At 45.3% G+C, this 53,003-nt stretch overlaps 1 protein-coding gene across 2 annotated transcripts; it reads left to right on the forward strand.

Annotated features, from left to right (window-relative positions):
- Window positions 1-17,087: 17,087 nt before the first annotated feature.
- On the forward strand, window positions 17,088-48,109 carry LOC142579502 (fatty acyl-CoA reductase 1-like). 2 transcript variants are annotated; one of them, XM_075689767.1, is made up of 11 exons: window positions 17,088-17,455; window positions 27,249-27,406; window positions 28,728-28,844; window positions 29,672-29,847; window positions 30,311-30,383; window positions 30,699-30,805; window positions 36,682-36,856; window positions 36,984-37,028; window positions 37,181-37,299; window positions 45,450-45,689; window positions 47,827-48,109. In XM_075689767.1, the coding sequence occupies exons 1-11, from the start codon at window positions 17,152-17,154 to the stop codon at window positions 47,996-47,998; spliced, it is 1,686 nt and encodes a 561-aa protein (XP_075545882.1). In that variant the 5' UTR covers window positions 17,088-17,151; the 3' UTR covers window positions 47,999-48,109. The 2 variants fall into 2 exon arrangements, with proteins under 2 accessions (XP_075545882.1, XP_075545883.1); XM_075689768.1 differs by lacking the exon at window positions 47,827-48,109 and adding an exon at window positions 46,850-47,042.
- The last annotated feature ends 4,894 nt before the right edge of the window (window positions 48,110-53,003 follow it).

Here is a 53,003-nt window from a genome sequence, read left to right on the forward strand (position 1 = left end):
CTTAGATGTTTCGTGGTTGCCTTAGGTTGGCCGTGCACGAGCATGCGCTGTTATGCTTTATGTTTTACTCCCTACGCCAAGCGATCAGATAGTGAGCGTATTTACCATTTCATGCTGCTAATACAGAGACACCACTTTCCTTTGTTGAATTAAAACCGATATAAGCAAAATAATTCACAACACATACAGACACCGCGACTGATATTGTGCGTACACCGCAGCTGATAAAACGCGTCACATTTTTGCGCCCCCAAGAGATATTTCCGCCTACTGTAGTTACCGATGCACCGAAAGGCTTCCCTGACGACCTTATATGAACGGACATGGCGTAAATTTCACAAAGTACCATCTAAAACAACTCGAAATTGTTCCGCAGCACGCGACAGCAATACTTTCAAGCAGCGCCGCGCCGGATCGCCCAAGCCAGAGAGGAGGAAAGGCTCTCCGCGCGCCCTATCCTCCTCGCCCGATGAAACGGTCTATATGCGACGCCCAACCATTTCGACTCAACAGCATTGTTTTGCGATAAGAGATTCTAGGTGACAGAGAGGGTAGTTATGCAGATGAATACACGCTGTTTTCTGCAGCAATTTGTGAATGAATGAATGAATGAATTCATATTTATTGGGAAAAAGGAGGAGCAAACATCGGTGGAAGCACGTCTCAGCAGATTGAATAAAGAGCGGGGGACACAAAAAGGAATATCTGGAGTCCGGGTGACAGACGAAGTAGCAGTTTACAGTCCAAAGAATATAAGCAAGAGTTGGTGAGAACTGTTAAATTCTAGTGAAGATGTATGATGTGGCGAGAAAATTATTGGAGTCACTGCCCAGCATGCGTCCTTCTCAGTGGAATAGGCGGCCGCTGTTTTGATAATAAACGTTTCCTGAATACCAATATTGGCAATTAATTATTCATCGGCCGTACCTCCTTGCGTATTCCTTAGTGGCAGGCTCTGTGGATTACAACTGCGCTGTCACGACAACTTACGACCATGCCGCGATTCTTTCGGTTAAGGTGGCTGTACTCGTCACTCTTGCGATTGCGCGAATAATATAAACATGCTTTACTGCGCAAGTTAGAAAACAGACAGCCCAAAATAGAGTTTCTTGCCTTACATACGCTTAGCGCAAGCATCTTTGCAGCATGTTATAAACGGTGCGCGTCCCTTCAAGGCCATTTAATGTACGGGAATGCAAACATAGGAACGCTTTAGAAAGCAGGTGTCATCTTCAGCCTCGTGCCTAACATATCCAATCCAACACAATCAATTAGCAACCATGCGGTCGTTTCTATGCAGGGAGGCTATTTACTTAGGTTTCTTGAGTGGCAGTCCCAGCCGGGAGCGAGTGAAGCCGGCGGCGGCCATATTGCTAGATGAAAAAGAGCGCGCGGCTCCAGCGTAGGTTGCCGCGGTATACCCGCAGCGATCCCTGCGTTTGCGGTTCCGCCATGAAAAATAAAGTTAAACCGCTTTAAGAACTATATCAGTCCGCGGATGTGTATCGCCTAAAGTCGAAAAAAAAATACTCCTTCGTCGATTGATTGCCGCAGGCTTTAGAACGGTGTTGGCGGGACGCTCCGCCAATCGCACTTCCTCGCTTGGTTATATTATGAACTGTCTCCCCATACAAACTAAGCTTGTGTGATGTGAGTGCTTAATGAACATTCACCGCTGCTTACCCATTAATTGACGTGAAAGATTATCAGACACCTTACATAAAGACTGAATACACTTCCCGTCCGTCCACGTTCGACCAAATGGTGCCACCATTTCATCTTTCGTGAGCGCTGTCACATTGTTGTGGACATGCGGAGAAACTGTACTGAATATTTCGAGCGTGTTGCAGGTAGTTCCAAAAAGGCATTCACGCAACTGCAGGCCTTGCTTAAATCGCAATATTATATTGCCATATTTACGCGAATTTAAGGGGAGATTTATTTCGAGCTTCCTGGCCTCAGAAACGGGCATCGTAGTTTATTCGGATTCGTAACACAAATGTAACGCGGCTTTCGTTTCTTTTCTTTTTATTTTCGCCTACTCTCCGTGCAATGTAATGGAATCACACTGCCGATGACTTTGTCCCACGCGGAAGTAAAAAAATCGCTTCTTTCGAATCTTCCAATGTAGTTCGCACTTTGATATCGAGGAGGGCTGCCATACGGCATGCAAAAAAATTGAAAAAACTTATAAATATGAATGCAATCAAGCAGGTATCCCAACAAGGTTCCCTGCACAATGTAGAATGCACTGTAGATTCCATGTCTACCACGTTTTCGACAGTTCCTGCTCTGGTAAAGAAAGAATCTGAAAACAACTGTAACGTCGCCAACGTCACACACGAAAGTCTAGCGTTGAAGTTGGGACAAAGCGCACTGCTACTTTGTGCATTTGATACATGTTGGAATTCAGCAACAAATTTCAGCATTATGACGGTTCTTATAGGCATTTAGGTGTAGATTATAATTGGCGTGCAAAAGTCAGCCTTTTGCCGACCGCCAACATTCTCGTTTAGAATCTCATTATAATATATTAATTTTGGAATATTTTAACAATCCCTTGTAAGTTTATTGTGTATGAGCTGTGTATTACTGCTTGACTATACTGAAAAAGTCATTACTGCTCAGACGAGAGACTTGTGAACGAACGACGCTTCAGACGTCCGGGAATCTCGAAGTTACAGTCGAATGATTTACAGAGGTAAAAACAAGAAACGAACAAAAAGAGGAATAACAGGCGCGTTACTGGGTCCTGTTGTGCGCATCCGATTGTACGCTTGAAAGTTGGACGTCGATCTTTTTTTTCTTGCAATATCTAAAAGCGCAGTTGTCGGCGATAGAGAGGTGCTAAGCGACAAAAACACAAGAAAGTTATGTACTGTATTGTTTCGATGTAGGGGTCAAGTTCGTAAGTAAGGCCTCAGGCTCACAACACGAACGTAGATGCAGGGCGTAACAGGTTAACTGATAGGCACAACCGGTTCAGGCGATGAGCTGGCGATCGAGGTGTGGCTGCCACATAAAAATTTTTGGTCCTGCTGTTAAGCGGATAAGGGGATACGAGTGAGTTCGCATGCGGGATCAATCAGGGTCCATTACCACGAGCGTCCAATATCTAGAATATACCGAAGGTATATTCAGAGGAACTACAGCATATTTTGCCGAAAAAGAAGAGATAAAGAACAAGCTGTGTTGTAGAGCGAGGTTGTCGAATGCCGCCGAAGACAGTGCCACGTTCTTATCCTGCTGATTAGCGGAAATGTACATTGACAGCATGTCAAATAGCATGTAAGCGATACTTCATTAAGATCGTTGCGTATTTATGTTGTGTCTAGCACGAGCGAGTAGTGTCAGCGATGGCATTGGGGAGAAAGCGGTGAGCTAAGTGCGCGAAAAGAACTGGAGGATCACCATACGGTAGGTGTTCCATTTTGTAAAACGAAAACGTTTTCCGAATCTTTTCTTCCGCGCACAGTAATCGAATGGAACCATCTTCCTGCTGACATTGTATCAATCATTGATAACCAGCGTTCTTGCGAGGCACTAACCACCATTGTTTAAGTTCACGCCTGTTCGAAATTGTTATTGTGACTCGCTGTATCTTGTTCTCTGTACGATTGTTTTTTTAACTCCCCTCTGTAATGTCATTGTCCTTGAGGGTAATGAAATAAATAAATAAATATTGAACATAACGCCGCGTTGGAGAAAGCATGTGAGATCAGCTGCTCAGGTGGCCAGGAAGGCTTAAGTGGTAGCTTACCGTTGGGCGTATTTGGTAACCACAGTGACACACACAAACTTTGTGAAAGTAAACAGAGGGAATGGGCCGAGTAAGTTGAGAATTAGATTGGTGAAAGAACTCGTATGGTAAATCAAGAGGCTGAAGAAGACAGTCAGGTTAGATGGCCGGATTTTCAAGCTCTGGCAGAGGTAATATGTGGCGACGTAACGACGCACAAATTGGTATACGCAATCCAAATGAATCAGCGTAGACATACTTGTGTGACACGCTATGGTGGCCTGCCGCCAGGGCATTATGCAGTTGCGCATGACTGTTTATATTGCGCGCTCGAGAATAACAACTAACGCATCAGATACATCAGGGGCCCGTTTCTATACGGTACAAGGAGACATCATGAAAGAAAGAGAAGGCTTGACAACACAGGCATTAGGAGATTGAGTGTTATGGCTGTTATTGGCGTTGTTCAGGATGACGTAAGCGTTTAATTCAGCCTTTAATTTGGAGAAAATAAGTTCAAGTTATCTTCATTTGTATCACAATGGCTGGCGTGCTCAGGCAAGAAGTTAAAAGATTTCATTTGAGGGTGCCCGAGTATTATGTGTACATTATGTGCGACAATGATAGCAAGAGTACAACATTATTAGAGGAACAGAAACCGAAGGCAAGCTCACTTATTAGTACAGTGTAGCAAAAGGGAAGCAACTTTACAGTATAGCTGTGGAGGACGTAAATAAGGAACAGGCTGAAAAAACAGTCTTTCATGTCTGCAGTAAACTGGATAAACTGTTGGCGTGTTGGCAAAAGGGTAACGTTACTCCTGAAGGCAGAAAACCCAGTAGCTCAGTCAGCCAAGTTCAGTCTCGCAATGATGTTATCCCGCAAAGGATGCCGTGACACCATGACGACACGCGACTGTACGCCAAGAAATAAAGAAAATTTGTTTTAACTGTGAATTTACGTATATGCTTAATAATCGCGCTCATTAATGGAATAGTTTGACTCCAAGCGCGAAAAAGCGGCTGCCGTGTCCACGGTAAGCTTGATTTAAGCTGCTTCAGTCCCATGGCCGTTGTATCGTTGCAGACTTCCGTGGTATCGTATTCGTCAAAATGGGCTACAACTGATACTGAATTCCGGAGGCTGATGAACGGCAAGAAGGCAGAAGCTTGCAGAAAGCCTCACGTAAGTAAATTAGCTTTTTGAGCAGCATGGTCAGGTGGCTATTGTTATTGTTACGTGCTATTGTTACGACGTTTTACGTAAATCCCCCAAAATGTGAACAGAGGCGAACAAAAAGTATGCAGTAACTACACTGAAGTTGTCCAAGTATGCGTAAGCATAGCCCCAAATTTCAGTTAGCAGACCCCCAAATTTCAAGTTGGCCCAGTCTCAAATTTGAAATTTCCAACTCGCCCACTCCTAAATTTCGAGTTGGCCCACCCCAAATTTCAGGTTGGCCTACCCCAAAGTTCTGTTAGCCTCCCCCTAAACTTCAAGTTGGTGCACCCTCAAATTTCAAGCTGGCCCATCCCCAAATTTCAATTTGACTCACCCCCAACATTAAGTTGACCAACAGCCAAATTTAAGTTGGCCCACGCCGAAATTTTAAGTTGGCTCATCCCTAAATTTCTGCTGGCCCCCCTCGACACTTCACTTGGCCCACCCCCAAATTTCAAGTTGACTCAGCCACGAAACTTAGTTAACATACCCCTACTATAGGCGTTCCCATGTATTTTCTACGGAACCCTGTGTATCCCTAAGGACATGCATAAATCTGATCTTATGGGTATTTATTCTCTCTGGTCAATTATTTTTGTTTCAATTGACGTAGCATTGCGCCGTTTAGTGTGTTGTCAAAAAAAGATGGGTCCGATGATGTTGCCATCAATGATACCGCACCACACATTAAACGACCACTGGTATTGGTGCCGTATTTGTGCCAGACAGTGGGGATACATCACTCCAGTAGTGCGCGTTGCGAAGATTAACTTTGCGCTTCTGGATAAAATAGCATCATCCGTCCAAAGCACGCGAGTGAGAAAGTCCGGTTCTTTCTCACATTTCGTGAAAATCCAATTTGCAAAGTCAAGTCTGTTTTCAAAATATCGGTCTTCAAGTTTTTGATGAAGATTCACATGATGCGGGTGCATATGACCTTTTCTTCAAATCATCCACACTGATGACCTTGTGGTTCCAGCCTCCGCACTGGCGTCGCGCACACTACCGTGAGGGTTAGCAACAAAGAATGCCAAAAGATCCGTACCCGCTTCTTGAACTATTGTCGCAGTCCTGTGTCACTTTCTTATGAAGCTACCCGTCTCGCAAAGGACTTCGTACATTCTAGGTATTGTTGACGGACTAAGGCGGACTCCATAATGTCACATCGGGAATAGCTTGGCTCCTTTGCTCTTGTCGCCGTGCGCCGGCCCCAAAGCCAGAATCAATTTAGAGCCTTCTGATCGTTCGTGAAGAACATGACCCTCTGCTTGAAGAGCAGGTCACTGGTCTGATACCGTTGAGATCTGCCGTTATTATCTACGCTCAGACACATAAAGCAAAAATGATTTACATAATCGACAACAGCATATGCTGGTCCTACAGATCCGACTAAACGCCTTAGATGAACATAGCCTACGTAAGGTTTGTTTCTTTGCTAAAGGGAACAAAAGGAACATACGTTCCGGGCGTGCCTATCTACAGAACAATATAAGGGCAGAAAATTACAGTCCCAACTGCGCCGTCACGGTCCCTCCCCCCTCCTAAGGCTCCGCTACGTTTATCAATGCGTCACTGGCATGATCTCATGATGCCATGAGATCATGCCATGATCTCATGATGCGTGAAGCCCTGTACCAAGCTGCTGCCACTAGTAAATCCGTGTATCCGTGGCTGTTCGCTTGGGAGCGCTTGAGTAGCGGCGAGTGAGCGCATATCTATTTCATATTTTGGACATTTCTCGCGCTTTTGTTTTTTCTCGGGCAAAGCAACGAGGCAAAGCTGGGTACGAAACAAATGCTTGATTGGGAGGTTATTTGAGGTGCCCTACAACTTTAAAATTGGTACGTTTGCGATTCAAGCAATAATGAAAAAGTTCACTAATTAAACGCCATCAATTAATAATTCGTGGTGAAAAAATACTGGCTGTAATTATACACGACTGTGGCTACTATGCAGTCGGTACGATTTCCGTAGAGTTCTTGGGTTTTTTTTTTTTTTAATCTTGGTCCAGGTCAACTGGGACAGCAGTTATATATATCCCTTTGCGACACGCATTAGGATATAGTCATCAGAAAATTTTGAAACTGCCTGTGTGCACTCTTGATGAACAATATTTCAGTAAAAAACCATAAACAAGCCGGTACCTTAGGTACTTAATAAATTAGGTCGCGTCCTCATATGTACACACTGTGACTCAATACAACTAAGTCAGCAAAAGTCAACCGAAGGCTTTATTGCATGAAAATATTGCAGGTAGAGCGATAAAAAATTCCTCTTTGGTCATCAGCTGATCAGCCTTCTTGCTTACTTGGTGTGATATTCATAAAAACAGTCATTAGTGGCGGACAGGCACAAGAACACTTCGCACTTCCTGCACCGAACTCGTGATTTGGAATTGCATCCAGGCTTCCGGCAACGCTGTGGGAATCGTGCATCCACGTGCTGAGGCCAGTGCGCTTTACCATCCAAACGAACAGTGTTTGTAAGGAGGGGTCCACTATTATGAGGTGCTTTTGATACCCTCTGTAAGCTTTCCGCACTTGGTCGCCCTCGCTTCTTCTCCAAAGGTTTCTCGGAAACAAGCAGGCTCATGGCAGTATCGGTTTGAAACTGTAGCATGTCCATCGTGTTCTTTCGGACAAGGCCTTCAGCAGAAGCATCTCTTAAATACTGCAACCATGAGTTTGCAAGCGCAAATGAGGTGAGGTGTGAAATTACCCTTACAGGCCATTTTTTTGTCTTTGCTCTGATGTGATAGAGCGACATGATAAAATCCAACTTATCAACCCCACCCATGTGGCGATTATACTCTAGTATAGCCTGTGGGCATTCTACCTCGATGCGCTCCTTTTTCGAGGAGCTCCACCTGCTCACAGCCCTAGCTTCACCAGTGGAAACCTGTGTTGAGGCCACCGTGACCAGATTGTTGTCCTTCCATCGCACAAGGGCAACGTCTCCTTCCTCTGTCACCTTGACATCGGTGCTCCCACGCTCCTCCTTTCGCATTTCTTTTTCGCCCTTCAGCTTACAACCCAGCAGCCTGTTGCACCTGATCGTACCCGTGGCAAGGATTCCAATACCTTTTAGCTCCCTCAGAAGCAGCACGGACGTGAAGTAATTGTCAAAGAACAATTTCAGGTTGCGGTGCTGTGGGAATGACTCCACAAGTCTCATTACCACACAGCCCCCTAGACCAAGGTAGGAGAACTCCCGGTCTACTCCTGTGCCTTTGCCCTGATAGAGTTCAAAATCATGCGCCAGACCATCGGTGCTGCATCGCACAAAGATCTTCACACCAACAGGGTTTGGCTTACTTTTCACCACCTGTTTTGCTGGGACCCTTCCTGTAAATGCCACCATCTGCTCATCAATGCAGTTATGTTCAAGCTCTTCAAGCTGAAGGCACCGGGACCTAATGACATCGAGGAGCGGCCTCACCTTCCAGAACTTGTCCACACTGGATGCATCCCTTGGCTCATTCTGGTCAGTTATGTGCAATGCGCTTCGCAATTTAAAAAATCTGTTTACCGCCATTGCATCTGCAATTGCAGAAATTCGGGTACCGCTTTGCCAATACATGCGGACACGTGGGAATTTCAGGACACCCATGTAAATGAGAATTCCAAAAAACACTTTCATCTCTTGCACGGAGCACGAAAGTTCGTTTCCTGTGTTCTGCAAGGCATAAATATTTGTGTACTTCGTGAAGTCCTCGAACACTTCATCGGTGAAATACTTCATGAAATACTTTAGCGGTTCTTCTGGCGTTGATCCGCCAAGCGGGTGGTAGGTGCAGCGCGTGTCCACTGGATCGAAAGGTTTGGAGAGCCACTTGACATGCTTCACTTTTTTCGCAGGCATCTCATCACTGTCACTGAGATCACCCTCGTCGTCTGCAGGATGCATTTTAGGGTCATGCTCCTCATTCGATGCAGTTACCTGCAAACGTAAAGGCAAAATGATGCAACTGCTAACAAGAAATTTCGCTATTTGCCACTTACCGCTTGAGCTGCCTGTACATCGGCGACTTCATCGTCAGAAAGATCGGCGTCTGACACATCTCCATTCATGATGGCGTCAAAAAGCTGGTCTACTGACGAGTTCGGAGTCTTGCGTCTTGTTCTCGCATGAGTCTGGATGCCTATAAAAGGAAAAAAAGGCTCAGTAAAGCAGAAAAGCGACATTCGCCGCAGTTACAGCAGGATGAACCGGCGGCCGCCTAAACGGTGCATTTGTGACACGTTGTGTACAAATAGACACGCCATCGTAAACATGACCACCGTTTCCTAACCAGTAGTACAATAAAAAATAATTCCGTATTATTCTTATCTATAGCACTTAGTTATCAGGTCCACAGCTTTAGTTCCAGCTTAATCAACGTTTTAAATAGGCAGAAAAGATAAAGCCAAGAGCACCTACTTGACGCGCCGTAGAACGTCGAGGCGTCCATCTTGTTTTCTTGTTTTGGTAATGCATTTGGCGCGGCAATCACGAGATGGCAGCACCGTCCGGTAGAGCGGTAAATTCGAATGCGGCTCCAATGGCCCAAGTGTTGATGACGACGATAGAAGCTCGCAAAAAAGCTCGTGAAAATCGCGTGTACAATTGTACACGCCGTGTCGCAAAGGCTCCGCTACGTTTATCAATGCGTCACTGGCATGATCTCATGATGCCATGAGATCATGCCATGATCTCATGATGCGTGAAGCCCTGTACCAAGCTGCTGCCACTAGTAAATCCGTGTATCCGTGGCTGTTCGCTTGGGAGCGCTTGAGTAGCGGCGAGTGAGCGCATATCTATTTCATATTTTGGACATTTCTCGCGCTTTTGTTTTTTCTCGGGCAAAGCAACGAGGCAAAGCTGGGTACGAAACAAATGCTTGATTGGGAGGTTATTTGAGGTGCCCTACAACTTTAAAATTGGTACGTTTGCGATTCAAGCAATAATGAAAAAGTTCACTAATTAAACGCCATCAATTAATAATTCGTGGTGAAAAAATACTGGCTGTAATTATACACGACTGTGGCTACTATGCAGTCGGTACGATTTCCGTAGAGTTCTTGGGTTTTTTTTTTTTTTTAATCTTGGTCCAGGTCAACTGGGACAGCAGTTATATATATATATAAAGGTGGGGTTCAGAAAGCAGGCCGGGCCCAGCCACCAGCGGCAAAATGAAAGCTTTCCGCCTATGTCAACCATCATTTTTGGATCAGATGTATCGTACGAAACACGCTAATCGCCTGCCACCCTGCTCCACGGCGTCCCACTCCCCGCTCGGTTCCCGTGCGCAAGTGAGCACCCAAAACAGAACAAGTCGCTGTGACAGGGTGCTAGTGAGTGGCCGTCAAGATACGAGTTAATTCATCCCACAGCATGAAGAAATTGAGAAAATGTCACAGCTGTCATTTCGAAAAATATAGGTTGATAACAACGAACGCAACAGGTATTTCAAGCGCCCGACATTCAGAGAACTGAGCTACTACCCAATTGTGTGCATTAAAGGGCCCCTCACCAGGCCCCATAACAAATATTCCTTATACGCTGGAAGTTATTACGTGCCCTCTAAAGAGCGTTCAGCCGCAAGATTTTTTCAAATTGGTTAATTATTAGCCGAGATAGAAATATTGCAGTGCCGTGAACCCATGATTTCAGGAGGCGAGCGCCACTGCCAAGTGATACACTCTCTCCACTTGCCCCTTTTAGCCTCCGCAAGCTAAGTTCCTTCCCTGCGTTCTCCCATACCGTACCTCGAGGATCATGCGACGCATACATCACGAGCCCCGCCTTCAGTTTTCCCCCCTCGCTTTCCTGCTGTGCGGCGAACTTTCGCTGGCGGTGTCGCGCGCGAGCTGTTGCGTTTGTCTCGTTTCGTGCAGCACGCGTTTGTGCGCGCTGTGTACGAGAACACCTGACTACCGGCATAAGTCAGTGCTACACGAACACTGAGGCAGGCAGACACAAGCGGATCAGAGAGCATGATCGCGCTCTGGAACACGGTAGAAAATCGTATAGTTTCGGTGTCAGCGCACGCGCCTGCACGACGCGGGAACAAGTAGACGAAACGGAAGTACATCTCACTTGCTGCGTTGCGAAGTAAAACAAATACACTCAGACATTCATTTTGTATGTTTTATTATTTCTTCAAACCTTAATTCGTCTATCGATGCAACAGATTACACAAATAACAGTTGTTGCCTTGAATAATTCTCGAAGTTACGAGTCACTAAAAGCTACGTGGTAGCAGATACACATGTACGTAGGCGCACTAGCACGTATGCGGCATCCCTCTGGCTTGGAGCGCGGCGCCCGCGAGGAGAAGGACAAATGGCGTTCGATTCGAAATTTCGGCTCTTTCCACTGAGCGTAGAGATGTAATACTTAGCAGACGCGATCGTTATAGCACGCATTATATTCACGGCGCTTGTCAGCTCAAAATGGTCAGACCTGGTGAGGGGCCCTTTAAGGCGAAATGTCTCCGAAACGTGGAGCGGAACGTCAAGGTACATGCGCCGCAAGATCACGGCTTCCACCGCCTGCGAACCGCAATGACCTCTCGTGTTTGTTGTTGTTGTTAAAGCTGTCTATGCCTACCTTCCGAAAAAATCGTGGCGGCGAACAGTAAACGCCTTGTGGCAAAGTCAACTTTCTCGCGAATGTTCTGTTTCTCTCAACCCAATGCAGGTATCTTGGAAAAAGGTCATACTGAAATTGGCCCCTAAGGCGACTCTATCATCACACCGAGTTTCATTTAATTGTCTTAATTAGTTAGTTCGCAGTGCAGTTGTAAACGCTACAGTATTCCCGTCTGCTGTCAATACATGGGCATCTACAGAGGGAGTGCGGTTACATAAAACTGATGTAACTCCTGTTTTATCAAAACTATCCCGAAACAAATTATATGACAATTAACCAGTAAGACGACTATAACATTACGCCAAGTTTCATTTACTTTTCTTAATTACGTAGTTCACAGTAAAGTTGCGAATATTGTGGAATTCCCGTCTGCTGTCAATACATGGGCTTCTATGGAACGGAAACGGATATCCCGATGTTTGTCTACTAGAATAAAACTCTAGTGCTTCCATGTTTTCAGCTAATTAACTAGCTAATTCCATGTCTTCAGCTAATTAACTAGGAAGTATGCTCAATCGCAAATTATTAACAAACGTGTTTTGTTTCGTGCCCTACTTTGGACTGAGGCCCGATCAACGCATATCGTCGCTCGCGTCGAGGCTTGGTTCAGCGGCCAGCTGCGTCGACACCACCTGCTTCTTTATAGCGGTGTTGTGATCGGCCGTTCACCACGCGACACCCCTCGGTCACGGCTCGCACGATTATTGGGAACGGGCCAGCGGCTTTGTCAAAATGGTTGTTGACACGATTGAATTATGACTAGCGCGGGAATACCTCGTTCATGAGATGTATCAGCAATCAGCAATGATACGGCTGTCACCTGCCAGCAGCACAAACTGGCGTGTCCAAGCCAGAGACGCGCTCAGTGCGATGATCCGGCCATCACCTCTCAGAGTGCCATCGGCATCAGCGAAAAGGGCAACCTACCTCCGGATTGGTGAGACCTGATGTCATCGGCCCCCTGGCACCGGATTGGGGGAAGTGACTAAACGATGATCACCCAAGGCATAAACGGAGCTACGGAAGGTGAGATTGATCGGCAACTACCACTTTATCATCAACTTTTCTGTATTTCTTTGCATTTTCTTGTGCTTATGTAAATACATACGTGTTTGTCAAACATCCTGAATATCGGACCCAGCCTCACGTTCACTCACTCCTCTATGAGGAAAGAGGATCCCATGCCTTCGAACACCGAGTCGCAACAGCGGCGTCGTGAAATCCCTACAGCGGTAAGCTTTCTGTATGTATGGCGTAGTGCGGGACGTAGTGCGCGCCTGTTGTAGCTTCATATTTCGCTTAAATGGCATATACATAACTATATGTATATTTACATAACAAAAAACTATATATAAAAATAATTTATACCACCATAGCAGCTTCAGTGGTCAACCATCTTCACGTGGTGAAGTGTAGCTTCAATCTTGTTTTTTTCTTTTGAAGGGAATGCAAGAAGGAATACGACTCACGCATGGAACGGCATATTTGACAACGGAAACACTGTAAATCATTCAATCTTCCCTGTACTTTGTGTGCCTTAGTCTTTTTTTCGGTCTTCTTGAAATGACTTTTCATGGCACCACTACAAAAAGGTTGATCATGGACCCCTGGAAATGGCGTGTAATAAAGAGAGAGACAAGAACAAAGGAAAGACAAGGAGACCAGAGATTATCTCCAGTTGGCTACCCTGTACCGGGGGAGGGTCAAAGGGATGCGATAGATGAGAAAGAGAAAAATAATTTAAAAAGATACACACAATACAGAACTGTTTCTGTGGGCACTGTCTGCGGAGGCATTCCTAGTGTTACGCAGTGTCACCGTCCGATCCTACGTCACACAGTGTAATGTTGCAATTTGTCACAAAGTCCCGTGTCTTTTACGCAACGCAGCAGCGCCTTCATAGCGGATCGCGCTGATCCGGGCAGTTTCCAAGGATGTTCTTTTCCGTTAGTGTGCGCTTATCCAGTTGGTTTAGGGTGGCTTAAAGGGCTGCTTTTTGCGGGTTGAAACGAGGAAACTCACAAAGAAGGTGTGCGATTGCTTCATTGCACCCGCAGAAGTCACAAAGTGGGCTATTGGCCTTTCCGATAAGAATGGAGTACGCATTTGAAAATGCTACTCTATGCCATAGACGGACTAGAAGGGTACAGTTACGTCGTGGAAGTTCGGGCGGAATACGGACTTGTAAGTTAGGGTCCAGGGTATGAATTCGCGCACTTGTGAATTCGGATGAATTTCAATGAGGTAATGTTGATTCATGCGCAAGTGCAGAAAGTCTTTTCACTGCGTCGGCTCTCGAAAGAGAAGTAAAGAAAACACACATAGAATATATGCTTACAATATTAGCAAAAAATTATCGGCCTCAGTTAAACAGCGTAAGATTATGAAAAGAATAGAGCGGAAATAAAGCGAGAATAAATGCGCGCTGTAGGGCACAACGGCTTCATTTTATCATTTGTAGGCTTTATGTTTTGCATTTGTCCTTTGGCACGCTCTTGTTCATTGTTGTGTGGCGACTACTGAAAACGCCGACGGCGTGGAACCTCCACTCTTTGGCGAAGATGATCGCGAGAGCGATGTGGCAGACGCTGCACGTCTTTGTTGGATCTGCTGCCGAAGCAGTTGCCGGCCATGCAGGCGCCACGGCCTCACCGACACTGATCTGCCCAATGCTACCCAGGGCAATATTTTGTGCTGTATCAACTGCAGCCAAAGCGCAACCGGCTTGATCTTAGCGAAAGCAGTGTCACGCAAAAACAAAATCGAATTCAGGCACAAAGTATGGTCCACTCTCTTTGTCTCTCTTTCTTTTTTGCGGCCCCGCCCACTACCGATGGCGATTTTGCGCGTTCTGCAATAGATGATCTGCTGGGTCACGAATTGGTGACGTTGCGCGCAGTGCCTCTGACGTGGAAGAGTTTCTGCGTGTGACGTCAGTTCTCTGGCAGGCCGCTCGAAAGGAAGGACGTACGGGCTTTCGTCTGAAAATTGATCCGTTTTCGTGCCGTACAGCGGCGTGATACGTCGCTGACACAATCGCCGGCGCAAGATGTGCACAGTGCGCGTCTCTATGCGATTCCCGAAATCTTCTTCTTCTTCTCCTTCTTGAAAGGAGCGCTTTAAGATGTCGGTCAACGAAGTGTAATTATCTCCATCGCCAAGACATCATCGTTACTCGGCCCACCATTTTCGTCATTGTTATTGTTGTCTCACCGCAATCGTCCTCGATGTCTCGCCGTCAATGGCGTCGTTCTTATCGCGTCGTTTCCGTGCCGTTAACTGTTATGTGCAGCAAATAACTTAATATACCGAAAGACTGTCTCTTTTAAAGCGCTGCTTTCGTTGGCTGCCCTCCCGGCTTTGGCGTGGCGCTGCTGTGTGCTGCTGGGTCGGTCGGTCTCTGAACAGATATACGAGTATATATGATTATATATGCGAAGTGTATATGTGTGTGTCGAACCCCAATACTAACAAATGGGCTTATACAACATGTACACTGATCAAAAAAGTAGGTACAATAAGCACACCTCTGTTCTACGTAATGAAACAGTACATTCCTACATAAAACCTGAACCTATGATGTCGGCTCATAGGTATTCTTAAAGCATATCGATTGCTTAAGGAAATAGCGTATTATATATTCAACGGATTGTTTGATCTACTTTATCCCTTTTTTTATTTAGCCATTCGGTATGTGTCACTGATGTCACCATTCTTAGGCAATCCGTCGAAAGGAATGTGTCTCACTGCGTGGCAAAAGACGTACAGAAATCATAAATGTAGTGAGATAGTTGTCGTACATTTTTTGTGCATGCGCCTTTCATAACCGTTCTTTCTTCGCCTAAAGAGAGAGGAGGCAAGGAGAGGAAAGGCAGGGAGGCCAACCAGACATGGGTCCGGTTTGCTGCCTTACACTGGGGGTAATGATCGGGGTAGTTGGAGAAGTATGGGAGAGGCCTTTGCCCTGCAGTGGGCGTAACCAGGCTGATGATGATTATTATTATTATGAATATGATGATGATTATTATTATTATGATGATGATGATGACTGGGGGTAAGGGAAAGTGGGAATAGCGTCATACATCGCTTTGGTCCTCGTGACATTACCGCACAGAATTCTGACACTGTGCAACAGTCTGATTTGGTGCTTCCATTTTAGCATAGCTTGGGTACGATGCGAGACATAGACATAAAAATTTCATGAGTCTAGAATTGTGACCTTCGTGATGGATAAACAAAAACACGCCATAACGCTGTGCGCTGCATACGATAAAAGTAGAAATTACTGTGTGTGTTAGAATTAGTTACATGCTATTTAGTACATACCGCGTGAATGAAGCTTTGCTTCACATGGATTCCAACATCTGCATATTTTTTTTTTATTTGCAGTGTATCGTGCATCATAGCCAGATGTCCGGCTCACTTCTTGCCAAAGTTATCCACAAAGCTTACATTATCGCAGAACCGCATGTCGGGGTCGTTTAGCTGTGCATGCTTTAATTATTGGATTGCGGCGAGGCTCAATGAAAGTCATTATCACACTTTGAAACCGAAATCAAGTAGTCTTAGGCTTTGCAAAGTAACGTGTCATTTTGAGTTTGCACATAAATACACATATGATACACATAAGAATTACTTAGTGAAACTCACAAGAACATTTTAATCTAATGCAGTCCTTGAGGAAGTTATTGGAGCCACTGGTTGCCTTACACGATTTGTCGTTGGGTGCAATGTTCGATAGAGTAGCAGGTCAGCACCGATTCCTAGCTCACCTTGCAACCATTCTTTGTGTGTGCGTCTGTCTGGCGCTTCGAATATAGTGATAGCGCCGAACGTATAATCTCCCCAACTTACTAACGGCTAATATAATAAATGTAATGCCGCTTTTCTGTCCCGCTCAATCTGTTGCATTTAAGTACTCGAGCAAGGGAACCTCTCCGCCAACTGCAGAAAACATTTTTCATCACAGCCATGGCATTTACGCACTGCAAAGAAACAAAAGAAAGAAAGAAAGAAACAAAAGAAAGAAACAAAGAAAGAAAGACGGTTCGACTTTGCGTAGTTGCGCGTGAGTTGATTTCAATGTCCAGGAACTTTGCCAGCAAAATAAATTTTAATTTTATATTCAGTGCCAGCCTCCGCAGCGTCAACATTCCAAAAGGCAGGAATGCCGTGCGCATAAAAGGAACAAAAGCTTGATCCGTAAGAAGAACGTAATAAGAAAACAAAGAGCCCCCCCCCAAGCAGCATGAACAAAAACAAAAAAGGATAAAAAGAACAAACTGACCCAATCATGTACATTGAATGTTCGTGCATTTTTGAAATACAGTTAAACCGAGTCCCCATGGAACGCCCGGAGAATGTCATGTCGCGCGAATAAATTCTCCTACAGCTGCGCCATACACTTGCAATCCTGGCGTCACTCATAACGGGTCATGAGACAACAAAGCAAACAGAAACTGTACGCTACTATAGTATAGTGGTCGGGCTTTATTTCAAGTCACAAGTCCCATGAGAGCCGGCCCGATGTGCTATACCAACTAAGCCACTAATTAAGTATGGGTACATTGAAGTTCCTACTGTTTTCAAGGTTCGCGGTGTCTGTCACAGGGAGACGATGTACGACGACGATGAAGAGTAGGATGGTCAAGCCGACAACTAAAGCAGGAAGAACGTCGCGAGACACGGACGACGATCGCGGAGGTATGCGTGGAGCGGAACAGCCCGTTACGCCGCTGTTGAAGACATCTGCATGGAATCTGCCCGGAAAGTGGCCGCTTCATTCACAAGAGCTGCAGGGGCGGCAACGTCTTCTGCTCCCCACGACAGCCCTCTCCTGCGCTGAAATAATTCCGCCGACTGGTACGTACTCGGAGAGAGGAAAATGTGACACTTGTTCTTGTTATGCGGGATGTATTCAGCCGTACCACGTGTTTGTGCCTGCTCTAGGTTACGGCCCAAGCAGTGATTTCGTAATTCATTCTAGAATCATGCAATAATCACGCGCTCTTGCGCAGCTGGATGTTGCTCTGAAATGTGACGCGATGCGGAAATGATAACTGGGACCTCGTTCACTTGCTGTAACGTGTGCACCTGACAGGGCCAGCGAAATTTTTTTTATTGAAGGACGCCAGAGGAGCCTCCGGCACACGGCTTCGCTAGCGTGCGTTCCCCTTCTTGTTTTCTTTTCTTTTTTTTCCTTTTGAAGTCGTGTCTCGTATGTGCAAGCTGAATTCGTTTGCTGTATCCGATGCTAAAGCAAACATCCTCATTAAAAAAATATGCGGATACCACGCATTGTGGTAATCTATGTAAGCGACGCTTTCTATGCTGTTTGCTTTGATTGACGATAATTACCGGTGATTTCGACGCGTAACTTCTTCAATGTTTAGACCAATACGAGAGTTTTGAGTTGGTTTTAAATGTTACCTTTCGTTCACCACTGCTATTTCTCTGCGTAGTTCACATAACACACAGAGAGACTGTTTGTTTGAGGCGTTGTTGTGCACTATTGTTCATAGTCTCTGAGAGGATTGAATATCATCATTGCCTCACGTGGCACATCGAACTGTTGCAGAAGCGTTCAATTATGGGGCTTTACGTTCTAAAACCACGATCAAATTATGAGGTACTCCCAAGTGGCGGACTTCGGATTAACTTGAACAACCTGGTGTTCTTTAACATGCACCCAAACGTAAATGCACTAATGTTTTTTGTATTTCGCTCCCGTTGAAATGCGGCTGCCATGGTCGGGATTGAGCCCGCTACCTCGAGCAATGCCATAGACGTCAAGGCCAGACGTCAAGACGTCATAGACGTCTAGCATAGAAGTGTTGATTGGATGTGCGACCGCTTCTATAGTGTCGCATAGACCATACGGTGCTTTAATGCGGCTTCGCGTCCACACGCCCTGCGTCATTTGTCAGCTTGACAAATTTGCATGGTATTTATCTTTCAAAGTGGCAGAAGCGTACCGCACCGTAGTTTGCCCGCAACCGCTGTTTCCTTGCCTTCTCGCGTCATCTTTCCCTCTCCCGCCCCTTCTGCCCCTGTATGGGGACTGCGAAAGCGGCAAGGCTGTTAATGTTTTAGATTTAGTTAATGTTTAAATGGATGTTTCAGTTTTTCAAGTGGCTCTTAGACACGTGCTTTCGAGGTATGCTATACGTGAAGCCATTAGCGTTCTCATATCTGACTTTCCTGTGCAGTGCTCTCGCAGGGATCCCACACGCTGTAAACACGATAAAACTCGCTGAAGAACCGATAATCCGTTCTGCAGCTGCATGTGCCTTATGGTTATGCGATGCAAGAAATGTGGTGAAACTAAATATAGCGGCGGGCGCGTCACGTCCCTGTCCTTCTGCGTTGCAGTCGGCCTCCTCTCTCGCGATTACCTATGGACATGCTGGGCCATCTAGCAGCTGGCCCACAGTTTTTCTGACATCTTTCTTCGGCCGAGCTACTGCGAGCTTCATCACTTAGAAACTAAGCATGGAAATCGAGATTTCTTAAAATCTTTCTTACGCAAGAGAGAATTTGCCGCGGTTTCTTCCACGATCTGTGTTGCCTGTTCGAACCAATCCGTAGCAAACTCCATGACAGCATGATCTTGCGTAAGGAGCAGAAAAAAGAGGAGGCAGCCAAAGATGGGACTAAAGGAGAATTATGCATCCATCCATCTTCTACCAAAATGTTCGTTTTCTATGCACCAAAGTTAATAAGTGTTTTTGAAATGTTGTTTCTTCTCCTATAATCCTCATCCTATGATAGCTTTAGGTGAAGCATCCACCTTTCCTGAAAGAGCCTCTACCGCTTATTTTCCTCTCTGATATAACGTCTTTCATGGCAGTTATCGTTGCTGCTCCTGGAACAAGACACGTGATGGCTTCTTTATCGCTGTTGATAGCTCGAGAGAATGTGTCCACCGTTTTGACCTAGAATGCGATCATTAGGCTGTTTGGTTAGACATATGCCGTTCAAGTGGCGAGTGGCTGTTGCTTGGTGCGTTCTATGTAGCGCCGGATGTGAATACTGCCGCATATAGTCCCTTCCTGGCATCAATTGAAGTCATCATAATTTCGCATAATAGCCACAAAGTCTTTCTCATTGGCGACATTAGTGTAAGTTCTGAGTAATAATAATAATGTCTGCCAGAATTCCTTTTGGCGTTTCTCAAAAATTCCGCTTCTTGCTTGACTTTGTCTCTTTTAATTCCCTGCAGCAGCTAACCTTCGCAGAGGACTGACGTGGCAACGTTTAAGAATCTTTGTCTCACGAATCCTAATACTGTTTCCATCACGCATTTCAACGTTCATCGGGTCGCGCCAGGCAAGTTACACCCTCCCTTAACGGTTTCCTTAGTTATGGCAACACAGAAACGCAGCATCCATTCCGCTGACATGAGGTTGTGCAGCTTCAATATTTTTCTTACATAGTACGTCAGCTTTTAACGTTATTTTGAAAGCACTGACTGGTCGTTCGTAGAAGGGGCAGCTGGTGTTTATGAGCAGGTTCATTTGTTTATGAAATTCATCTAAAATGTTATGCGCCCATTCATGCTTACAAAAACAATCAAAAAGTCAAAATCCTCCCATTCCTTTTCTGAAGAGCTAGAACGGCTACAATACCAAAAGACCGTGCACACAGAAAAGCGGCAAACAGGCCTAGATAACGGGAAACTTAAACTTAGGCGTTTGCGTTCGCTTTGCAAATCGCATTGTAACAATGATCACTACAACCAGAGCGAACGTGTTCAAACAAGCATGACACATAATTCTAAATATTCCTGAAGCTACGCATGCCCTCAATCTCTCTCCCATCTAAGAAGAGCACAGCAGAGAGTGCCTTGTTGGTGAAAATAGTGATGTTGTTGCGAACGCTGCTGATGCCTTTTCATAACATTTCAGTCCAGTATTTTGTGTAAAAATGTTTCTACATCATGTAACCTTCCTTCTCAGTCTGGTACAATTTCCCTCTATCAGTAAATAAGGAATTGTAGACCTTATTTTCAAAGTGTCTCAAGCCTTCCCTTTCTTGTGGTGCTGATGGTATCCCTCCTGCACTGTTTAAGACACATGGGAGCGTGTTTTTCACTGTTCTCACACGCGCATTCAATAGTTACCTAAAGTATGGTACGTTTTCTAGTTCTCGGAAGGTAGCACGGGTAGTGCCCATACATATGTCTGGGGCTAGACGCGTAATTAATAACTACCGGCTCATGCGTATCTTGTGCGTTGCGTCTAAGGTGTTGGAACTTGTATTTCGTTCCCTGCTCTCTGTTAGTTATAAGGTCATTTAAATAGACGAAGAGCATGGCTTTGTATCAGGGCACTCCACAACAATGAAATTGGTTACATTTTCCCCCCCTGCTTCCTATTTGGTACATAGAAGGGACCAATTAGACGTCCGGAGCAGTCTAACTTGGTATGCGTCCACATAGACTACTGGGGCCACAGGGCAGGTGCGAGTAGGGCTTTTGGGAGTGCGCAACTAGATAAGTGCCCCTGGCCATGTGCCACTGTGACACAAAGGACATGGAAGGCCCAAATGTGTTTTCATATATGTTGTGCTTCTGTGAGCGCGCAGCTTTTATAAACATTGTTCCCTCGACGAACATTGTTCATCGCTCTCGTCCCGGCGACACCGGACAGCTAATTGCTAAAGGCTGCTCGTGTCATCCACTATAGCTGCTACGTTAGTGTCATTGCTTTAGGAACGATGGCCTGCATAGATGACGCCAAAAGGCAAGTCGCGACCAAAAGGAAAAGTCAGACAGCCTGTTCACGTACGTATAAGCGGACATTGCACTAGCGCGTAAAAAAGGACATGGACAGGAACATAAAAAAAGACACACCGAACGCTACACATCAACTGGCTTTATTCTCAGGAGGACACAAATATACGTGCAAAAAGATACGTGCTACATGATGAATCCCTGAAGCGCATGCGCAATGGCACCTTATCGTGCAAGAATGTTATGTCTTTTGCCGTCAAAGATACGTTGGGTTTGCTGACGCAGGCCTGTTTTTGCCGATGAATAAGGAAGGCCTAGAGTATTTCACGCTCTCTCTGATCTGTGCTAGAAGTAATCACTCGAGTCTTATCAAAGAGCGGCATGCATTCATTCTCACAGCGCTTGCAATGTGCCGCCATATGCCCAGATCCCGATGGTGCCTCACAAGCAGCTTTGCTTCATTAGACGAACGTTGATACACCGGCCAGTTAGACGGATGTAGCAAGTTCCGCATGACAGCAGAATTTTGTACAGCACATTTGTCCTGCACTCTACAAAAGGCAGTTCATATTTAAATGGGCAGGGTGGTTTTGTGCAAGTGGAGACACTAACAAGTTTGCAAGAATTTCAGCGTCAAAATTAGGCCTGCGTCAGCAAACCCAACGTATCTTTGACGGCAAAATTCTTGCACGATAAGGTGCCATTGCACATGCGCTTAAGGGATTGATCATGTAGCATGTGTCTTTTTGTATATATATTTGTGTCCTGAGAATAAAGCCAGTTGATGTCTAGCGTTCAGTGTGTCTTTTTTCATGTTCCTGTCCATGTCCTTTTTTACGCGCTAGTGCAATGTCCTCTTATACGAAAAACCACCAACTAGCCCAGCTTTCTGCCTTAAATGCCCATGTACTCAGTGTGATCGAACCCACCGGAGTCAATTATCCTAATTAGCAGGGCGCACAAGCTTTTCAAGGCTCTCTATAATCGTAAGCGAAAGCGCGACGTTGCTCCGTACATAAAAAAAGCCCGCTTGTAATCGTATTTATTGTGATAGATCGATATTATGTAGACGACGATATGGCTTCTACAGTTTGTTAAACAACAGAAGAAAGGCGTTCATTTCAAACTCACACTGCATGTTTCGGCCACCAATAAATTCAGTTGCTTGCACCTTCGTAACTGTCACTTGCTCCTGCTGTATAACCTAAATGTTTTTGCTACGAAATTACCCGACTAATTTATCGTGGAGCGCGTGTCATTTCCGCTTGCCGCGTTCTTTTACTATTTTTTTTAAACAAGTCGTTCCACTAGAATTCCTTACTGTTGTTTCTAATTGGACTGTTTTTTAATGTTTCATGCGCAGCGATTGTGGCCGGAAGGAATTGCCTCGCGGAGCAGTATTCTTGCATATTTTTTGTTTGCTTCGCTAACAAGCTTTCCTGACGAGCGCCATGACGTGTAGCCTTTGTCCCGCTGCCACTCGACACGGATAAACTCGCAGCCTATAATTGAACACCTTGTTTCCTTTACGAGCCAATTTGCGATCAGCAAAAAAGAAAGAAAGAAAGAAAGAAAGAAAGAAAGAAAGAAAGAAAGAAAGAAAGAAAGAAAGAAAGAAAGGAACGCAGAAAACGAATAGAAGGAGGTTGGTGTTGCAGAATAGATTATGAGAAAATAACTCCGTCATTCCAACCGCAGCGTTTTGAAGTCGTGCCAGCAATGGCGAACAGAGAGATATAGAAGGAAGAATAGCAGACAAGTTAACCATATGAGAGTTTCTGATCGGTTACTTTGCACTGGGTGGGGGAATTCAGGGTTGGAAAGAGGATAAAAGCAGGGAGATGCTATTCTTTTAAATGCTATGAAGACACCCACTACAGTTGTGCGCTATGGTATGTTGCACGGTCGCAGCATTTCAATGTGCGAGTTTGAAGCCACAGTCTCGTATACATTCAGCACGATTGAATTCGTGGTGCGTTGTGAGGGCCACGTGGGTCTATCACTGTGTAATACTAAATTAACTAATGATTCTATGGAACACTTTTTTCCTTTAGTAATTTCTTGGCCCCTTGCAATCTGTGTCTTTTGGTTAAGCGTCGACCTTGTCCTTATCGCATCTGAAAAGGGGCGCTAATTTTTTAAGGACGTATACTTATTTCTGCAAGTCTATTTCACGAACAGCAATACAAATTCGTGTGCATTAGTTGCGTATCAAGTATGCGCCTCGACAGCATGCAGAAGGTTTGTTTGTTTGTTTGTTTGTTTGTTTGTTTGTTTGTTTGTTTGCTTGCTTGCTTGCTTGCTTGCTTGCTTGCTTGTTTGTTTGTTTGTTTGTTTGTTTGTTTGTTTGTTTGTTTGTTTGTTTGTTTGTTTGTTTGTTTGTTTGTTTGTTTGTTTGATTTTAAAGCTCCGCACGCGCCTCTATGCAGGGCTATCATGAGCGAGCAGCTATAATTATTTAACGCGCACCATAATAGCTGTGTACTGGGAGGTTTGATCAGTTCGTTCCCATCGAATGCGACCACAGTGGTAAGAATTCCAACTCGAGGCCTCGCGAATACAAGCAGAACGCCAAGCCTAAGGACGCAGAATGGTGACTGGAAGCGCGTCAAACAGGAGTACCTCTTTTTTCGGAGCTATATATTTTAAAACAGGCAAGGCTTTCTCTTGCCATATTCTACCATACAATATATTGAGAAGTGCCGCACTTCACCTTTTCGGCCTCTTTTGACAAGCTCTAAAATGTGATGTCTCGCAGATGCGACATCGCCGTAGTGGGAGTTTGTGCCCGCACAAGTGACGGTCATTTTCACTGCCCGAAGCGTGAGAATGAGCTTGTTGTGAGCTTTGTCGAAAGACAGCGCAACACTCCGGGGGGGTGTTCAACAAATGTCTACTCCATTGCTATCGCTCGAAAGTATACTAGTCTTGAAGGGAAAACATGTATATTCGTGTGAAGCTAAATTCACAAATCCTTTAGCTCGTAAAAGCTGTTTTCTACTCGCCGCGCGCTTACGCTGATAATATATTTAACATCACAGTTGGCTGGCGCCTCTTCTTAAGAACCAATTTTGGTGTAAGAACGTTTTGTGCGTACATCTGGGCCTTTATTATTAACTACGCTAAGCAGCTAAGAGCTCTCTATCCAGGTATCATTGTAACACTGCAGTTCCTTCTAAGATTTCCGTTTCTTTTAACATCACATTCGAAGCCACAGAAGCGAAAATAACATTAAAAAATAATTTTCCGAACTTACGTGGGCTCGTACCAAGAGCCCCAGAGCTCTTCCACAATAACAGCATGCAATTTGTTTTGCCGCGCAGGCTGTTATGGCCTCAATCCAATAGCCCTTTTGATTGGTGATGTCCGCCGCCGCCGCTGATGCCCGTCGCAGGTATCGCCAGGAATGAGAAAAAAGATACCAAGTTCCCGCTGGGATCAAACCCGGGCCCTCTACGCGGGAGTCAGCTACTTCACAACTGCGCCATGACAGCGCTTACTGGTTGCTGCGGGAACAAGCCCTATACAGGCGTCCAAGCGTGCGAAGAAGTGACGCTATGTGAGATGCGCGCTGCGTGGCATCGATACTAGAAAACTTTTCATTGCAGTGGCGCTGTGTTCCACCAGGTGTCACGACATGTAGCAGTTGCATCGTATCGTGCCACATGCCAAAGGATGTGACATTTGCGCCACGTAGTCTCGGTACCTGAGCTTATCGGTATACTTTATGGCGCCTCCTCGCTAGGTACGAACCACTATTAAAGAATAGAATCGTATGGCCGCGCGCGCGGCTGCAACTAGGCCACATTGGGCTAAGCAGACCGCTGTGCAGAGAGCAACACAAGCCGCAGCTCGCCGTCGACGCCGGTCGGAGAGTTCAGTTCGTTCTCGTGAAAACGACGCAAAGAGAATTCACCGCGAAGACGCTCTAGTGGGTGCTAGCTGCCCACAATGAACCCCTACAGCTTCGCCATTAAGATCCTCAAGTTTTGTGCTGCCCAAAATGCAGCTATTCGCGCAGCAGGTCTTGTTTAAACTTTGTGTTTATAGAGAACAAAGTACGCGTAATGAGACAAAGCGCAGCAGGATTGGCGCTTTAGCGCCAGTACTGTGTACGCGCCAGTCCTGTGTACTTTTCTTTCGCACTACTGCTTTCCTTCTCGTTTTTGAACCAACTGGCCTAAAAAAATGTTCTACCCGTAGTGCCCCGCTGCATGTCTTCTGCGGCCTACTTTTCGGATCATGAAGCACACCAGAGTGTGTTTCAATAAAGGTGTGCAAATTAAAATACTACTTTCCGTGTACTGCGTACTTGCAGTTAGCCTATTCAAGCTAAGACGTTCTCCTACGGAGCCGCTCCTGCAGCTTACGCTGTGACTGCGCTGCCTCTGCCGCGCAGAGGTGTGACTTTTTTCTTTTGCTTTCATTTTTTAAATGCACGGAAAACAAAACTGCAAATACCGTACTACAGAGATAACAATGCTACGCGCTCGCTCAAAACTCAGGAAAGCACACACATGCGTCCAAAAAGGGCATGGCGTCCACTCACAAAGCGCAGTTTGTGAGCATACACACAAGCGTACGCACACTGCCTCTGTTGAAGCCGAAGTCACTGCACAAATAAGTGTTCAGCCGTCACCGCAAGCCTTTCTGCGTGTTTGCTTGTTGAGGGGGTAAACCTTTTACATCTTTGGACGAGCTGTTCGTGACTCATGCATCTGACGGAACGGAGAGCAACAAGTTCCACAATGTCACCCATAACCCTTACCGCAGTGCACAGTGGCTTTCAATTCAAGTGAAGAGTTCTCCAAAAAAAAAGCTTTTAAGACCACAAGCCCACAAGGACGCGGTGAAAAAAGACACGAGACACACGAGCGGTCGTGTGCCTCCTGTCTTCGTTCGCTGTCCTCGCCTGGTTGTGCGCTTAAATGTTTTTTGTCATGTCCTACCAACCCGCTCAAAGAGCCACAGTATTGAAGAATTATCTTGCGACTCGCTTGTGTTAATATCTGCACAGCTGTATGACTGAGGTTACTAAAAGTAACTCGGTTACGTAGCTGAGGTTACGGTGTCACCATGGAATACATGGCCAATGGAGCAGTGGAGCTGCTTAGTGCAGTCATTGACTCGGGCCTGTTCAGTCTGTGTCTTCTAAAAGCAAGGTACAGGCGTGTCCGTCCGTCCGTTCGTCCGATATCTGTGGGTCGGCGCGCCCGAAGAATGACTTTTCTTGCGCAGACATGTATTTGTCACGCGTAAAAAAAGGGCATTTCTTAGACATCGAGGCTTCCGCATTCTTTACAGACATCCCACTGCCAATATCGACATTATACACCCACACCGTACATATTTCACGTAAGAACTGGGATAATTTGGCATGCATGCTATTTCACGCAGAAAAAGAAAGAGCTGGACAATTAGAGTCGCCCACTTTATAACACTAATTTTTCTAATATTTCTGGCAGTCGCTTCGTACCTTGAAATAAGAAACTAACCCCAAGCCTTTTATTTAATTGGTGAAGTGCTGAGGTAGATTTTCTTCCCTAATGTCGAGATTTAGAAAGGAAATATGCAGAAAAAAACGAGTGCCACAAAAACACTGCGCAAGCTTAGCTATCACATATAGGCACTCACCAGAATCTTAGCGGCTGCTGAATCATTGCGCGCTTTCTGTGTATGCAACGGCATGAGTATTTTGTTGCACTGGCTTTAGGTTTACGAAGTAACCCTAAGGTACAATCTAGTACTTTTTACCAGCACAATCTGAAGTGAATCGTCTTGCGTGAAATAAACATGCATATTTCATAAAAAAATTAAATTCAGCTTACGCGACAGCCCAATGCCATGGGCAGCCAAACGATGCATGGGTCGCTGAAAACCGGTTTCTTTTTCATCACTGCCCTTTTCGCGTGTTTTTCTCAGCGCACCGACAAGCATCCACCATGACACCTGAAATCTACCAGCAACAGCCAAGCCCAACACCAGTGGGAGTCTACGGGGCCAGCGATGGCTCCCAGGTAGCATCATTCTACAAGGACCGGGTGGTGCTCATTACAGGAGGTACAGGGTTCGTCGGAAAGGTAATCTGTCACTGCCAGTTAGAGAATAAGAACTCCAGAGCGGTTTGCATGAAAATCTCTGAGGTCGGTCAGTTGTGTGACCACCGTCTCGAGTGAGATGCAAAATAGAAACCTAAATCGCGATTTTGTAGCGATGCTCTTTTCCGGCGCTTTTCCCTTTCGCGCTTATCGCCCTCCTGGCCACAGTGACGGTCAGCCCGCGTTATTAACGGTCCGAGAACGGCCAATAATAAGAGTGGCATAGAATCAAGCGGAAGGCATCGCTACAAAATCTAGGCCCTGGTTAACTCTTTCGGCCTGTCTAAAATCTATATGCGCGCTCGACGTGGTGACAAACATGCGTGTGTAGTTGTAGTGTAGCATGAAGTGTATCACTGTATACCGTCTATTTTCTGTAGTTCGCTTGTGCAGACAAGCATTTGGACTGTCAAAAATTATCGCACGCTTTACCCGCCAAGGTAGCTTAGTGGCTACGGCATTGCAAGGCTGAGCTCAAGGTTCCATCCCTGCCACGGCGTTCGCATTTCGATGGGGGGTGAAATGCAAAAAAAAAATGATTGTGTACTTAGATTTAGGCGCGCGTTAAGCAAACGTAGATAGTCAAAATTATTCTACAGTCCCCAATCACGGCGTGTTTTATAATCATATGTTGTGATTTTGGCACGTAAAACACCAGAATTTAGCTTATTCACACACTTCTGAACCGTGAATATGCAGGGTATTTCAAAAAATGTTGAAATTGGCAAAAAGGGGGAAACGACAGTTACGTAACTTCCTCGGGGGCGTTTCTTTTTTTTTTAAACCAGAGATACATATTTACAGTGTAAAATGACGCGAGGTATCTCATTTAGACAAGTAATTACGAAAACTAGACAAACTAATGTTTCAAAATAATGAGTGAGACGATTGATCCTAATGCCAGATCTTCAGCTCATAGACCAAGTAGTTCGCAACCTCTTGCAGAGATTCAAAGGGCTGACGCTACTAATTTGTGCAGCGTAGTAAATTTTTGCCAATTTCCTCTACGAAGCTGAAGCTCAACTTGGGGACAGTGCAACGTTCACGCCTTTCAAAGACGCCCATATGTGATGGGACTGTTTACGCCTCATCATCGGCCGATGATAAAGCGAGCGGCCCTATCAAGCCGCAGTCTCACTTGCTTTGTCTCTTTTAAACGTGTCCAAATCGCTTCATTAGGTCGCGAGTACCAAGCAGCTGACGATCAATGTGACTAAAGCTGATGGAGATGTCCAGAAATTCAGGCCAAGCTTTTCAATATTGCTGCTCCTCGCGTCTTTGATTTGTTCACATCCACATTCAGGTTCTCCTGGAAAAACTGCTGCGATCTTGTTCCGGGCTGGAGAGGGTTTACCTACTCGTGCGAAGTAAAAAAGGACAAGAACCACAAGCGAGACATGAGGAAATATTCAAGTCACCGGTGAGCCCTGCCCACGTGTAGACATATGGATTCGTCAAGCGACCGCAATTAACACGGCTGCTAGGAAATTTCACGCTATGTTGTATACAGTGATCAACAATGTTATATACAATAATCAACAGTGTGTTATGTACGTTTATGTTTGCATAGCTCACTCTCCCCAACCATCCATGAAGGAAGAGATTGAGTAAAAGGGAGAAAAGTAGAATTTATTTCAGGAAACGTAGAGAGGCCGGTTTGAGGTAACACACCTCTAGCATGCTCCTCCACCAGAGAGAAAGAGGAGATGAAAAAAAAGATGGATATGAGGAGTGATAATGAGAATAAGCTATACTCTGTAATAGCTTCAGATGTACTCCTTGTCCTTTCCATATAATTCTTGGGGAATCATTCCACGTAATCTATTTGTAAGTTTCATAAGGATCGTACGACAAATATATGGAATAATTGGAGTGCATGCAAAATATTTTAGTAGAAAGTGGCCTTGTATGCGAACAGTGCTGACGTCCGCGCATTAGGAGGTTGCTTGCAATATGGTTAGGGTACAAGCGCACTTAAATGTGCGACCTGTGTTGGCGGTTTCGTTATTACTTTCAGAGCAGGAAACTGACGAAGCTGCACGGCGTAGATACTGCGAACACATATTCGCTAATACATGTATGTTCTCAAAAACATCATCAGTAGAAACTCATTTAAGTTGGATAGGTTAATTAGAAGCAACTAAAATTCATAATTGCGGTGGCTGAAAGAAATAGCTTCGCTGGAACTTGGGCTATAATTCTTAGAAGTCGAAAAAACTTCTGCTTTCTTTTGTTTTTCGTACGCAGATATTTGAACACCTAAAACAGGAGCAACCAGAAGTTTTTGAAAAAGTCACGGTACTGGCCGGAGACCTAGTTCAGCCAGACTTGGGACTCAGTGCATCTGATCGTGCCACCTTAGTCGACAATGTTTCCGTTGTCTTCCACTCAGGTGCCGCTATCAAATTCAATGAACCTATCAGGTAAGTAAGAGTAACAGTAGTGGCTGCATGACAAAACAGCAGGATGTACTCGCGCGCTGATTAAATAAAGCCTAATTGTGATCTTATGTCAGAATTACTCGTGTAATATGAAGCTCATCAAGTATCCAAGCAAGAAAAATGTCAGTTTCCTTTTCTTTTTTTCTTTTTCAAATAAAATGCAATGTCCGCGCACCTGAAAATGACAGTCAGATTATAGAATTTCTAACGCACATAACACATTTGGTGGTACAATCTATAGGAGGATGCAATACATATGCAAATTTGTAAAGTACTTCAAGGACCACGTGTAATGAGAACAAACCTACTTCCATTACGTGTCCCACATTTCATCATAGACCTAAACATGTTTCGCAGCTACGTGAACGCTTCACAGCTCTTATGATGCGCAGATGCAACCACGGTGTTATACGTGAACCTACAAGATTGTGACATCGTATTTCAGGAAAGCAGTTGAAGTCAATCTTTTGGGCACAAGGCGAGTTCTGGACCTCTGTAAGCAAATGCCAAATATTTGCGTAAGTTACAGCTTACCTTTCTTTATACAAAACTGGCTGCCCTAAATATGTCACACATATAGCTTTTTTTTCGTAAAGCTCAACAAGCTGACTAGGTTATGAAGTGTTGTGCTTACACTTGCCTCTTCGTAGTAACTTGTTGTATAGTGCAAAATGGCACACAGGACGGCAGTGGGACACGAAGACACAGCATTTCGTTTTCATTCTGTCGTCCAGCGAGCCCTTTAGCGCTTTACCTCAACTTAGCAGTAGCAACTTGTCCACCAGATCTTCTTTTGGTATTCGTAATACTTAAACCTCTGATTTTCTTTCAAGGCTCTTGTTCACGTGTCAACAGCGTATTGCAACTATGATAAACCAGATGTCCACGAGGTGATATACTCGCCATGTGAAAATTACCAAAAGATAATAGAAGATTTTCAGTAAGTACGCCACACTGCATTTCTGCCGCAATATTTCCACTATACTAAATCAGTCAACTTGAGCTTTAACCTGTCTCTATTATGGTCATTCCATGCGAACTTTCGCAGATTATCACTTGACCACTTGCGATTTTCTTTGTGAAAATTTGGGTGCCTCAGTAGAGCTCAAAACATCATTTCATGAACTATTTCGCGCGAAACAGAAACGTTCACCGACTCAAGAATCACCAGAACTTTCTCGTAAGGCCGGAAAATGTGCGTCATAACAGACATTGCCATAAACCACGTTCCTTTATATGGAAAGTAATCCCAATTTTTCGCAGGATAATGAAGAGAGGCTTTACAGCTAAAACTGCATTCATCGATTGCAACCCATATTCTTTATATCCCGTCAAAAATGGGCAGAAAAGATGATATTTGAGAAATTTATAGCAGACCTGTTTGTGGTAATGCTTACATTCAGAGTAATTTAGGAACCTCTCTACTATCGTAATACTGAAGACGTCTGGCATTATTTTACAGTATTAGCCGTGTGTCATCAGCGATAAATAATTGTACTGTGGGCGTAATACGCTAAAATTATTGGTCGCCGTTACTGTAGAGCTGGATTCTATGTTCGACATTTTAGGCAGTATTGTCAGAGTAAAAGTTATCGCAAAGGAACCCCTTTGCGAAAATAATTTTAACGAAAACGAAGGCTTGCGTCCGTTTTGCCAGCCTGCGACATATTGTGGTCGACGCAGAAGCAGCAATAATTATACCGAATACACAGATCGTGCAAGGCCAATTTGGCAACAAAGCTATAAAAGACCCCAAAAGAGCTACCTTGACGCAACTATTACCAGAGGAAGCAACTTCCCCACCTGATTTCGAGCTACATATAACGCCACCATAGCTACCTTGTCTTCGTAGTAATAATCTATTCACAAATTCGAAGAAAAGCGTCGTGCAGAGCTGCAACATAGAGGTTGCAGCTCTGCACAACGCTTGTCCCCGTGACTTTCTTGCGGTAAACTTGACCAGGTAATCAATGCAAACAAGTTTCTTTTTCAAGTAAGAGACGTGGTGACTCCAGATCGGATCGCGATCAACAATAACGTCTAGATATCTGTAGCAGCTGACCGCAGGCTAAAGATACACCGACTTGCATGTGATTGCTACTAGTGTGAATTTTAAAGCGAAGCTTTCTTTGCGTACCCTCCCGGCCTTCGTTGAAGTGGCTGAGTAGGCCCGTGCGTGTCGGCGCGCTGATCCCGGATACCATGTCATGGAAAAGCGGGCCAATCTAGGGGACAGTATGATGCGCAGTCACGTGGGTCACGTGGTGGGGGTCTCCGCGTGTGTGTTGGCTGGCAGGCAGGTACTCGCTAAGGTATCGCTTCGCAGATTCCGGCATGTGCGTTGGATCGACTCCCTTTTTCTTTTCTTTTTGTCTCTATAGGCATTCAAGCTTTGCCTGCGAATGTATACAGATGCCCACCTATTGAATTCTTGCGCGCGTTCTGGCCCCGTCACGCCCAAACCTGAGAAGCAGGTATCGTCGATGTAGAGTGAAATTTCAGTCGCCTATGGTACTGTTTTGGTGAGCTCTACCAAAACCATATTTAAAAGAGTGGGGATCTAAATTCCGCCTTGTGGAGCATCATGACTGGCAATATGTTTAGGTGATGGGCCATCTTCGATAAGCACGTAACCTCAAAGTTCAACAGCCCAAAGTACGTCAAGAATGGCTTTATGGGCCATGTTGTACACAAATAACGAACATAAGAATAGCGCCACCGAGAGATGTTTGCGAAATTTTTGCTGCTGTGCGTAGGTCACAATATGGGAATGAGGAATATGGGTCAGAATTGAGGAATGCCCACATAAGAAGCCGGCCATGGATTACTGGATGAAACGGCGCATTGGGGCGCCCAGGTGCCCACCGGTGTGATTTGGCGTATTCGCTATTATAGTCTGTGACACAAAGCTCGCGTCCAACCACCTGCTATATACCATGTTCTTTTTTTCATAGGCGCCACCATAATGGGTAGGCAGTAGCGCCATCTTTGGGCAGTTTGCATGCTGGCTTTAGCATGCGCTCCGTGTTGCATGCCAGGTATACGCTCGGAGCAGCTTCTGATGGTTTCTTGCGCGTCGTGCGGTCTATTTCTTATGGCGTGGCGTCTCCTGCGCGAGAAATGTTTCTGTGCGACGTACCGAAGCGATGCAAGTCATTATGGCCGGAGTTCCTGCTGCGTTGAGGAGGAGGGAGCTAGACCCACAGCGATGAATGTGGGAGGGCTTGAGCCTACAGTCAAGCTCAGCGATCAGTTGCGTATATCTGATAGTTTGTTTCACTGATGTGACCTTACTGCAGCATTCTCACTGTAGTTGTAAGCTGTCGTTTAGCAGCAAATGAATGGTTACGAAACATATGACGATCCTAACAGCGTGGGTGCGGTTCTGCTACGGAATAAGTTACACTGTTTACTTCGACAAGCGTTCAAAATGTTATGTGAGGATACATTGCGCAACTACCTCGTTTGTTGGGCGAGGTTTCCGCCCACGAATAAAATACTTTTGGTTAGTAATAACAGGATACCGTACAGTGTGAGTCACACTTATCGGGTGGTCGAGCAACCTTCTGCGGAATGCACGAGCGTCCTAAGTAGTGATAGAATCTGCGTTATACATTTGTTTGTTCTATATAGCGCATGGTCCAAGCATGTGGCTTGACCACGCGACTTCTTACTGCGGCGTAAGCCCGCTGTTTTTTTTTTTTCGGTCTTGTTCTTTCCGTCCTCTATATGACGCACTCATCCGTCTTGCGCTAATTGTGTCTTCACAAACAGCCGTCAGACCCTTCTTTATGCGATGGCCTTCAGATATTGCTGCCGTACAGGGAACTATACAATGCCGAAGTACAAAGCTCAAATCTATCATGCTGATGTACCAACTGAAAAGATCTCAATGATCAGCAATGCCGTCGGTCTCATGCAGGAGACCAGGGCAGACAAATGGCACAGTGATTTCAAGTCTACTAGACTTGAAATGCGTGGGAACGATGCCAGCGGCTAATGCAAATACGTTGTAACGATTGAGCGCGGATATTTTTTTTTATTGCATTGGGTTTGCCTTACACGAGCATGCACGCTTATCTTTTATTTCCCACGCCAAGCGATCAGATATAGTGAGAAGATTTCCCAATTGACGCTGGAACTTCACAGACGGCGGTTCTCTTCGTCCACTCAAAGCCAATACAGCCGGAATAGTTCAAAACGCATACACACGTGGCTGTTAATGCACGTCGCATGCCGTTTCCAGAGAAGCCTGCGAGTACATGCAAAATTGCCGCGCGACTGGCCGCTCAAGGCACTTTGCGTATATGCGTGGGTTTCTTTCTTGCTTGGAAAAAACACCTTTCTGTAGTACGTATTGAGCAGAAGAAATCTGTCTCTGGAGTTTTTCATGTCACTCTACAATTTTCCCATCGACAATTTTCATGTAATTATATTATTTGAGAAATTAATTAATTAAGGCTAATTATGTAGTTATGAGAAATGCAAATTATAATCTGAGTATCTCCAAGCGACGGCAAACAACATTACCTGGGTTCTGTCCAGCTGCGTGGCATTTGCATATATTGAAAGTTTGGCTCAAGTTACGTAGGACACCCGGTATGTTCCTAGTATTTGACTGAATAAGTGAGCAAGTTGGACAGAGGGCATTTGAATCGCTTAAGGGATCGGCGATCCATGTACATGCCATCCAAGTGTCATGAAAAAACGGATGAGGCAGCCCGCAAAAGACATGATCACACAAAATTTATAACAGTGATTTTTACTAAAAGTGAAGCTTCACCTTTGGCAAAGCGATATGTACTCAGTGAACGGTGTAAAAGATGGTGTTTACCTTAAGGCAATTACAAGTTTTATTCAACATCGACCCAGAACTTCAATAAAGGCTACCATAATGTCTGCCATGCCATCTGGAGACTCTCTATCACCGGCTTCGGCTGAAGGTTGCGTACACGAACAATCTTGTTTTCCGCAATGGACAGAATACAAATCCATGTTACGACAACTGTGGTGCGGTAGAATTCCTAGAGCACATCTTACTCGAGCGCCCAGCTTGCAGACACGAGCGACATCAGTATAAGATGAACATGGAAAAGCTCGACAAAGGCCCCTTGGCATTGACAGAGATGCTGGGTCCCTGGCCTTGCCCATCAAAATAGCGCAAAGCCCTGGACTTCTTGTTCTTATATATTGAGTCAATTGGTTTGCTGTCTATATTATGACTCACGCATGTCGTCTCATCAAGACTGTGACATTATTTTCGTTTGCATTTACCGTCTACATGCGTCGCGTCGGACACTTACCTTACTACTGATAACATCACACGACCTGCATTTTTGTTTCTTTTATTTTCCTTTTTGCTTCTGCTCACCTTGTTTTAAGGTTTTTCTTCTCGTTCGTCCCATTCCCTGCAGAGGAGCATGTAGGCGAAAATACGCTGGCTAAACACTCTGCATTTTCAATAAAGAGCTTTCCCTCTCTTTCATCCGAGTCTTGTTCGTCATCATGGCAATCTTGCGACTAAATCTTGTTATGCTCAACAGGTGGCCCTGTAATCCGAACTTTTCGAGGACGAGTCAACAGTCGCTACATTTTCATTTGATGGGTGCAGACGCTCAGTATTCTGGGGAATCAGTGTTATCGACACCTTCTTTCTTTTTTCATAGACACACACGTATTGATCGTCCATGCATAGGACACTGTTCAGAGAATATGCGTGAGCTGCTTGTTTGTACGTGCACCGTGACATGACTACGTTTAATGCACGTTAAGGAAACAACTTATTCATAACCCGACTGTCGAATTTTCTTGGATAAATCAGGTTCACAAATCATTATGATGTGGAAGAGCAGCAATATGTTCACAAAGACAGAGTGTCAAAAATCGGACGTCTCTGACACAAGAGCTCAGGCGTTCCACTGGAGTTGGGAATCAGGCTTAATTATTCCCTAAACGGTAGCAGTAGCTGTGGGTGGAAAGCCGTCAAATTACTGTAGGTCCGCAAGTACCGGATCTGTGCATTCCAGCGTCGACTTTGGGGACGGTGTTTCCCCATTACTACATTGTGCGCGGATAAAGTGACCTCAGCGCAGCAACGACCACAGCATGCGCTTACTCCGCTGCTGCCGCGGGCACCAAGTACACTACATTCATATAGATAGAGAAATACTTACGTTCAGAAAAGAGCTTCTGATGCTGATGCTGCTGCTTGCCCTACCCTGCCGCAAGCGCTACTTCAACGTCAGGCACTTTTCCTAGCTGAAACTTGGTCGCAGGCTGTTCGAAGCAGCAGCGATGTTGTGCCTCACTGCCCTGTGTAAATATTTTTTTCAAACTCAGTTTGACATTGCTCTCCTGTTTGCCTCTTTGTCGTCATGTTCTGTCTGTAGAATGCAACAGGACAACATTCTTTTTTTTTTCATTGCCATCCTGTTGACCGCAATACACACATTCACTAGATTGCATAAAACTCCATTAAGATACGATATGTGGCATAAAGCGTATTTACGTTTTCACTGCAGAACGGTGCTATAGCTTTAGAGGCGTGGTTAGGGCATTGACTTGCAGCCACAGATATGAACCGGTTTCGAACATCATGAGCGTTGCAGAATTCTTTTTCATTTTTTTTACATTTTCTGCGTTGCGGTAATAAGGCGCCGACGTTTCTCTCGAACAATTTCTGCACACCAAGTAATTCAGAGTCTCCCAAGCACTCCAAAGCAGTGTAACGTTACGGATAGAAGCCAAGAAACTGAACTCGTTTTATTTAGGCGGAAGGTTCTGCTAGCCATACAAGCAAAATTTATTCCATGATAGGTCAGCAGGCAAATATGCGACGGGCACAACGGAAGAATGCTTGTATGGCCATCCGAACACGTACACGCTGACCAAGAGTTTAGCCGAGGCACTGCTGCTCGAAGAGCGGGAGGACACGCCCGTCGCCATAGTACGGCCTTCCACCATCACTGCCTCGTTGAGAGAGCCACTTCCGGTGAGTCGTTCCACTCACCTCAAACGTGAAACATGAGACATTCGCTCTCTGGCCGATATCGCTTCGCCACTTCAACTTCCATCTCTAGATCTCCGAACCTAAATACGCCCGCCATCTTTCTTTTAAGGGCTGGGTAGACAATTTTAATGGCTGCACTGGCGTCGTCGTTACGGTGAGTACTGAACAAATATTTGATTGTTTACTGTTTGGTGAGCGTTGAATGTATACTCCTGCGATATAGCAAAATAGTGCGCCTGTCACAAGACCTGTTAATGCTTTAATGGCGCAAAACAATGAAACGTATTTGTTTCCAAACATTAACAGTCAGGTTTGGGCCTGCTACCGTTGCTCCTTACGGACAAGAAGAACTTCGCCGACATCGTTCCAGTGGACATTGTGGCAAATACACTTATATGCGTCGCCTGGCACACTGCTAAAACGAGGTAAGCGTCATACACTATCACGCGATCATTACGTTGGCCAATGTCGTTGAACTGTAGGTGACAACTGAATGTGAGTGACGATAAAGAAACAATTAGGAAGGTTCGTCTGTATTTACTTCACTGCTCTGTCGTAGGACAAAGAGAGAGCCGAATGGAAAATTAAATGAAATGAGCAGACTCGAAAATAAAACTTAACAGGTTCTGACGTGTAATGGTATGAAGATTCAACAAAGGATAGAAAAAAATACGTACAAAACTCTAGAAAGTAGATCGCGTGTAATAAAAAAATTGTCACATTTAGTACCTTGCAGTGAAGGTTTACGTTCTGTCACCCCCCCTTGAGGGGGGCCAAAGCCTCCTAGACAGCAGGTCTGTGCACTCTTCTTTATGACTTCATACTACTTGGAGCGAAATTTACATTGTCAAGCCCGACGTGACGAAAGCGGCGACATCAAAGTCACAGCGGCCTACTTTGAACAGTCCCCATTGGATTCTATGGCAGTCGCGTAAGGTAGCATGACGTCACAGATCGAAGTATACCGGACTTGCGCTATCTAGGAGGCGTTGGGGCAGTCACAAATTTTAATTGCAGCAACAAAATGTTACGCAGAAGATGCCACAAGAGCAGGCCGGGGCCCTATAATGTAAAATAATTCCAGTCTGATCCCACTCTCCTGACGTCAAAGTTACGTAACCGCCTACCGACGCAAGCATCGGGCGAGAACCCGCCGCGTTGTTTGAACTATATACCCAGTCAAACGCTCTCCTTGTATATAAGAGGTCACCTTTGTTTGCTTTTAAAGCGAATATCATTGCCTACTTTGACACGTTTTTAATTGGCTTACAAGAGGCAAGGAGCGCGCAGAAGTGGAGGGAGTTTCGGTGGGGCCAAGCTAGCGCAGTGAAAGTAGATAACCGGATGAGGAGCGTGGTGCCGCGTCTGCGATTGGCCCGCTTCCGCTTGCATATATAGTTTGCTGCGGCTAGCCGAAAAATCGCGGCGGCCTGCAACGGAAGGTTAAAAAAATTCCCTGACGATTACAATACTCCCTAATGCGAAATTTGATTGCAGCTCTATATGTGTTTTCATTTCGCAATATATTGGCTGGCGCGGACAATCTGTCTCGTTCGGCACATTGCAAACAGGGCGAAGAGTGGCGCGACTGTCTCGCTAAGCGGGAGATCGCGAGAGGCAGCGCGTGGGTGTAGGTGTCGTGCGCAATTCACGTTCAAGTTCACTTTTGTTAGGCATATTAAAGCATATTAATGCCTACACGTCACTTTGACGTGGTGAGTTGCCGCGGTTTCGTAACGTTGCGGGGCCGAAAAGCGATGTGGGCGCAACCCACAAACTTTTGACGAATGCCGCAGGGCTTAAGGCGAAAAAAAAAGTGTAGAATCATAACTATTACAGCGGAGCTGTTATACGCTAGGTTCCGGCGGTTTGTGTGCTTAGGCAAGAAAGATGGCGGCCACCCCAGAGCTAAACGAGCTATAGCACAAAGCAAAAGCGTATAACCGGGTACCCCTTAGCTGCGTTTAATCGCGAGAAGTGTCTAAACAGATTGGGCTAAAGAAAATATCGTAATAAAGGAAGTAAAGCCGGTATAGACACTGTTTAGTATGGATTGCCGTTTGACAGAACGGGTTCTAGAGGCAAACACGTCATCTTATCCAGCTCCCTTCCATCCGTGCAATGGGTAGGCCGCGTGCGGTGAGGACTGCGGAAGAGCAGCGTGCCTACAAAGAACACCGTCGTGAACAGAGACGGGAATGTGCGCGGCGACGGCGGGCGGCACGTAACGCGAACGAAGATCGTGCCGCAAACGCCAAGCGTATGCACCTTAGGATGGATCACCTTTACCGACTCCACTTCTATAGTAATTGTGGGTGATTTCGACATCGATGTGTGTCGGCCAGACGGAAAGTGGTTCGTGGCGTTTCTCTTGGAAAGGTTCCGCATTCGATGTTACACGAACATCGGTGTGCTCACGACGCGTCATCAGTCGTGTATAGACCTCACATTGGCCAAGAACATATCCAGTGTCGCCACAGAGCCACAGGCCGTACATCGTAGCGATCATAAAGCGATAGTCACCTTGGTGACCAAATAATAAATCTAAAAAAAAGCAAACAAAAGAAGGTTAAAAAAATCATAAGTATGCAATTTAATAAAACAACAAGATCGCGAGAAAACCAAATTCATTGTGGTATGTCTTTAATATTAAGTCAACATATTTATTATCAATATATTTATCACAATATACAGAGTTCCGCTGGTCATCCACCTTCACAGAGTGGAAGGGCTCTGAATTTTTTTTCTTTTGCTTGGCCTAATCACGCATAAACAGGGCTCACACTTCCTATCAGGTGAGCAGCTATCATGGCGTCATATGGCAGACAGGCGACAGACACGGGGGTAGCCCGTAAAATGTTTGATCAATAGCTGAAGGCTGATTGCAGAAATGCAATAGAAACAGCTTGGAATACCTTTACGTATAGCGCCCCAGCTTTTCTACCAGAAACGACAGATATTGGTTTAGATTCAGCCTATTGCAAGGGCTCGTGTTTCTTCAAACTTTCACATGAACTGATAAAGTCCACGCAGCCTCCCACAACACGCATGAACACGACTGCATTCAAAATCAAGGAACGATGGTGACCCGACTCAAAACCACGTAACAAATGCGGGAACCAATGTCCTGGTGGGACAGCCTAAGAAACGCTGCAATATTAATCGCGGGGTTTAACGTCAAGAAGCTGCACAGTCGGTTATAGGGCACACCGCAGTGGAGAACTTCGAAATAATTTTGAGCACCTGCTAGCTGTTCAGACTGCACCCAAAGCACGGTAAACAAATTTTTTTTCAATTCGTCACTCACCTGGCTGCGGCCGCGGTGGTCGGGATTTCCCGACCATCACTGTAGAATTTTTTCCCGAAGGAAGGAAGGGAGTAAAATGTGGAGAAGAAAAGGCAGGGAGGTTAACCAGTTAGCTTAACCGGTTTGCTACCCTACACATGGGAGCGGGATGGGGGGTATGAAAGATATCCCGAAATTCCGCAGTGACCCGGTATCCACTGGTAGATGATGATGTGTCCCTTGTCGATTGCGTAATGGTGGAGGAGTCGGATGTCTGCGACTAATTGCACATTAGGTCTGTGGTTGAAAGGAGACAGCAGACACTGGAGAGCTGCCTTTGAATAACAAAATATGCACCATGAATTTGGTGATTTGGGACCAATAAACTCCAGAGCAGCACGGATAGCTGCGAGTTCTGCAGCCGTCGATGATGTAACGTGATACGTCTTGAATTTGATGGTGACAGATTGAGCGGGAAGTACCACTGCTCCAGCTGAACTTTTAGAGGAGACAGAACCATCCATGTAAACGTGGGTGCGTTCGTTGTGTTATTCTTGTAGGAATGAAAGCATGGTTTGTTTGAGGGCGAAAGATAACATCTCCGTTTTCTTTCTGATGCCGGGAATGACAAGAAGGGCCTGGAGTGGATGCAGGCACCACAGCGGTAGAGATGGTCGTGCTGCAGGTGTGAAATTTGACGGTAAACTTCAATGGCTGGCGGCAATAATTCTGCTAAATGCTGAACGAGGTCGAGCGGCAGGAAGGGAAGCGAGATGATGCGATGGAAGTCGATCGAAGTGCCTGATGTGCATCTTTAAAGAGTTGACATGAATATACGTATTGACGGGGTGGTTATGCGTGATGGCTATTGTTGCTGCCGTTGTTGCACACCTGGGAAGGCCTAGACAAATTCGCAGAGTTTGAGCTTGTACAGACTGGACGGCTCGGAGTTTGGCCTTACTGGACCCATCTAGTGCAGGTAAGCTGTAGCGTAGGAGACCCATGAACAGTGCGTTATAGAGTTGGAGCATTGCACTCACAGACGCACCCCATGACTTTCCTGCAAGAAATCTGAGCACGTCTGTCATCATCACTAGTTTCCTTTTTAGGTAAGAGACGTGAGGACTCCAGGAGAGGTCTCGAGCTATAATCACTCCTAGAAAACGGTGCGTATTCTCGTAGGAAATAGGCTGTCCATTAATTCTTACAACGTATGGTCTCATTGCTTTGCATGTGAGTGCGGCCATAGATCACTTCTCGAAGGACGCTTCCAAACCTCGTGCTTAAGACAGCTTGATGTTAGTGTGGCCGCTTTTTGGAGTCTGGCGGCACATGTGGACGCGTCGCTCCTGATGACCAAATGGATATATCGTCTGCATATATCGACACATGGACGGATTGCGGAAGGGTATGCGCCAGGTCGATGAGCACGAGGTTAAATAGAGTGGGGCTCAAGACTCTGCCTTGTGGTACTCCACGGTAGGTGTGTTGTGATGATGCACCATCATCTGTTTGCAGACATGATGACCTGTCCTTCAAGTAGCTGAATATCCATCGAATCACAAGTCCACCTAGGCCAACATCGCCCAAAGCGTCCAGGATGGCTCGGTGTGTTACGTTGTCATAAGCGCCTTTAACGTCCAGGAACATTGCCCCTGACAGTCTCCTTAAGCTATTTTCGTGCTAAACAGACGAGACAAGATCTATGACGTTGTCTACAGAAGAACGTCCGCGTCGGAAGCCTGCCAAAGCGTCAGGGTATACCTTGTAGTTCTAGATACCACTCTAGACGTGTCAGCACCATCCTCTCCATCCCCTTTCCTAGACAACTGGCCAGAGCAATCGGGCGATAAGACGCCACGTATAGGACTGATTTACCTGCTTTTAGCAGAGGCACAAGGCGGCTGGACTTAAATGCAGCTGGAACCACTCCTTCACGCCATGAATTGTTGTACACCTCTAGAAGAGCATGCCGGGCTGTTTGACCGAGGTTGCCAAGAGCAGTGTATGTCATCCCGTAAAGCCCAGGTGATGAGGAACGTCTACACGCTGCCAACGTCGCTTGTAACTCCTCGATGTAAAACAGATTGTCCATACGAGAATCCCACGAGATTGGAATGTTGAGGGGGTCATGTACGGGGAACGACGACGGTAGACCAGCAACCCTTTAACAGAAGTCCTCCGCTACGTCGATCTCTCGCGACCTTGCCAGAGAGACTGGTATTTGAAGGGGTGGCGTTGTTGTGGTGATGTTTGAAAACCGCGCACCGTTCTCCATATATGTTATAGAGGTTTATGTGGATCAAGGGAATCACAAAACGTCTTCCATCTTAGAGACTGCAGGCAGTTGATACGATGCTGCATCTTCTTCTGTATGCGTCTCGCCTCTCTCAGGTCGTAGATGGACTTGGTGCACCTGTACCTTCGTTCCCCGCGACGGCGAATCGCTCGAAGCCGCTCCAATTCTGCTTCGAATCCAGAAAATTTAAGAATAGGCAAAATAACTCCTGTGGCTTCTCGAGCAGCGTCGTTAATGAGCTCCTCGATGTTGCAGGTGGACAGTGTTGGATCTTTTTGCAATTCTTCTCCATGAGCAACGTGCATTTAGGCCAGTCGATGCGTTGAAGAACTGTGGTAGAGTGTGACTTGTGTATGCCATCGATTTTAACAAGAGCCAGGCCTCCACTTGGCGTCGCCTGCAAACCAACTCGTTTCCAAGCCCGGTGTCGTGCAGCCTCTACTACCCGGGTCAGTACTCCAGCCAGTGTAACCTATGTAAAGCCAGGGCTAATCTTAATCACATTCTGTGGGAATGCCCACAGGCTCCCTCTGAGGGAAGAATAAAGTCTTTAGAACAATGGGAGACCTTATTACTCAGCTCCGATCCGGAGATTCAACTGAAGACCGTCCAACTGGCCGAAATCACCGCTAGGGTCCAAGGACTCCTGGCCGTCGTCTAGGTGGGAAGACTTAAAGCCTTCCCTACATCTGTTGGACAAATAAAGTTTTACAATCCAATCCAAACGTATGTTGGAACGTGGTCACTACCATGTGGTTCGTTGTCCGGAAATCATTTCACACTGGCACTGAGGCATCTTGAAACAAAAGTTAAGTCCAGGCAGCTGCTGTATGGTAATCCCCGCAGTGGAGCTGAACCACCGCAGCGGATGAGAAATGCTATGTCGTATTCTCTCTCTCTCTCTCTTTCTCTCGGTTGCTGTGATCTGTAAACGTCGCCTATCGTGGCCTCTAGGTTTTTTTCGGACTAGAGCTTTTTTTTTTTGCACCGCCATGATGCTATACTGTTGTGGGCACACGTCAGAAGCTGTTCCTTATAGTGTTTCGAGAATGGAAGAGGGCGCTTTCTGTCACATGTCAGAATCTATGTGAAGCAAAGCTTTAGTAAAGCGTTTTATTAACTGTTTTACAGCTAACAGCCATGCGTACCATCGAGTTGACTTGCGTGCTATAAAACGCATAATATCATGGAATAATGATGTTTGTCGGCGACAAAGGTCGCAGTTTTAGTGTCGGGCAATTTTAACGTTTACGCAGCACATCGTCCACAAGCTAAACCGAAATACAAACTCCGAATCAGGTGGATACACAGTGTGAGGCGTATAGGCAGCGACATCACAAGGACGAAGCCGATGCATGATGCTTGTCGAGAGAAGAACGGGAATGACAGGTGCACGCCCAGAAAAGTATGACACGTATCAAGTAACATTTAGCGATGCTCTACCTCTCGTGTCACAGTAGGACATGTCCATACTGGAGGACTGGCCAAGAATGGCAACAACACGCATACCGCATACTGCATACTGCATACCGCATACCGCATAGCGCATACCGGGTTGCTCAAAAAAATTGCGTGAAATATAGTTCACCATTCTATTGACAGATAAGCGTTCTTTCGAAATATGTGCGAGCCGACATTATATGTTAAGGTTCTATGTGGGAATCGTAGTAAAAAATACCCATTCTTGAGGACTGGCCGGAAACGGGCATGCCTAGTGAAACATACCGAATGGCTAAATCAAAGAAAATCTAAAAATCCAAAAATTCGTTGAATATAATTCATCATTCCATTATCAGAATGATTTTCTTTAGCGATGCGTATCAGTCGACATTATGTGTTCAGGCTTTATGTAGTAAGGTAATGTAATAACTAGTATAACTATTTTCTGCATACTTGCTCAGCATACAAAGACTAAATAAGCCACTATGCAGGTATTTTCTTATACGCTTTGTATATACATCCGCAAATATACCCGCCGATATAGCGACCGACCCAACAGCAGCCAGGCAGCCACACTAAAGCGAGCAAAGTAAGCAAAGAAAGCTTCGCTGTAAAATGTCAGCATATCTTCTGACTGTGCATTGCAAGCAATGTTAAGGCGAATAAACAGACTAGTGCGGGGTTGTATTTGAGACTCAATGGCCCTGTAAAGCTCAATTCATGTAAGGCACCCTGCATTTAGAAGCTGCCATCGATCAGTGTATAGTCAAAGGTGTCCTTTGTGCGGCATTCGCGCTGCTGTTGAGTCTAGACGAAAACTCTGTTTTGTCTGATGACTTTCAGTGTTAGGATTAACTTAATATAAGCGTGTGTAAGGCGACCGACAATTAACCAGGTTTCAGAGCAGTATGTCCACGCCTTAGGGGCACAGCAGGCGAGCAGGTAGCGTCCGACCCCACGAAGTTTTCTTCAGAGGACAAGTTTATATATTAAAGCCTTGTCTTCTTGTTGGTATTAGCACTATCGTGAAGAGGCAAAGCAGGTACGCCGAATTTGTCGTCTTTATTTTTGGCCATATGTTCCTGTGTGTATTTGCGTGCGTGCGTGCGTGCGTGCGTGTGTACGTGACCGTTTTTCTCGCATTGCACAGCTCTTTTTCTTTGGCCAGCACCTTCTTATGTTTTACCAGCTTGATCTACAGCAATTTCTCATTCACACTCTGCCGCATTCCGCTGCTACGTCGTGGTAACAAAGCATCGGATAACGATGGCGGCTAATTGTCATTCATGAAAGAGAGAGAGAGAGAGAGAGATTAACCCTATTTTACAAACGTCAAAAACTGCCGACGTGGTGACAGTTTAATAATTACGAACTAGGCAGTGTGCAATGTCGCACTATTCAGAACATATTATTTTTCGCAGGAGAGGACAAGTTACAGCCCTGGCAATATTTTTAGCGTAACACTTACCACCACTGACAGTGCATAAATAGACATTCAAAATTTCTTAAGTGGATTGCCTCACTTTATTGGGCAAGGTGTCCCGCTGCAGGCCAACGTACGTGAAAGTGTACCACTGCACGAGCGGTACCCTGCAGCAACACACGTGGGCTGAGCTGGTTGACACGATGCAAAGAGCCATCTTGCGACACCCACTGCCAAATGCCATCAGCTTTCCAAAGGTTGTCGTGACCAACAGCCAGCTGTGGTACGACGCCAACCTCTACTGCAGGCGTTATCTGCCTGCACTCGCCGCAGACCTGGCCTTGCAGCTAAGTAGAAGAGAGCCAAGGTTTGTATCGCACCGTAATGGCTCGTGCGCTTTTGCTACATTAAAAATTCTTGAAAATATGAAATATGCCAGGCTAATGTAATCCTCAGAAACTGTTCGAAGTGAATATGACCAGCGAACTCACCCGCTACAATTCGTAAATTGAGTTATGTGCCCTGATGTAACTACTGTCAAGCTTAATTATGGAAATATCAGCAATTCGTCAATTATGATTTCAATGTTTTGTGCAGATAAGTTCCAGAAATTTGAGTAATCCAGTTCGAGAAGTAGAATTGCGCTGCACGCCAAGGGCGGCTGCCCGGTATGATGTGCAGGTAGTATTCTCGTCGCCTAGGAAGATGATGAGTTTTTGTAGAAAAGTGTATGTACACAATGTGTATGGGAGAAATGTGTATGGGAGAAATTTGTTGAGTGCAAGGTTGGAGTGGTAGGGTTCCTCTAGATTGGACCGACGGGCAAGGGCCTCAACAAAACGCTTCAGGAGCACAACTACTTGTGTAGCAGAGTGGTAGTAGAAGGTACTTTCGCTCTCTACTGCTTTATGATTAATTGTACCCCGAATTTGGAGAACACTACAGTTCTCGCAAGCAGCAAAGACAGGCTTAGAAGAACAATTGTAAAGCGTGTATTATGCTTTCGCAAAAGTATGACACGTACGTAAGTTCACCGTCTATCCCAGAGAGTCTTTCCTGGGCAACCAGAGGAGAATCCCGGAGTGTGCGCGCAACAAAGAATTTGGCTTAATCATAGAAAGGGGTACGCTGCATAGGAAGGGTACGAAAAGATAAGCCTCACGAGTTAAACTCTTTTGCGCAATACTCTTTGCGCATGGCGTTGTTGCCCACTTTGTAAACCCCCTTTTTGTTTTAATAAACAGTTCACAGATGCGATTCGTCTGTGCTGTTTTCGTCCCTGTATATGTTTCGACTTTGCAGCGCTGCTTTGTAAGTATGAGGGCGAAGTGGTATTTGCTTCATTACCTCTGGCTCTTGCGCCTTTTAACTTGTTATTATTGATCACAATATTTAGCGCCAAGCTTTCTTTGCCTCTTGCCCCCATCTTGTGGGAGCTGCAGCTGCAGACTTGCCAAGTTTGGCCACTCGCTATGTGCAATTGGGTATGTGGCACTTCGTATTTGAACATTTTTGTTCATTTTTCAGAATAGGTGTGTACCGCTGATTAGTCGCCCGGAGAGGCAAGTCGGCAACGAAAAATTGAAGAAGTCAGGTACAGAGAAGTAAAGAAGTCGCCAGCAACAAAAGCAGCCATGTGCAGAGAAATAAATGAAGCGAACAAAATGGAACCGGAGCGTGCGTTAAGCGAGGAGCGTAGACCCATATATAAGTGCACAGATTTCAGTATATACCAATGAAAGCTACGCTTCCCACGTATGCGTGGGATACCATTTCTTGTTCATTCTTGACACGTGAAAGCGTGGTTGCCAAGTTAAGATACAAAAACTACAGGACAGTTATAAACTGCCCATTGGCTGCATCGCATTTAATAACCGCTTAAAACTGTCAATAGCAAGCTTTAACGGATCCGTTATTCCGCTAAAAGCAAGTGGACTGGGCGTTTTGCTTAATAGGCAGAAGCCCAAACCTGAGTTACCTGCACGGTGCAGCCAACTTGTGGTGCAGCGCTAAGCCAGGCATACACAGAATTAATATCGCAGTAAACAAGTGTGTTCTAGTTCGCTGCTGGTGTAAATTTTCGGCAGCGGCGTATTCGTGAACTCGATTGAACTCAATTTTATATGGTACAATGTTGATGATGACTGCGTGCCCAGAGAAGTAGGACACCTATGAAAGCACACTTCAGGCTTATATACTCCTTGTTTCACAATGACACAGACCCATTCCGAGGAATGAGAGAAGAATGAACAGATACCCAGTGGCCCAAATTGATCGGTTAGGGCACGTACCCGTGCCACATACCCAGAGTCACGTGGAAAGTAGTCAGGTTCTCTACTAGGCAAAGGGACAACCGAAGACAGCCAAACCCCAGGCAAGAGACAAAGAAAGCTTCTCTTTAAGAACTTGACACAGTGCGACGTACGTATATACCAACATTTCTTGCAGACAACAGGGGGCTCACTAATATAACTTTTTTTTTCTTTAACACTGTTATTCCGTAGATTCGTGAAGAGTTACAAGAAAGTTCGTAAAAGTATGGATGCTGCACGTTACTTCGTGATTCACGGATGGCTTTTCAGAACGACCAATATCATGAGGCTAATGCGTGACCTCACTCCCGAGGATAAACAGGCAAGTCAAACAATAGAGAACATGTTCTTATTGCCGAAGTAGGGCATTTATAGCGAACAGACCACAATATCGTCTCAGAGATGCGTGCCATGAAAATCTCGCGGAAGGAAGCTGGGTAAAAGCCACCTCCTCATTAAATTTCTTTCCACCCATTACGAGCCTAGGCTAACACACAATGGCACTCAAAACTGCTGGCTGCATCCGCGCTACTACAACTTCCGACATTTCTTTATGCGAAGCATTTCTTGGCGAACATTTGCCACTTTGACAGTATCTATCTACCAATCAAAGTAGCCGCCTACATCTTGGTGCTCCCATGGTCGTTTCGTTAAGTTGGTATATACCAACATTGGCGTAGTATGACAAGGGCGTATGACGAACATAAATGATAGTTCATGACATGAATGTCATGACACACGTGTCATTTAGGTACTGAAACAGCCGCCTACGTCTTGGTATGTAACCAATTTGGTATAGTATGACACGAGTAGATCACGAACATAAATGATCGGTCATGACATGAATATCATAACATGTGCGTCATGTAGGTATGGAACATCTTATGTCTTGGTATGTACCAAAATTGTCATAGTATTACAAGAGTGTATGGTGAATATACATGATAAGTAATTATGTATATGTCATGATATGCGTGTCATGTAAGTCATGAAACAGCCTATTACGTCTTGGTACATACCAAAATTGTTATAGTATGACAAGAATGTATGACGAATATAAATTATTGGTCACCACATGAATGCCATGGTATGCGTGTCATGTAGATCATGAAACAGCCGCCTACGTCAAGGTGCTCTCATAGTCGTTTCGTTAACTTGGTAGGTACCAAAACCGGCATAGTATTACAATATTGTAAGAGGAAGATAAATGATAGGTCACTACAGGAATGTTAATAAATGCGTGTCACGTGGGTCATGAAGTAGCCGCCTACGTCTTGGTGATCTAAAGGTCGTTTCGTAAACTCGGTAGGTACTAAAACCGGCATAGTATGACAAGAGTGTAGGACGAAAATAAATGATAGGTCACTACATGAATTTCAATACCTGCGTGTTATGTAGGTCATGAAGTAGCCGCCTACGTCTTGCTGTTCTCGTTGTCGTTTCGTTAACTTGGTAGGTACGAAAACCGGCATAGTATGACAAGAGTGTAAGCCGAAGATAAATCATAGGTCATGACATGAATGTCAATATATGCGTGTTAAGTAGGTCATGAAGTAGCCGCCTACATCTTGGTGATCACATGGTCGTTTCGTTAACATGGTAGGCTCCCCGCACACTGCTTCGGATAACATCGATTCCCACAGGGCTTGAGATCTGCCGGCTTTTTTTAATTCAGCCGAACCTTTAGGATGCTGTGATTATTTAAGGTATTGTAGGTTCAAGCACGCACACGACAAAAGCAGGTGGGAGCGCTCAAATGCAGCTCAGTGCCCGGTAGCTTTATTTACATTGGGGTTTAGCTACACCATAATACGACGGAAAAGCACAGCAGATGAACTTTGTTGCGTGCAATTGCAGATGTTGAAGCAGCTACCGGTATTTAATGTGAGCCGAGGTTTTTGTTTTGCAGATGTTCAATGTTGATATGAGGAGCCTGGACTGGTGCGCGTACTGGGATCAATACTTGCTGGGAATTCGCAAGTATATATTCAAGGCCGAAGATTCAGAGCTTCCAAAGGCACGGAGGCACTTGACAAGGTGAGCATATTTGTAAATACAAAATGTGGAATGCCTATTCGACGAATTGTCCCAAGTAGGCCTCTTACATACAATGTGTTAATTGGAAGTGGCCGCTGCTTCTAAAGCGTTAGCTTTTCTTACCTCACGTAATAATCACGGTTAATAAGAATATAGCTGGTAACATACAGGAATTCTATAGCATTAACGAGAGGGTGGCAGGTCTTGTTGTGAAACTTAATAAGAGGTACAAAATGAAGATTGTACAGGTCTACGCCCCTACATCCAGTCATGATGACCAGGAAGTCGAAAGCTTCTATGAAGACGTGGAATCGGCGATGGGCAGAGTGAAAACTAAATACACTATACTAATGGGCGACTTTAATGCCAAGGTAGGCAAGAAGCAGGCTGGAGACAAGGCAGTGGGTGAATATGGCATAGGCACTAGGAATAGCAGGGGAGAGTTATTAGTAGAGTATGCGGAACAGAATAATATGAGGATAATGAATACCTTCTTCCGCAAGCGGGATAGCCGAAAGTGGACGTGGAGGAGCCCGAACGGCGAGACTAGAAATGAAATAGACCTCATACTCTGCGCTAACCCGGGCATCATACAAGATGTGGACGTGCTCGGCAAGGTGCGCTGCAGTGACCACAGGATGGTAAGAACTCGAATTAGCATAGACCTGAGGAGGGAACGGAAGAAACTGGTACATAAGAAGCCGATCAATGAGTTAGCGGTAAGAGGGAAAATATAGGAATTCCAGATCAAGCTACAGAATAGGTATTCAGCTTTAACTCAGGAAGAGGACCTTAGTGTTGAAGCAATAAACGACAATCTTGTGGGCATCATTAAGGAGTGTGCAATGGAAGTCGGTGGTAACTCCGTTAGGCAGGATACCAGCAAACTATCGCAGGAGACGAAAGATCTGATCAAGAAACGCCAATGTATGAAAGCATCTAACCCTACAGCTAAAATAGAACTTGCAGAACTTTCGAAGTTAATCAACAAGCGTAAGACAGCTGACATAAGGAAGTATAATATGGATAGAATTGAACATGCTCTCAGGAACGGAGGAAGCCTAAAAACAGTGAAGAAGAAACTAGGAATTGGCAAGAATCAGATGTATGCGTTAAGAGACAAAGCAGGCAATATCATTACTAATGTGGATGAGATAGTTCAAGTGGCTGAGGAGTTCTATAGAGATTTATACAGTACTAGTGGCATCCACGACGATAATGGAAGAGAAAATAGTCTAGAGGAATTCGAAATCCCGAAGGTAACGCCGGAAGAAGTAAAGAAAGCCTTAGGAGATATGCAAAGGGGGAAGGCAGCTGGGGAGGATCAGGTAACAGCAGATTTGTTCAAGGATGGTGGACAGATTGTTCTAGAGAAACTGGCCACCCTGTATACGCAATGCCTCATGACCTCGAGCGTACCGGAATCTTGGAAGAACGCTAACATAATCCTAATCCATAAGAAAGGGGACGCCAAAGACTTGAAAAATTATAGACCGATCAGCTTACTGTCCGTTGCCTACAAAGTATTTACTAAGGTAATTGCAAATAGAATCAGGAACACCTTAGACTTCTGTCAACCAAAGGACCAGGCAGGATTCCGTAAAGGCTACTCAACAATAGACCATATTCACACTATCAATCAAGTGATAGAGAAATGTGCAGAATATAACCAACCCTTATATATAGCTTTCATTGATTACGAGAAAGCGTTTGATTCAGTCGAAACCTCAGCAGTTATGCAGGCATTACGGAATCAGGGTGTAGATGAGCCATATGTAAAAATACTGGAAGATATATATAGCGGCTCCACAGCCACCGTAGTCCTCCATAAAGCAAGCAACAAAATCCCAATAAAGAAAGGCGTCAGGCAGGGAGATACGATATCTCCAATGCTATTCACAGCGTGTTTACAGGAGGTATTCAGAGACCTGGATTGGGAAGAATTGGGGATAAAAGTTAATGGAGAATACCTTAGTAACTTGCGATTCGCTGATGATATTGCCTTGCTTAGTAACTCAGGGGACCAATTGCAATGCATGCTCACTGACCTGGAGAGGCAAAGCAGAAGAGTGGGTCTAAAAATTAATCTGCAGAAAACTAAAGTAATGCTTAACAGTCTCGGGAGAGAACAGCAATTTACAATAGGCAGCGAGGCACTGGAAGTCATAAGGGAATACATCTACTTAGGGCAGGTAGTGACGGCGGATCCGGATCATGAGACGGAAATAATCAGAAGAATAAGAATGGGCTGGGGTGCGTTTGGCAGGCATTCCCAAATCATGAACAGCAGGTTGCCATTATCCCTCAAGAGAAAAGTATATAATAGCTGTGTCTTACCAGTACTCACCTACGGGGCAGAAACCTGGAGGCTTACGAAAAGGGTTCTACTCAAATTGAGGACGACACAACGAGCTATGGAAAGAAGAATGATAGGTGTAACGTTAAGGGATAAGAAAAGAGCAGATTGGGTGAGGGAACAAACTCGAGTTAATGACATCTTAGTTGAAATCAAGAAAAAGAAATGGGCATGGGCAGGACATGTAATGAGGAGGGAAGATAACCGTTGGTCATTAAGGGTTACGGACTGGATCCCAAGGGAAGGGAAGCGTAGCAGGGGGCGGCAGAAAGTTAGGTGGGCGGATGAGATTAAGAAGTTTGCAGGGACGGCATGGCCACAATTAGTACATGACCGGGGTTGTTGGAGAAGTATGGGAGAGGCCTTTGCCCTGCAGTGGGCGTAACCAGGCTGATGATGATGATGATGATGATGACCTCACGTACTCCTCAATTTTAGGCCGTTGGCACAGTCTGCAACCGAGAGAGGTGAGGGAAATGATAAAGGTGACACAAGTTGCTTGCATTCTTAGAAGCAAACCCGCCGCCACGAACAGCCCACCAATGACAGAGGAGTGTTCGGTGATAATTGCGCCTGCAGTATCTTGGAAGTTCTGCCACGTCGCAATCACACCACGTCTTTCCCTTCGTCAGCCGGTGGTGGCACGGGCGTTTGCCACCGCGTTACTTTAATCAGATGGTGTTTAACATTACGGCGTCGGGAGTGCCGGCAGCAGTGCTTCGTTCCTCGCGCTGCGGTGCGCACGCGCTATACTCCGTGGCTGACATCAGGCGCAACGCTGTGGAAGCTAGAGAGGCATTTTGCAGTGTCTGCGTCTGCACTTAGCAATAGTTTGCTGTTCCTGATTGTAACTGTGCGAAAATGTTCTTTATAGACGCTGAGTGTTGAATGAAAAATGTTTTAATCCTTATAAACAAACTGTGGTATGCGGTTATCTAATACGTTGATTTAGATCAATTTGTTTGAAATGCCAAGC

The sequence above is a fragment of the Dermacentor variabilis genome, chromosome 4, assembly GCF_050947875.1.
Source record: "Dermacentor variabilis isolate Ectoservices chromosome 4, ASM5094787v1, whole genome shotgun sequence".
NCBI lineage: Eukaryota > Metazoa > Arthropoda > Arachnida > Ixodida > Ixodidae > Dermacentor > Dermacentor variabilis.

What these genes read in the sequence shown, in the direction of transcription:
- LOC142579502 (XM_075689767.1), top strand. Translation starts at nt 17,152, where the DNA reads ATGGGTACATTGAAGTTCCTACTGTTTTCAAGGTTCGCGGTGTCTGTC. An exon ending in AAATTCAATGAACCTATCAG is followed by an intron (nt 29,848 to 30,310) that starts GTAAGTAAGAGT and finishes ATCGTATTTCAG; the next exon opens with GAAAGCAGTTGAAGTCAATC. An exon ending in AAGATAATAGAAGATTTTCA is followed by an intron (nt 30,806 to 36,681) that starts GTAAGTACGCCA and finishes ATTCCATGATAG; the next exon opens with GTCAGCAGGCAAATATGCGA.